Source organism: Ambystoma mexicanum, chromosome 5q (assembly GCF_040938575.1).
Source record: "Ambystoma mexicanum isolate Mex_15411 chromosome 5q, UKY_AmexF1_1, whole genome shotgun sequence".
In the NCBI taxonomy this organism is placed as follows: Eukaryota; Metazoa; Chordata; class Amphibia; order Caudata; family Ambystomatidae; genus Ambystoma; species Ambystoma mexicanum.
In genome coordinates this window covers 1,329,179,677-1,329,240,624 of record NC_090933.1, presented here as the reverse complement: position 1 = coordinate 1,329,240,624, position 60,948 = coordinate 1,329,179,677, and the positions used below count along the sequence as shown (strand labels likewise).

The 60,948-nt window shown below is 47.2% G+C and overlaps 1 protein-coding gene and 1 non-coding gene across 4 annotated transcripts; both read left to right on the top strand.

The window, feature by feature from the left end:
* Positions 1 to 7,716: 7,716 nt before the first annotated feature.
* Positions 7,717 to 7,878, top strand: LOC138498971 (U1 spliceosomal RNA). Its single transcript, XR_011279058.1, has one exon. It is a non-coding gene; the product is annotated as a U1 spliceosomal RNA (small nuclear RNA).
* Positions 7,879 to 20,671: 12,793 nt separating this feature from the next.
* LOC138498540 (zinc finger protein 300-like) lies at positions 20,672 to 54,580 on the top strand. 3 transcript variants are annotated; one of them, XM_069622324.1, is made up of 4 exons: positions 20,672 to 20,815; positions 42,478 to 42,609; positions 45,624 to 45,725; positions 46,613 to 54,580. In XM_069622324.1, the coding sequence occupies exon 4, from the start codon at positions 47,093 to 47,095 to the stop codon at positions 48,038 to 48,040; it is 948 nt and encodes a 315-aa protein (XP_069478425.1). In that variant the 5' UTR covers positions 20,672 to 20,815; positions 42,478 to 42,609; positions 45,624 to 45,725; positions 46,613 to 47,092; the 3' UTR covers positions 48,041 to 54,580. The 3 variants fall into 3 exon arrangements, with proteins under 3 accessions (XP_069478425.1, XP_069478424.1, XP_069478423.1); XM_069622323.1 differs by lacking the exon at positions 45,624 to 45,725 and adding an exon at positions 43,573 to 43,651; XM_069622322.1 differs by lacking the exon at positions 45,624 to 45,725.
* The last annotated feature ends 6,368 nt before the right edge of the window (positions 54,581 to 60,948 follow it).

The window sequence follows — 60,948 nt, the reverse complement described above, 5'->3', positions numbered from 1 at the left end:
CATATTTTTAGTGACATTGTTAGCTTGGAAATGTTCTTTCTGAGATCTTTAGTTGTCTATAGTTTACCTGTACTTGTTCACACTACAGCACCATTATGAAAAGCAAATAATGTATAGATTGATAATTGCGTCACAAACCTCCGGCACAGTGTATTAGCATGCCCCTGCTGAAGGTGTGAAGTCGTGATATCTGTTGAGCCCTTACAGGAAATATTGTGACAAAAGATTGTGAACATTTGCAATAATAAAGTTTACTTTTTCTGTTACCCAATTCTTGCATGTGCAGTTATGAGAACTGTTTTTCCATAAATGTTTCACTGTTCGGCTTCTTTTTCTTCCAATCCCCCCAGGTAAAGCAGGTTCACTCCATATGGCTCCACAAATTTGATCTTTGGTTTACACATGTATATGTATTATTAGTTGCTGTACAGTGTAAGCACTTGGCATAATAAAAACACTTCAATTACCCAATTGTCTATTTATTTATTTAAGCTAATCTTTTTGTTTTTAACCCCTTAACTGCCAATGCCCACCCCATGACAAGCCCTTTTTGGTGGTTTCAGTATGTCGCCATTCAATTCATTGTAACTTTTTATTTTGACACGTGATATCTCAGCCACATTTGGCCCCTTTTCTTCCCACATGTAGGTGGTCATAACGCCACCTAGGAATCCCAGTTTTCTGGATGGGGGTGAGAGAAAATAACCAAAAAGGGAGCACATTTTGTGTTTTTTCAGAAAATTCCAATAAAATGATGTACAAAGAAGCCTGTGGTTGTTTCCTTGTAAGAGCTAGAAAGAAATGGTTTGCTGTGCTGAATTTGCCATTTTCCAGGCTTTCAAGAACAGGTTGAGTGGAAACCAAAAAAAAAAACTTTTTTATAAAGTTACTATCTGAGAGCTATGCAAGTGTACCCCCCCCCCCCCCCCCCAGTCCATGCGTGGACGGAATGGAAGAGGAGGGTAGGAAAGCTGAAAGGGAAGACCAAGGCATACATTTCTGAAATGTAGACCAAATTCCAAGTTTAGGAAAGGTTGATTTGTGCAGGTCAGGCTACATCTATGTAGGGAAAATGCCCATAGTTTGGGGAAAGATTTAAAAACTGACAGTTAAAAAAAGGTATGTGCTGGTCATGGTTGGACCTGTAAGGTAATGGCTTCTGTGAATATTGAGGAAAGCAATGCCCTGCTACATTCCCCTGACTTTTCCAGTTAGGAAATTGCATATTTTTTGTATTGTTTCACAAAACAAGCAATACTACAAGCCACAAACTGAGCCATGGTACACAGGAATTGCATGCTGACGGCCTAAACAGACATACTTAGCATGTGTAAATAAGGAAAATAAATGTGAGGAAAGGCGAGCATACCATTTTGATAGAGCACAGGCAGACCTTATGAAGGGTAGGTAACTTGAGCAGGTTACAAAAGCATACAGTGCTTAAATCGGCAACTACATGTAGTTCACATTTGGGAAATTAAAGGGTTGTGTAACAAAGTGCAGTACCAAATCTATGAACATGTTATGAAAACCAAGAGAAAACAACAAAATTCCTACATTCCCACATGTGTCCCGATGAAAACTGTACCTAATGTGTGGGTGCACCTACCTGGGTGCAAATGGAAAAGGCTAAACCACTGGTAACCCCAAGTGTTTCAGGAGAGCAGACTCCCGTAGGAACCCACAGAGGTCTGACTTGTGCATATTGTCGTAGAGTTTATTACCCAAAAGCCTGGCAAAGTCTGAAATTTAGGGGTAAAAAAACACAGTTTTCAGACATTTCCAACCTGGAAACTAATGAAACATACCGCCAACAACACATGTCATACCTTCCGACAGGTGTCTGGATGAAAACAGTACCTCAAGTGTGGGTGTATTTACCTGGGTGAAAAAGAAAGTGTTGACCGTCCCCAAGTCCAACGGCATTCTCAAGGAGCACCAGCAGGGTCTCCATCTGTTCCCTGAGGTGGAACTATGTAATGCTGCCTGGCCAGAGCTCCAGGATGATTGGGGGTGATTGGCCTTGGACGACTCTACCATGTGGGTCCACCATCCTCAAGCGCAGCTGCACTCCCAGGGAGCCCTGGCAGGGTCCCCAACCTTTCCCGGAGGGAGAAGCTGTAACAGGCCCGCCAGAGCTCCAGGATAGTTGGGATTAATGTTCCTGGCCTTGGGCAGCTGTCTCCCATATGGAGTGACCATCTCCAAAGTGCAGCGGCTGTCCCAGGGAGCCCTGACAGGGTCCCCTTCCCTAAGGGAGTGGGACTCTTCCTGGAACCACTGCGGAACTGCGGGACATTCAACCCACATGGGAGACAGCTGCCCAAGGCCGGGGACATCACCTCCAACCATCTTGGAGCTCTGGCTGGCCTCTGTTACAGCTTTCCCCCACCAGGGAGCCCTGGATGTGTGCCAATACCTCCATAAAGGGAAAATCTGTAATTCAGCCCAACCAAAACTCCAGGACAGCTGGAGGTGATGTCCCCGGCCTTCGGCATCTGTCTCCCATGTGGGTTGACTGTCACTAAATCCAGCTGTAGTTCTGGGGAGCCCTGGCAGGGTTTCCATTCCTCCCCGGAGGCGAAATCTGTAACGCAGCACAGCCAGAGGTGCAGCCTGGGAGACAGCCGCTCCCAGGGAAACACCAATGTTTTGCTGGCATGGGGGAATTTGTGGCCTGACCCTGCATTTGTGTCCCAGCACAACAAAATACCTCCCAGACTGCCCAATCCCATAGAATAAAAAACGACTTGCATAACGTTGGAGCTCCTTGCGTAACAAAACCTGCAAACAAAACAAAAAACATTCATCACCTATGTTCAGCCCAGCAAAAACTAATCATAACTATCACGCTCTGATCATCGCCCCCTTTCAAGCCATCCCTGGTGGTCTAGTGACCCTCACACCCAGTAAAAACACATATGCCCCTTCCATAGGGGCCGATTTTTATTAAGACTATTAGTGACCATAACACAATTTAACCGTATAATTATAGGTTTATGGATTTTGGTCGACTCTCCCCCACGCCGCCTCCCAACTGGTTGAAAATCCCCTGCCCCTTCCCCTCATTTTCTTTACATTTTTTAAACCACCAAAGGTAGATAGTGGGTTGTGTAAGATGGTGGCGCGGCGACCTACCCCAAAATCTGACATTAAAACAACTTATGTACAAAACATTTGGAAAAAATTCAACTAGTTCAGGTTCAATTTGAACACATAGATCCATAATTATGCCAACGGCTATGATGATCACTTTGGTCCAATTAAATGGCTATAATAAATCTTAAACCATGAACTGATAACTCTAGTAATATAATAAATGAAAATAAGGCCTACTTTAACAATATAAATACTTTCATGGAATATACATGACTGAAAATATGAAACTGTCAATGAAAAGAATTACATATTGAGTACAACAATGAGCTGAGTGACGGCATAAAAAAAAGGAGAGAACTTTGACCATGTTTCTAGGTGGACACATAGGAATAGAGCTACGAGACCGTAAGGGGCTGTACCTTCAGAAAGATAATCGCCAGCATATAAGGTATTCCCAGGGCATGTACCCTATCCACTTTATCCTTTGCCAGGTACCAGTCTGTAATTCAAGACCTGGTAGAGTTTTGAAGAATGAACAACTCTGCATTAGAAGGCCAAAAGATCTGAGGGTATTGTCTTTGATCCCACTAAAATATATCTGCAGGATGGACTGTGGAAAAGACCTACTTAAGCATGGGTATGCAATGACGTTGGCAGATGAGGTTCAAGGTTGGCAGAGTTATTGAGCAGCTGCCTGCAGGAGGCACCATGGTGGGGGCCAGGCAGCTACCATGACAGCGCTGATTGACTTCAAGTTGGCAGCTGACAATTTGTACCTGATACAAATCGCTAGATCTGAAGATGGTGACTTACTCAAAAGAGCCAATCAATTTGCCACGTACACACAAGGACTTGGGCACATTCATTAACACCCTTCCTTTTCCAGTATCAAAAGGGGCAGGACTATACAGGGAGGCTTTGGTAGAAGGCCTATTATGGGAGTTTGCAAAGAAGTGTTGCAGTAAAGAGCGGAATAAAAGAGGAAGAAGGAAGGCGAAGGGGGTGGAAAGAGAGTAAGACTTGAGGTGGATGGGAGAGGAAGGTGAAGATGCGTCAAAAGAAGGGAAAGGGGAGAGCAGTGTGAAGAGGGGAAAACTAGCAAGGGGGAAAAGGAGAGAGATGGAAGGTGAGGCACAAGGGAAAGGAGGAAATTACTTGGGGAACAGTTTAAAAGGTACAGACAAAATCGGTGTAGGAAGATGAGGGCCACTGATGGAGGAACATTTTGGGAGAGGTACTGAGGAAGAAAAGGAAGGTGGAGGAAGGAAGAAGTGCAGAAGGTGGACCCTGAAAATAAGGTAAATACTGTGGAAGAAGGCCTGTGCCCATTAAGAAGTATGCTAGCTGGTGCCTGGTTGTACATCTTAACCTAATAACTAGCCCATCAGAAGTAGAGAGGGGTAGTGGAAAGACTAGGACAAGTGCAGTACTCTGGGTAAACCAACTTGACCATGGTTTAACTCTCAACACCAAGCTGAGTGGGCCTCTCTTCAGTTTCTGGCCCTGCCAATGCATCACGTCATCAGTTTCTGGCCTCTGGAAGGGCCTATCTTTGTCTTCAAGCCCAGGACAGACAAATGGTCTTTCTGGCAAGGAGAGCAAACAAATCTTCATGCCTAATAGGGCCAATGCGTCATCAATCCTAGGAGGGTCAACCCATGCTCATATAGAGGGGGACTAACTGAACTGAATGACACCTGGCCTAGTAGGGTCGTTGTCTGTTTTCCCTTGTTTCCCCTCCCTTGCCTTGTCGTGCCTTGAAAAACTAGGAGCATTATAAATGCCATATCATATCATCATATCATATTCACACTAGTTGAGTAATTATTTGAGTAAAAAGAAAGAGGCACTGTTTCATTGTCGAGGTCGGGCCGGACAACAATTTCTTAAAACTAGCTGAATGCATCAAGATGGACAACCAGTTTTATATATGCAAAGCCAAGAAGGACAAGCATTACGAGGTGAAGGGGAATAACGTTTTTGCTTGTTATCAATTTGCCATCAGACAACAGAAATATTGTGAGACCACTGAGGAGTTTGTTACAGCACTGTGAAGGTTGGCTATAAAGTGTTGTTTTGAACATTATCAGAAAGAGTACATTCTGCACAAGTTGATGATCAACAGGATATCAAGAGGTCCCCTCGTCTAATGGGAACTAGCCCACTCACACTTAAGCAGCTATTTCCCATTAGAGAAACGGCCCTCTGACCTGGAGAGGCAGAAAAGTCGGAGGGCCGTTTCTCTAATGGGAAATAGTTGCTTCAGTGTGAGTGGGCTAGTTCCCATTAGACAAGAGGACCTTTCTGCCTATCCAGGTCGGAGGGCCGTTTCTCTAATGGGAAATATCTGCTTCAGTGTGAACGGGATAGTTCCAATTAGACGAGAGGACCTTTGTGCCTCTGCAGTCGGAAGGCCGTTTCTCTAATGGGAACTAGCTGCTTCAGTGTGAACGGGCTAGTTCCCATTAGACGAGAGGACCTTTGTACCTCTGCAGGTCAGAGGGCCGTTTCTCTAATGGAAATAGCTGCTTCAGTGTGAATGAGCTAGTTCCCATTAGACGAGAGGACCTTTTTTCTCTAATGCAAGGTTGTCCAACATACGGCCCGCGGGCCATAATGTGGCCCACCAAGCCATTTTATGTGGCCCGCGAGGCCGTATGTTGGACAACGCTTGAGTATAAAAAAGATTTTTTTTTTTTAAATGTGCCTGTGCGCAAAACTACTCTGTGCTCTATTCGGGACACATAAAAGAACAAGATGAATGAGAATTCTGAGCGCACACTCACTCTACTAGACTGCTATCAGCATCATCAGTCACAAACAATATTTTTGGGGGGAGACTTGGAAACATTGGCACAAAAGGAGCCGCTCTGTGCTGGATCACCATCCTTTCACCAGTAAACCCAATTCAATCACCATGGCCCCCTTACAAATCCCAACCATGCTGTGATTGTCCTGTGGACACATACATAATCGTATCAATACATTTTCTCTGCATTTTTTATGGCGAATGCCAATTTCGCCACATTCATTTGCGTCAATTTTATTGCTTTTTTTTACCACAAAAACTGATGGCAGAATCCCTGCCCCCTCACTTTCTATATACCTTACCCAAAATTACCATCTATATTTTTTGGGTAAAAAAGCGTAAAAAAATGCAGCAACAAAATGTTTTGTCGAAATTGCCATTCAGCAAAAGTGGGCAATAGCAAATAATCTACACACTCAAGAACAACCTTTCAAAAAATGCTCTCCAGAAATGTATAGAAAGGAAACAAAATCCAAATCCAAATCAATGGGAACCAAAGTTTTCGTTTGTTAGTGGATTGAGTTTGTTCACAAAATGGATCGGAGTACACTTTGAATAGTTGCTGCAGCTCTGGAGAAAATACGAGTGAAGCTGAGAAACTTAACCTTTGCAGTGCCTTTTTTTCCTCGTCTCGAGACAAAGAAGAACAGCGGGAGCTCAGTTACATTTACCTCTAAGCACAGTGCGGATTGATGAAAATGTAAATGCATTATACCAAGTACATTGGACATTATAGATGGGGCCAGTGGGGTATCAAACCATGGTGAATACCACATGTACAGCACAATATGTTACCCTAGTCGTGCCCCAATAACACACTGCAACCTGCAAATGGGCCTCAGTGGACTACCTGCCAAGGTTTCTGGAAGTTGCTTATGATCTTGATCTGTGATCTATGATATGAGATCTGATATGATAGGTTATTTATAACGTGCGTAATACCCATGCAGCAGTGATCCCAATCATAAAAGTGAAACAGGCAAGCCCACTCTTTTGGTAGTGCAGTCTGAGAGCAGCCTATACCCTTCAGGAGAGGTGTGAGCTGATACAGTTGCAACACAAAAAACAATAGTACTATGTTCCCAAAATACCTTAGTTCTTGTCTCAGCAGAGCCAGGCTTTTCAGAATCAGACCAGAAGCATGGGTACCTTTGCCATGTGTTGGGGTCAAGTCGGAGAGCAGCAGCGATGGGCCCCAATGATGCAGTTCTGTTTGGCAGTGGTGCTGATTTGCGGGTAAAAAACGCTGGGAACAGTAGGCCGTGCCAACTGGATGGCACTGGAAGACTCAGTGACCTCTGGGCCCTGACAAGGGAATACTTGCCTTTGGCGCTGTGCAGGCTCGGCTGACACAACACTACATATGGCTATGGCAAAGATGCCAAAGCTTCAGCATTGACATTGAGCAGAACTCTGAGATTCAGGGGTGGTGGAGCGTCGAGGTCCAGGATGATTATGATGGTGTCAATGGGGCCAGCGCTGAGCAGCTACGCTCAGAGGGCCATGGGCCCGTGTGGGGCCGACAGGCCAGTGGGCAGACTGCAACAGGCCTGCTCGAGCCATCCTGCTATTTATACAAATCTTGGGCCGAGCAGCGCCTGATGGGAGAAAGGAACTGCGCTACAATCTGCTCTTTTGCTGGGCTCTGCCTGCTGGAGCTTCCCCCTACACGTGGGACAGGCAGCTCTGCAGACGCTCAGAGCTTCCGGGGATTGGGGGGTTGGGGCTGGGTCAGGGCCTGCCTTCTCACCCTCGCTTAGCGGGGCTTCCCAGAACTGACCCAACCCCTGCCCTCTTGCATGCAACTCATACTTAGCTGGTAGGGGAGAATGTGATCTCAAGGGCAGATCTCCCAGGGTGAGGCTTACCCATTGCACATCGGATTTGCTGACCCCTGCTATGTTCCCAAATGCGAGATACACGAGTGCATTATTTCTGGTAGTGGGGGACTGCGTTCACGCTCTACCCCCGATTTATTGGTGAAAGAAAAGGTAAAGCGTGCACTCGGCCGGCTAGGTTGCATACTTTTAGATTGTGCTCACATTGCGTTTCTTCAATTAGGTTCACCTTTGGGTGATCGTGTTTCCACATTTTATCTGTTGAATTGAATTATGCTTCTTTCATCACCACAGAAGTAATGTGTATTACAGAGATAAGCTGCCATATGTATTGGGCACACTGCACATGCTCAGGCGGCATCAATCATGCTTTGTACAGGACAATGCTGGCCTAAATTGGGAACACCCAGCATAGACATGTTGCTACAGAGGCATATTTTGGGTACAACCAGCATGGCAATGTGTTACATCAGTGACAGTGCTGTCTTACACTGTGGACACATTGATCATTAAAATGTGTTGTGTTGTAAAATGTTCTTTTCTGCTGTTGGTGACATGGAATTTTCATGTTTCCCTTTAGAACTGATTGTAAACTTATGGCTTTTTGGTCACCTTTTCTGCTGTAAAATGCACCATTTTAACCCCATATTTGAAAATAAATATTCTTGGGGGGGGGGGGGGGACTCCCCCAGACCCTCCCTAGAATCTTGTAGCTCCCTCGCTACGCTCGGTCGCCCCCACTATTTCTGAAAAATATTAACACATAGACACTGAAAGAAATCACAAGCAACTAACCTTTGATCACTGCCCATGACACTGAAAGCTATCCTTGGGACTGCATGGCTATCACTGCCTGTGATGCTATTGTGTCAAAGGTCACACAATATTGCTTTTTAATATACTGCTTTGGGTGAGGTTGTTGACTTTTGGCTCGCCGGCCCACTGGGTGACAAAAAGTTAATGCTTCGGCCCCACATTCAAAAAGGTTGGACAAGCCTGCTCTAATGGCAAATAGCTGCTTCAGAGTGAACGGGCTAGTTCCCATTAGACGTGAGGACCTTTCTGCCTCTGCAGTTCGGAGGGACGTTTCTCTAATGGGAAATGGCTGCTTCAGTGTGAACGGGCTTGTTCCCATTGTTAGGCAGAAACCTGTGCAGTTCCCTCTGGGACCACTGCAAAAGATTTAAGACTACAGGTGTTTGGCAGTAAACCCACTTGGTATCAGTCTGTACCAGACAGATTCACTTGGTAGCTGTGGCTGAGCAGTCAGCCTTCCCTCAAGAAGAGTTAGGCAGTATACAGAGTATTCACAATAGGTCAAAAGAACATAGTAGAACAGGTAAACACTGACCAGGGCTTGGTGTAAAAGAGATATAATTATTTATTTAAAACCACATCTAGAAAAACACACAGGCACTAATAGTAAGCAATTCAAAAACACGGTCACTAAAAGATATACACTCCCTTAGAAGAATATTAGACAAGTCTTAAGTAAAGCCCCACTTATTTTCAGACAGCGGTGAGCGCTTAACGCAGATGGCACTCTAATAATTCATTTAAAAAGGGAGAGAAAAGCAGAATATAATATGAAACAGATCCCAACACTTTCATAAGAACAAAACAAGAGAGGAAGGCAAGTAAAACCGTGAAGTTAGAGTTCAGAAGGCTGGATCCACTTCAAGAGGATCAGAACGAAATGTGTCCAAGGTCACACGGTTGAACTGCACAAGAGTCTTGCAAAATTCAAAAAGAGTTGGACCAAAAGAAAGGGACCAGTTAGAAGGTCAAGGCGGCCAGCCCAGTCCAGAAGGTTAAGGGGTTATTATTACCTTGTAGCAATCTTCAGAAAGGGAGGCCTGGCGGACACGGTACCTTAAAGTGGTGAGAATACTCCAGCGGGGGCAGTTGTTCCTGGCAGCGGATGCAAGTTGGTGCTTCATCCGGGGGAAGAGAGGATCTCATCGGGGAGGAAGACAGGAGTCCGTTGCACTGCCAGGGAAGAAACCAGCCACAGAGTTCTCAGGTAAAAGGAGCGGTCCTTTTATTTGTGGAACAGTGGTAAGTGGCTATCCGGTTGCCGGGGTGCTTGGCACGGGCAATTCGACCACAAGACGTCCTGGATGCGACGAGAAGAAGGTAAACTGGTTGTGGCCCACCAGTCAGGGGAAGAAGCCTCTTCAGCCAGGAGATCTTCTCTGTCGTCGGGAAGTGGTGAGTCGGTTCCGCAGGGCTCCACCAGTGGTGTCGTTGTGTTAGGTTGGCTCAGCTCCTCCCTCGTCGGATTCTCAGGTCCTGTGGTGACTTCTAAAGTTCCAGTCCCCAAACCCCTGCTTTTATGCAGCACACCCCATTCACCCATTCACTCAGCCTAGCTGTCAATCAAACATGCTAAGTGGTGAGCCGCATGGCTCACCACTTGGGCCAATCACACAAGAGTGTGACTTGAGTTACCAAGGTAACTCAGTCCAGGGTGCCTAAACCCCCTCCCACATCCCCTGTGGTACCCAGACAGAGTGGCACCACTTTTGGAGGCTTCTGTGGAGAAGCCCGCCAAAAAGTGGAACAAAGGGCTCGACTTGGGTTGGAGTCACAGAAGAGAACACAAACGCCATTTTAGAATTGAGTCTTGCCAAAAATACCAACAGGCGAATTCATATTAAATAAATAAACCGGCGGTATGTTCGAGGCTATGAGATTTAAATAATTAAAGTTGGTAGCCTCGAAGAATTGGAAAATCCCATAGGGATATATTCGCGGTCGAATATAAAAAGTAGTATCCACTGCCACCAGCCAAAACTCGATCAGGGGGGACAGAGACGTGCCCCCTCGACTAACAAACCCCGGGGCAATCAAATTCCCCAACCAGTACGTCCACAATATGATGGTTTGTACTGGTTTCTGTTCATAATTTGGGACTAGTAAAGCCAATGGTGACTTTACATGCCCTGAGAGACAGTAGTCAGGCCCAGGGTATGGAGTCTATGGTGGGGTGTCACTATGACACCCCTGTGTTACTGCACGGAGGGTGCTGTGTAACACACATAGTAAAAACACATGAGATCCTATGGAGTAAAGGACCCCGTAGCCCATAAAACACATTAACCGTCAAAGGAACACCATGAACCATGTCCAAGAGTGGGAGAAAAAGAGTCTGACTCTTGGCAGGAGAAAAAAAACAAACTCCACAAATCCAGCAAAGCTGCTGGGGGACTCACTAGGTTAGGAAATTCAGCCTAAAGAGAGAATTCTCCCTAACACCCATTAGACGAGAGGACCTTTCTGCCTCTGCAGGTCGGAGGGACGTTTCTCTAATGGGAAATAGCTGCTTCAGTGTGAACGGGCTAGTTCCCATTAGACGAGAGGACCTTTCTGCCTCTGCAGGTCGGAGGGCCGTTTCTCTAATGGGAAATAGCTGCTTCAGTGTGAACGGGATAGTTCCCATTAGACGAGAGGCCCTTACTGCCTCTGCAGGTCGGAGGGCCGTTTCTCTAATGGGAAATAGCTGCTTCAGTGTGAATGGGCTAGTTCCCATTAGACGAGAGAACCTTTCTGCCTCTGCACTTCGGAGGGCTGTTTCTCTAATGGGGAAATAGCTGCTTCAGTGTGAATGGGCTAGTTCAATTAGACAAGAGGACCTTTCTGCCTCTGCAGTTCCGAGGGCCATTTCTCTAATGGGAAATAGCCGATTCAGTGTGAATGGGTTAGTTCCCATTAGACGAGAGGACCTTTGTGCCTCTGCAGGTCGGAAGGACATTTCCTAGCTGCTTCAGTGTGAATGGGCTAGTTCCCATTAGACGAGAGGACCTGTGTGCCTCTGCAGGTCAGAGGGCCGTTTCTCTAATGGGAAATAGCTGCTTCAGTGTGAATGGGTTAGTTCCCATTAGACGAGAGGACCTTTCTGCCTCTGCAGGTCAGAAGGCCGTTTCTCTAATGGGAACTAGCCTTCTCAGTTTGAGTAGGCTAGTTCCCATTAGTATGCAGGAATATGCCACTAGGGGCAAAAGGGGCCATTTCTCTAATGGGAACTAGCATTCTCAGTGTGAGTGGGCTAGTTCCCATTATTATGCAGGACTTGTCCACTAGGGGAGCAAAAAGGGTAATTTCTCTAATGGGAACTAGCCTTCTTAATGTGAGTGGGCTAGTTCCTATTATTATGCAGGACCTTGCCACTAGGGGAGCAAAAAGGGCAATTTCTCTAATGGGAACTAGCCTTCTCTGTGTGAGTGGGCTAGTTCCCATTATTATGCAGGACTTGGACACTAGGAGGCAAAAAAGGGCCATTTCTCTAATGGGAACTAGCCCACTCAAACTGAAGCAGCTATTTCCCATCTGAGAAATGGCCCTAACAACCGATGGTCCGTTTCTCGGATGGGAACTAGTATCAACAAGATGTGTTCCCATTTGGGAATGTTGAGAGCTGTTCAGAGCGCGTTATTCTGAAAACTTTGGAGCTTTCATACGTTTTGGAAGGAGGTCCCAGCAAATAGGACATTGCAGTAATCTAGCCGTGCCCCAATGAGTGCCTGTGGCTGTCAGTGGATAGAAAGGGTCTGGAAGCATTTATCAGTTTGGATGTGTAGGCAGCGGAGGAGGCAGTTGACTCACTTGGTGGGCCACGGAGATGATGGTATCTAGGTGTGTGCTCAGAGTGGACTGCAGCAAGTTTAGGCACTCTGAGAACATGACCCACACTGCAGCATGCATGGGGAGAAAGTGAACAGCACCCTCAGCACGGGCCCTAGCAGGCACAGAGCCAAGTGCTGCCACACTTTCTGCACATGCCTAGCACTGCCCCTGCCGGGGAACAAACAAGAACACGGCACCCCTCCCTGTATATACAGTACACAGCAGCACTTCGCATCTGTGCGTACACAGGTCACTCACTCCCTGTGTACAGTCTGGGGCCATGCGTGAACACAGCACCCCTCCCTGTATATACAGTACCCAGAACCACTTCGCATACATGTGCACACAGGTCACTCACTCCCTGTGTACAGTCCGGGGACCATGCGTGAACACAGCACCCCTCCCTGTATATACAGGACACAGCACCACTTCACATCAGTGCACACAGGTCACTCACTCCCTGTGTACAGTCCGGGGACCATGCGTGAACACAGCACCCCTTCCTGTATATACAGGACACAGCACCACTTCACATCTGTGTGTACACAGGTCACTCACTCCCTGTGTACAGTCCGGGGACCATGCGTGAACACAGTAACCCTCCCTGTATATACAGTACACAGAACCACTTCGCATACGTGTGCACACAGGTCACTCACTCCCTGTGTACAGTCCGGGGACCATACGTGAACACAGCACCCCTCCCTGTATATACAGTACACAGCACCACTTCACATCTGTGTGTACACAGGTCACTCACTCCCTGTGTACAGTCCGGGGACCATGCGTGAACACAGCACCCCTCCCTGTATATACAGGACACAGCACCACTTCACATCTGTGCACAAAGGTCACTCACTCCCTGTGTACAGTCGGGGGACCATGCGTGAACACAGCACCCCTCCCTGTATATACAGTACACAGCAGCACTTCACATCAGTGCACACAGGTCACTCACTCCCTGTGTACAGTCCGGGGACCATGCGTGAACACAGCACCCCTCCCTGTATATACAGGACACAGCACAACTTCACATCTGTGTGTACACAGGTCACTCACTCCCTGTGTACAGTCCGGCGACCATGCGTGAACACGGCACCCCTCCCTGTATATACAGGACACAGCACCACTTCACATCTGTGTGTACACAGGTCACTCACTCCCTGTGAACACTGCGGCCTTCCAGAGAGTGAGAGGAAAGAGCAGAATTCCCTCTTCCTACTGGACGGCATTCACACGTGATCTAAGGAGAATGCAAAGATCTCTGTGTTCCTTCATTCGGGCCCCCTGCAGGATACAGCTTCTCTGCACACGCACAGTGTGCCTTCAGACTACTAAACCGACTCACTACAGAGATACTGCTTTCACAGACATGCGCACTGTAACCCTACAGATTACTACCCACTCTATATAGAGATAGGGATCCTCTGCACATGCGCAGTGTCTTCAGGTAACCCCCCCCCGCCAGATGTAGGGAAATGGCTTATCTGCACAGGCGCGGTGCAACCCACATCCTACTGGCCAGGTTCATGTTCTGCATCCACTCATGATTTTACGAGAAGGTAATGCGCATTGTGTGCCTTCAGCCAGGCTTCCGGCAGTAAACTGCTTCTCTGCACATGCACACTGTAACCCTACAGACTACTAAACACACTCACTGCAGAGACACGACCGAAACAATCTACCGCCAGGCTCACGGCTTCTTTGCACATGCGCACTGTGCTTCCATAGCTACTTGCCAGGCTCCCTGCAGACAGACTGCTTCTCTGCACATGCGCACTGTGCTTCTATAGCTACTTGCCAGGCTCAATGCAGACAGACGGCTTCTCTGCACATGCGCAGTATGAACTCTTACCCGCTGTATTTGAGGGCCATCAGATTGGAGACCCAGGGCCATCTTTTTTGCTTCGAGACCTCTTCTTCGTTTCTGGAGTTTTTCCCGCCTTTGGACCTCGTGGTGACATGAGAGAGGTGAGAGGTTTTTGAATCCCTGACTGTATCTTGGGTCCTTTAAAACGGAGGACGTGGCAATTGATCCTTCACCACGCTCGGCATTTGGCATGGCAATTGTGCCAGCAGTGGGCTCGTAGGCAGTACTGAGAACTGGCGCAGGAGCTTTGCAATCATTAGGCACAGGAGCATTACAATCATTAGGTATGGCATTTGTCATGGCAATTGTGCCAGCAGTGGGCTCGCGGGCAGTACTGAGTACTGGCGCAGGAGCTTTGCAATCATTAGGTATGGCATTTGTCATGGCAATTGTGCTAGCAGTGTGTCATGCCTGCGCCATGGGCGCATCCATTTGCGCTTAATATGGACTATTTGTTTATCATTTATTTACAACAGACTCATGGATCAATCTATATTTACTTTGGGGACTTTATTTCCCATTTGCAAGACTTTGGTGCTTTATTATTTTTTCCAACAAACTACGTATACCACAATGCACTTGGCTATAAGCATCGATTCCTGGCTGTTCCTATTGGTCATCAAAGGAACTACACCCCCCAGAAGCCCTAGGGATTGGCTCTGCTTCCACCAGCTCAGGAACAGAGAGGGAGGTGGCCGATTGTCTGCAGGTGTGCTTAGCCAGGTGCAACCAATTAGCCTGCCCCTGTGCTGGGCTAGGCAGTATAAAAGGCTGCTGCCTGCAGTGGCTCAGCCTCTTGCATTGAGAGACCTTCCTCCACCTTTCGTGTTTTTCTACGGATCTTTCTATGCTGTTTACCATCACTCCTGCTTGGACCTTGCCTTGCAGCTTGCTACACCCTGCTGCCTACAGCCCTAGCCTTCTGGGCTCCCTGCCTCAGTCCAGCTCCTCTGGGCTTCCTGCCTTGCAGCCTGTTACTCTTCGCTGCCTACAGCCATAGCCTTCCAGGCTCTCTTCCTCATAGCCCTGCTCCTTCGGGCTCTCCACATTGCAGCCGATCACGCTCTGCTGCCTTCCAGCCTCCGCCCTTGCCCTGCCGGGCTCTCCACATTGCAGCCGATCATGCTCTGCTGCCTTCCAGCCTCCGCCCTTGCCCTGCCGGGCTCTCCACATTGCAGTCGATCACGCTCTGCTGCCTTCCAGCCTCCGCCCTTGCCCTGCCGGGCTCTCCACATTGCAGCCGATCACGCTCTGCTGCCTTCCGGCCTCCGCCCTTGCCCTACCGGGCTTTCTACATTGCAGCCGATCACGCTCTGCTGCCTTCCAGTCTCAGCCCTTGTCCTCTGGGCTCCCTGCTCTGCAGCCTGCCTCACTCCGGCTGCCTACAGCCCTTGTCCTCTGGGCTTCCTACTTTGCAGCTGATCACGCTCCGCTGCTTACTACCTACCGTTTTCCGCTGGGTTCTCGGCCTAGCAGCCCTCTACAGTCCTCTGCAACCTTCTACGGTCAATGGCCCTGCCCCTCAGGGCTCACTCCTTGCTGCCCGGTCCTTCTGGGTTCCTTGCCGTGCAGCCTGCTTTACTCTGTTGCCCTAAGCCCTTTCCCTCTGGGCTCTCTACCTTACAGCCCTGCTCCTGTGGGTTTGCTCATTGCTTTCCTGCTCCTCTGAGCTCTCAACCTTGTTCCTTACTGTCCTCTGCTATCCTATCCTGTTACATGACTTTCCCTTCATTTCCTTCTGCTAGTTTGCTATCAACCTCCTTTTCCTGGATTTGTCTGTAAATTTGTAGACCATTTGTTGTCCTGTTTGTAGACCCTTTTGTACAGAGCTTGTCTGTTGGTTCCCATCAGTCAACCTCTGCCCCTTCCCTTGTCTCGTTTCTACATTACAGACACCCATAGCTGCTGTTCCAAGCCATGAGCAAGACGGGGGAAGAGAGGATCTCATCGGGGAGGAAGACAGGAGTCCGTTGCACTGCCAGGGAAGAAACCAGCCACAGAGTTCTCAGGTAAAAGGAGCGGTCCTTTTATTTGTGGAACAGTGGTAAGTGGCTATCCGGTTGCCGGGGTGCTTGGCACGGGCAATTCGACCACAAGACGTCCTGGATGCGACGAGAAGAAGGTAAACTGGTTGTGGCCCACCAGTCAGGGGAAGAAGCCTCTTTAGCCGGGAGATCTTCTGTGTCGTCGGGAAGTGGTGAGTCGGTTCCGCAGGGCTCCACAAGTGGTGTTGTTGTGTTAGGTTGGCTCAGCTCCTCCCTCGTCGGATTCTCAGGTCCTGTGGTGACTTCTAAAGTTCCAGTCCCCAAACCCCTGCTTTTATGCAGCACACCCCATTCACCCATTCACTCAGCCTAGCTGTCAATCAAACATGCCGCCTGGCTCACCACTTGGGCCAATCACACAAGAGTGTGACTTGAGTTACCAAGGTAACTCAGTCCAGGGTGCCTAAACCCCCTCCCACATCCCCTGTGGTACCCAGACAGAGTGGCACCACTTTTGGAGGCTTCTATGGAGAAGCCCGCCAAAAAGTGGAACAAAGGGCTCGACTTGGGTTGGAGTCACAGAAGAGAACACAAACGCCATTTTAGAATTGAGTCCTGGCAAAAAATACCAACAGGCGAATTCATATTAAATAAATAAACCGGCGGTATGTTCGAGGCTATGAGATTTAAATAATTAAAGTTGGTAGCCTCGAAGAATTGGAAAATCCCATAGGGATATATTCGCGGTCGAATATAAAAAGTAGTATCCACTGCCACCAGCCAAAACTCGATCAGGGGGGACAGAGACGTGCCCCCTCGACTAACAAACCCCGGGGCAATCAAATTTCCCCAACCAGTACGTCCACAATATGATGGTTTGTACTGGTTTCTGTTCATAATTTGGGACTAGTAAAGCCAATGGTGACTTTACATGCCCTGAGAGACAGTAGTCAGGCCCAGGGTATGGAGTCTATGGTGGGGTGTCACTATGACACCCCTGTGTTACTGCACGGAGGGTGCTGTGTAACACACATAGTAAAAACACATGAGATCCTATGGAGTAAAGGACCCCGTAGCCCATAAAACACATTAACCGTCAAAGGAACACCATGAACCATGTACAAGAGTGGGAGAAAAAGAGTCTGACTCTTGGCAGGAGAAAAAAAACAAACTCCACAAATCCAGCAAAGCTGCTGGGGGACTCACTAGGTTAGGAAATTCAGCCTAAAGAGAGAATTCTCCCTAACACCCATTAGACGAGAGGACCTTTCTGCCTCTGCAGGTCGGAGGGACGTTTCTCTAATGGGAAATAGCTGCTTCAGTGTGAACGGGCTAGTTCCCATTAGACGAGAGGACCTTTCTGCCTCTGCAGGTCGGAGGGCCGTTTCTCTAATGGGAAATAGCTGCTTCAGTGTGAACGGGCTAGTTCCCATTAGACGAGAGGCCCTTTCTGCCTCTGCAGGTCGGAGGGCCGTTTCTCTAATGGGAAATAGCTGCTTCAGTGTGAATGGGCTAGTTCCCATTAGACGAGAGGACCTTTCTGCCTCTGCACTTCGGAGGGCTGTTTCTCTAATGGGGAAATAGCTGCTTCAGTGTGAATGGGCTAGTTCAATTAGACAAGAGGACCTTTCTGCCTCTGCAGTTCCGAGGGCCATTTCTCTAATGGGAAATAGCTGATTCAGTGTGAATGGGTTAGTTCCCATTAGACGAGAGGACCTTTGTGCCTCTGCAGGTCGGAAGGACATTTCCTAGCTGCTTCAGTGTGAATGGGCTAGTTCCCATTAGACGAGAGGACCTGTGTGCCTCTGCAGGTCAGAGGGCCGTTTCTCTAATGGGAAATAGCTGCTTCAGTGTGAATGGGTTAGTTCCCATTAGACGAGAGGACCTTTCTGCCTCAGCAGGTCAGAAGGCCGTTTCTCTAATGGGAACTAGCCTTCTCAGTTTGAGTAGGCTAGTTCCCATTAGTATGCAGGAATATGCCACTAGGGGCAAAAGGGGCCATTTCTCTAATGGGAACTAGCATTCTCAGTGTGAGTGGGCTAGTTCCCATTATTATGCAGGACTTGTCCACTAGGGGAGCAAAAAGGGTCATTTCTCTAATGGGAACTAGCCTTCTTAATGTGAGTGGGCTAGTTCCTATTATTATGCAGGACCTGGCCACTAAGGGAGCAAAAAGGGCCATTTCTCTAATGGGAACTAGCCTTCTCTGTGTGAGTGGGCTAGTTCCCATTATTATGCAGGACTTGGACACTAGGAGGCAAAAAAGGGCCATATCTCTAATGGGAACTAGCCCACTCAAACTGAAGCAGCTATTTCCCATCTGAGAAATGGCCCTAACAACCGATGGTCCGTTTCTCGGATGGGAACTAGTATCAACAAGATGTGTTCCCATTTGGGAATGTTGAGAGCTGTTCAGAGCGCGTTATTCTGAAAACTTTGGAGCTTTCATACGTTTTGGAAGGAGGTCCCAGCAAACAGGACATTGCAGTAATCTAGCCGTGCCCCAATGAGTGCCTGTGGCTGTCAGTGGATAGAAAGGGTCTGGAAGCATTTATCAGTTTGGATGTGTAGGCAGAGGAGGAGGCAGTTGCACTCACTTGGTGGGCCACGGAGATGATGGTATCTAGGTGTGTGCTCAGAGTGGACTGCAGCAAGTTTAGGCACTCTGAGAACATGACCCACACTGCAGCATGCATGGGGAGAAAGTGAACAGCACCCTCAGCACGGGCCCTAGCAGGCGCAGAGCCAAGTGCTGCCACACTTTCTGCACATGCCTAGCACTGCCCCTGCCGGGGAACAAACAAGAACACGGCACCCCTCCCTGTATATACAGTACACAGCAGCACTTCGCATCTGTGCGTACACAGGTCACTCACTCCCTGTGTACAGTCTGGGGCCATGCGTGAACACAGCACCCCTTCCTGTATATACAGTACCCAGAACCACTTCGCATACATGTGCACACAGGTCACTCACTCCCTGTGTACAGTCCGGGGACCATGCGTGAACACAGCACCCCTCCCTGTATATACAGGACACAGCACCACTTCACATCAGTGCACACAGGTCACTCACTCCCTGTGTACAGTCCGGGGACCATGCGTGAACACAGCACCCCTTCCTGTATATACAGGACACAGCACCACTTCACATCTGTGTGTACACAGGTCACTCACTCCCTGTGTACAGTCCGGGGACCATGCGTGAACACAGTAACCCTCCCTGTAAATACAGTACACAGAACCACTTCGCATACGTGTGCACACAGGTCACTCACTCCCTGTGTACAGTCCGGGGACCATACGTGAACACAGCACCCCTCCCTGTATATACAGTACACAGCACCACTTCACATCTGTGTGTACACAGGTCACTCACTCCCTGTGTACAGTCCGGGGACCATGCGTGAACACAGCACCCCTCCCTGTATATACAGGACACAGCACCACTTCACATCTGTGCACAAAGGTCACTCACTCCCTGTGTACAGTCGGGGGACCATGCGTGAACACAGCACCCCTCCCTGTATATACAGTACACAGCAGCACTTCACATCAGTGCACACAGGTCACTCACTCCCTGTGTACAGTCCGGGGACCATGCGTGAACACAGCACCCCTCCCTGTATATACAGTACACAGCACCACTTCACATCTGTGTGTACACAGGTCACTCACTCCCTGTGTACAGTCCGGGGACCATGCGTGAACACGGCACCCCTCCCTGTATATACAGGACACAGCACCACTTCACATCAGTGTGTACACAGGTCACTCACTCCCTGTGAACACTGCGGCCTTCCAGAGAGTGAGAGGAAAGAGCAGAATTCACTCTTCCTACTGGACGGCATTCACACGTGATCTAAGGAGAATGCAAAGATCTCTGTGTTCCTTCATTCGGGCCCCCTGCAGGACACAACTTCTCTGCACACGCACAGTGTGCCTTCAGACTACTAAACCGACTCACTACAGAGATACTGCTTTCACAGACATGCGCACTGTAACCCCACAGATTACTACCCACTCTATATAGAGATAGGGATTCTCTGCACATGCGCAGTGTCTTCAGGTAACCCCCCCCGCCAGATGTAGGGAAATGGCTTATCTGCACATGCGCGGTGCAACCCACATCCTACTGGCCAGGTTCATGTTCTGCATCCACTCATCATCTTCCGAGAAGGTAATGCGCATTGTGTGCCTTCAGCCAGGCTTCCTGCAGAAAACTGCTTCTTTGCACATGCGCACTGTAACCCTACAGACTACTAAACACACTCACTGCAGAGACACGACCAGAACAATCTACTGCAAGGCTCACGGCTCCTTTGCACATGCGCACTGTGCTTCCATAGCTACTTGCCAGGCTCCCTGCAGACAGACTGCTTCTCTGCACATGCGCACTGTGCTTCTATAGCTACTTGCCAGGCTCAATGCAGACAGACTTTTTCTCTGCACATGCGCAGTATGAACTCTTACCCGCTGTATTTGAGGGCCATCAGATTGCAGACCCAGGGCCATCTTTTTTGCTTCGAGACCTCTTCTTCGTTTCTGGAGTTTTTCCCGCCTTTGGACCTCGTGGTGACATGAGAGAGGTGAGAGGTTTTTGAATCCCTGACTATATCTTGGGTCCTTTAAAACGGAGGACGTGGCAATTGATCCTTCACAACGCTCGGCATTTGTCATGGCAATTGTGCTAGCAGTGGCCTCGCAGGCAGTACTGAGAACTGGTGCAGGAGCCTTGCAATCATTAGGCACAGGAGCATTACAATCATTAGGTATGGCATTTGGCATGGCAATTGTGCTAGCAGTGGGCTCGTAGGCAGTACTGAGAAGTGGTGCAGGAGCTTTGCAATCATTAGGCACAGGAGCATTACAATCACTAGGTATGGCATTTGTCATGGCAATTGTGCCAGCAGTGGGCTCGTAGGCAGTACTGAGAACTGGCGCAGGAGCTTTGCAATCATTAGGCACAGGAGCATTACAATCATTAGGTATGGCATTTGTCATGGCAATTGTGCCAGCAGTGGGCTCGCGGGCAGTACTGAGAACTGGCGCAGGAGCTTTGCAATCATTAGGTATGGCATTTGTCTTGGCAATTGTGCTAGCAGTGTGTCATGCCTGCGCCATGGGTGCATCCATTTGCGCTTAATATGGACTATTTGTTTATCATTTATTTACAACAGACTCATGGATCAATCTATATTTACTTTGGGGACTTTATTTCCCATTTGCAAGACTTTGGTGCTTTATTATTTTTTCCAACAAACTACGTATACCACAATGCACTTGGTTATAAGCATCGATTCCTGGCTGTTCCTATTGGTCATCAAAGGAACTACACCGCCCAGAAGCCCTAGGGATTGGCTCTGCTTCCACCAGCTCAGGAACAGAGAGGGAGGTGGCCGATTGTCTGCAGGTGTGCTTAGCCAGGTGCAACCAATTAGCCTGCCCCTGTGCTGGGCTAGGCAGTATAAAAGGCTGCTGCCTGCAGTGGCTCAGCCTCTTGCATTGAGAGACCTTCCTCCACCTTTCGTGTTTTTCTACGGATCTTTCTATGCTGTTTACCATCACTCCTGCTTGGACCTTGCCTTGCAGCTTGCTACTCCCTGCTGCCTACAGCCCTAGCCTTCTGGGCTCCCTGCCTCAGTCCAGCTCCTCTGGGCTTCCTGCCTTGCAGCCTGTTACTCTTCGCTGCCTACAGACATAGCCTTCCAGGCTCTCTTCCTCATAGCCCTGCTCCTCCGGGCTCTCCACATTGCAGCCGATCACGCTCTGCTGCCTTCCAGCCTCCGCCCTTGCCCTGCCGGGCTCTCCACATTGCAGCCGATCATGCTCTGCTGCCTTCCAGCCTCTGCCCTTGCCCTGCCGGGCTCTCCACATTGCAGTCGATCACGCTCTGCTGCCTTCCAGCCTCCGCCCTTGCCCTGCCGGGCTCTCCACATTGCAGCCGATCACGCTCTGCTGCCTTCCGGCCTCCGCCCTTGCCCTACCGGGCTTTCTACATTGCAGCCGATCACGCTCTGCTGCCTTCCAGTCTCAGCCCTTGTCCTCTGGGCTCCCTGCTCTGCAGCCTGCCTCACTCCGGCTGCCTACAGCCCTTGTCATCTGGGCTTCCTACTTTGCAGCTGATCACGCTCCGCTGCTTACTACCTACCGTTTTCCGCTGGGTTCTCGGCCTAGCAGCCCTCTACAGTCCTCTGCAACCTTCTACGGTCAATGGCCCTGCCCCTCAGGGCTCACTCCTTGCTGCCCGGTCCTTCTGGGTTCCTTGCCGTGCAGCCTGCTTTACTCTGTTGCCCTAAGCCCTTTCCCTCTGGGCTCTCTACCTTACAGCCCTGCTCCTGTGGGTTTGCTCATTGCTTTCCTGCTCCTCTGAGCTCTCAACCTTGTTCCTTACTGTCCTCTGCTATCCTATCCTTTTACACGACTTTCCCTTCATTTCCTTCTGCTAGTTTGCTATCAACCTCCTTTTCCTGGATTTGTCTGTAAGTATCTTCTCTTGTCCTGTTTGTAGACCCTTTTGTACAGAGCTTGTCTGTTGGTTCCCATCAGTCAACCTCTGCCCCTTCCCTTGTCTCGTTTCTACATTACAGACACCCATAGCTGCTGTTCCAAGCCATGAGCAAACAGCGTGGGCCTCTGTTATAGCAAACTGTGCAGAAGTATTTCCTAAGGTTCGTGGAATACTCTTTTCCTATATCTGCATAAACCCCAAGAGGGAATTCATTCTGTACCTTTTCCTTGCTACTCTTGCCTACTCTTCATTATCTTTCCTTTCAGCTGTGTGTGTGCTTCTCTGTCCACTTTATTTAGGCACAACCACCCAAACCCTTTTTGGGTATCCTGTGCCACTCTTAATAGAGTGCCATCCCTGACACAGTGGGCTCGGAGGCAGTACTGAGAACTGGTGCAGGAGCCTTCCAATCATTAGGCACAGGAGCATTACAATCATTGGGTAGGCATTTGGCATGGCAATTGTATTAGCAGTGGGCTTGCAGGCAGTACTGAGAACTGGTGCAGGAGCATTGCAATCATTAGGTATGTCATGTGGCATGGCAGTTGTACTAGTGTAAGTGAGAGGCCCCTAAAAATACAGTTAATTCTCCCAACAGAGTCAGTAAAAACGCACCCCAGGAGGGAATGAGACCAAGACCAAGTGCTGGTGGTATCAAAGGCTTTATCTAAAATAGGGCAAGCAGAATCTACTCTGCTTACACCGAGAGCGCTCTGCAGAAAACATGTTACAATTCAATTATATACAACAAAATCATCATCGAGCTGAGGGAAGGCCTAGGGGGCACATGAACAGTTGGGATTGGTTGCTAAGAGCGACACCTACAGGTGCCATAGGGTCAGCATTTGGTTGGCTTGAGGGCATGTGGTGAGACAATGACGTATCCTAGGTCAATCGGTCAGCTGGGATCATCGGATTGGCATGTGGAGTGGCTAGTTGTTGCGGTGTTGCATATTAAATAACCATTTAACATTTGCCCTTGTGGCCACACATTCCCATTTATTCACTACCATAATCAGCTTGTCCTGCGAGCTCAAAGACCTGTGATTTAAACACTTATACAAGCGTGGTTCAAATGCAGGTTAATTTACTATTGGGCCTAGGTTAAGATTCGTCCGTTGAATGCAGCGCTTAACCTGTTCAGACAATTTCAGAATATACTGACTACGGGGCAGAGCTCTTGGGGTCATTGTATGGTCTGCGATGTCCATCTGATAACAAATAGGGCTCTAAATCTATGGGCCTCATTACACGGATGGCGGAGAACCATGGCGCTAATTGCGCCATTGGTTCATGCCGGTAACATACCGGCACCGCCTTGGCGGAAAGGGGAATTACCGCCCCATTCCAAGGTTGGCGGGGCGGTAATTCCTCCTTCCACCATTGCCCTTCCCCATTCCCATTTTTGCCCCCTAGGGCTCAATGGGAATGGGGAAGGCGCTAATTACGGCACCGCAAATTGCGGTACCGTAATTAGCTCCCTGGGTCCCTTTGCGGGTTGGTTTTTAACGCCTGCAAAAAGCCGGCGTTAAATCCCCCAACCCGCAAAGGGACCTTGTAGTAAGGCGGTAAGGATTTACCGGTACCGGTATTTTACCGGTACCGGTAAATCCTTACCGCCATCCGTGTAATGAGGCCCTATGACTTAAACAAATGGGTCACAAGAGGCACATACCATCATGGGCATATATTTCATTGTGGGGGGTTTAGTGGCTGCTTGTCCAAACATCATTAAATCTCTGCTAACCTGTCTTGACACCATCAAGGGTAGCGGAGAATCGAAACCTCTTTGCAGTATAGTTCCTCGTTGCACAAAGAAACGAGGCCTTCAGAAACAGATCTTACCTACAGGCCTTTACACGCGGCTTACTATATTACATTTAGGTTATACTGATTTAGAAGATACTATGGGCCTGATTACGACCCTGGCGCTGACGGAATGAAGGGGGCCGGTACGGGACTGGCCCCCTTCATTCCGTCAGGGCCGATTACGAGGTTCCCTTTGCAGGACGCGGATCAGACGTCTGGTAAAACCAGACGTCTTTTCCGGGTCCCGCGAGGGGAAGAGGGAGATAACAACGGGACACTTGTAATGTGCCCGTTGTTACCTCCCTCCCCATTCCCATTGATCCCTATGGGGGCTAAAATGGGAATGGCGAATGGTTCCTGCAAGGAGGAATTACCGGGTCCTCCTATGTCGGAATGGCCCGGTTATTCCTCATTGCAGGAACCCGGTAATGGAGCCCGGTTTGGAAGCAGCCATGGAGCTAATGGCTCCATGGCTACCTCCAAACTCGTAATGAGGCCCTATGTTTTCTATCTGGCTAAATATTCTCACCGTAACAAAGAACTCCTCAAGAAATTAAAAACATGCGTTTGAATCAGCGTTCATCTTTCATTAAATGCAGTTCATGGCTCTGGTTCTGTGCATGCAGCCTCAGCAGATGTAACTTGGCGAGAGTGATTAGCTGCTGTATTACGTTTACACGATATCGTACATATATTTACATTGGAACTTATGAAAATGAGGTAGCTTAGCGCTGGCGTGTACAGTATTATACTGGTTATGCATTGTTCTGTTGCAATCTATTTCTATGAGCATTTTTGTACCATATGTTAATATACATCACACTTTCATTATTAAGCTTAACATAAGAACTTCTGGTCACACATATATGCTATATTGTTCACTCGTATACACATTGCCCCATTATTGAGTTTACATGATTTTGCATGCAAAAAAGCACGTTGGCTCTGTCCTCATTAAGGCGTGAACGATCAAACGGACTCAAGGGTCACTTATTGCTGTTGACTCTGTCTTAAGGGGTATGGGGATTACGTTATTTATGGCCAGGATCTGTTGGGTGTGGGGGCAGGTTTATAGAGACGGATGGCTTTTGCCATGGACCCTGCTCAGGGCTGTATCTGGATCAGTGAAGTGAGACGGAAGACAGACGATACAGTGTGATTTTTGTTGCATTCTCGCAGCTAGTCTCTCATGGGAAACGTACAACTGCAGAGACGGCAAGGGGAGGAGGTGCTGGAGGAACTTGCTCACTGTGCGCGCCTGGCTGGGAGAGCTGCAGGCCTACGTTGAAACCTGACAACTATCCTACCATTACAAAATGGAGTCGGTGGCTTACAAAATGGAGTCTCGTTCAACTCTGGTCTCACACTATTACAAGGGGGGGGGTCACAGTTCCTGAGCGTATTCCCGCACGAGTGCTCCGAGGCCGGATCCCTGGACCCAAAGCAACCACAACTGGGTCTACCCAGTAAGTGTAGGAATGGGGGCAAGGGGGTTCAGAATGCCCTCTCCTTCCACTCATTCCCCCTTCGTTACTGCTCCTTTCTTTTACGTTCTTCTTCTAATGCCACTGCTTCATCCCATGCAGGTGTCCCCTTTATTGGCATCCATGCTCTGCATACCGCTCGGAGGCTTTACCCCCTTCTAGCATACTCATCTGGGGTACAGGTCATATAAATACACCCTCCAAGTCCACCCATACTTCCTTGTACCATTGTAACTCTCTAGGCTCCTTTATGGTTGTGTGAATTATCCACTCTGTGCCCTGTGTTGTATATAGCTTTCATTCTATATTTGGGCTCCGAATTATCTATTGTACTTCTGCCTCATGTTTGATTTGCGCCACTCCATTCGCGCTCTGAAACACTTGTGTACGAGCGTGATACAAATAAAATATCATATCATATCATGTATCCATTTGCACGGCCCATTGTTACCATCATCAGCGCACCATTAGGTACTGCATTTGCGCAGCATCAGAGTCCTAATTGGCACACAAAAAATGAGGAGCAAAAAGACGATGAGTGTTATGAGAAGTTTCATGGTCATTCCTAGCCAGGAAGGTACCCTGGAGAAAACATCAAACCAAGTGCTGGGCTGTGCCCCTCCTTCGTCCTTCATACGCTCTCCGAAGTCATGCACTGCTGCTATCTCATGTGAGAGGTACCCGTTCTCCGCGTTTCCAGAAGGTACAAATGTGCAACATGCGCCCCCCATTTTTCAGCAAACACCTCCATCGATTGCTATTAACAGGTCTAGCACATACCTGTTCTGCATGGTCATTAATCACAGGGCTCGAACTTTCACTTTGATGTCATTAAACCCTTCTTCAGTGTCGTTGGCCAATTAGATGAGCTCCCACCATGTGATTTGGAGCCACTTGGCATTCACTCTTGCCTGGATGCTAGGAATGTCTTTTTGTAGTTTAAAGGGTTTCTCGATGGCGGTGACCCAAGTGAGCTTTTTTATGTGTTCAGTCCATGTAGGAGCGCATGTTCTCTGTACCCATGACAGCTTTTCTTCAGAGAACCCTCACAGCGCCTCCGCTTTGCATAGTACTTCTTTGTTTTGCAATTTATTGTCCGCATTAAATGTCCCTTTTATCACCAGGAAAGGCTCTTTTACACAAACTATTCCTTGCGGCCGGGAATAATATGTCCACTCGTTCTGCAATAGTTCAAATGAAACTGTGTGCAATTGAAAAGTATTTTTGATTCGACATAGTGCAATGTGTAGGAGACACTGAGCCTCTGCAAATGGTACTTCTTGGGGCAATAGAACCTTTGGGGTACCTGAGGCATGAGGTGTAAGTGAGCATACGTAGCAACTTTCATTAGTTGCTTGCTTTGCCGTGTTGCTCATGTCAGCATACCATTTGTTTGTCTGGTGGGGGTTGCTGGGGATCATCAAATGTGTCTAAGCCGAATTTATAATGCTCTTTCCATTTTTCCTGTTGTTTCCCTCTTCTTCCTTGTGAGCCCACCTCCCCCGTTTCCCTTGGCCCGCTTGCCACCCTCCTCGCCTTCCCATCTTGTATATACATTATAGTAGGTGATGGTCATGCGTTTGTTATCCCTACTCCCTTCTCTGATGGTTGTGTTTCCTGATGTTGCAGTTTCTGAAACTGGCATGGTCGTTGGGTATGGGTGATTCTGAACCCACATGAGTTCTGAAAGAGTTCTGTCATTCATTGTGATGGTTCGTGGAATACACAGACATTGGGACAACGGACGAGATGTACCGCGTCCATTTTACTCATCCAACATGGAGAATCCCACTGCGGCATGTACGGTATAGCCGATGGGCCACATGAGGAAGAGGCTGTAGCCATGCCCCCAGAATGGCGAGCAGTACTTCCATATCCAGCACCTGCACATCGGCACGTTGCTACTCTCTTTCCAGAGTCAAGCCGTGCTTTGCAGACGTAAGTACGCACTCGTACCTGCAGCCTTTCCACTTCTTTCTTCGTACAGCTAAGTGGTTGTCCTGTGTCTGTTTCTCTGATCCTACTTATTATTGAAACTCCCTTACGGTTCGCTTTAGGCAGTCATCTGATCGCGGCTTAGATCCTCCGCCTTCTTCTCTACTTTCCGTGGAATCCGAGGAGTCCCTGTCTTTACGAGACGATCCTTCTTCCAAGGATTCTAGGACGCAGTTCTTGGTACGATCTTTGATAAAGAAGTCAGATTTCTTTCAGTGGCATTTCCTTTGCTTTACCCGGGATTTTTCCATTCATCACAATCTCCTTTCTTTAGGATTCCTTCATCTCTTTACACGGGACATTACGCTGCCTACTTCTTCCCAGTAACACGGGCCAGTACGCTGCCTACTTCTTCCCAGTACTAGCAGGGGGTCTCTCCTTCAGGAGGTAAGCTAAGTTACTTTCCTTCTCAGTTAACAAGATCAGGATTGGGAGGGGAAAGACTAAGGGCCTCATCACGACTTTGGCGGTAACCCTTAAATCCGGCGGTCACGCTATTACCGCTGGATTTAAGGGTCTGCCAAATCAGGACTTCGTGGATTTCGCCCCAGCTCTTGGCTGGGGGGAAATCCGCCGAAAATTCGCGCTATTACTGCCGGCGGGAAATCCACTGGCAGTAAGAGCGCAAATTTTCCCCATTGAGCCCAATGGGGAATGGGGCATTCCCGAATGGGCTCAATGGGGAATGAGGAATTCCATTACCGCCAAACTCGTGATCCGGCACTATTAGCGCCGGGGAGTTCGGCAGTAGGGCTAATACTGCTGGCGTTACCGCCAAAGTCGTGATCAGGCCCTAAGTCTAATTTTCTTTACACTTTGTAGGCTTTGCAACTATTCCCCCTTTTTTCTCCAAAACTGCCATCCAGGAACTTAATCCTCCGGTCTTCCGGGCCTGATTTAGGTGTTCCTACGGTAAGCCTTTTATCCTCTCTTTGGGTCTGTAACATCTATCCTTTGTGTCATTAATTCCTCTCTGTGTCTACTTGCGCCTAGCACTTATAGAGCTTGGAGGAGATTTCCCCGTAAGGGGTTTTTCCCTGGAGGCTCCACCACTGTCGGACTCTCCGAAGTCGGATGGTGGAGGGGTTTCTAGGTATTTTCCCCACTACTCCAGAAGGTTACCGAACCAACGATCCCAAAGAAGAGAGAGGTAGGAGTTTTGTTTACCTGTATTTGAGTCTGAGTACATGTAATGATTTTGAAATATCACAGTTAGCAACGCCAAAAAAAGATAGGAACGAGAACAGTACTCAAACTCGAATACGGTTTCAGAAAATCCATTGATTCTAAAATGGATCAACAAATACAGCAATTGATAGCGGCAGTTCAGTCACTTGCATCCGAGGTTCAAACTCTTAAACAGGAAAATGCCACATTGCCACGTTACTACAGAACCAACAGCAGGCTGCACAACAAAACCAACAGCAGACCGCTCAGCTAGCAGCCGCCCAACAAGCCATAACAAACCGATCCCCCCACTGTTCGGAGGTGCCTCCTGGACCTCTGTCGGGAGGTCAGTTTGACGGAAATCCACATAAGAGTTCTTAGACGCCTGTACCATCCAATTTGCATTCAAGGGTGCCTATTTTCACACAGATAGAGACCGCCTTGGTTACATGATTTCCCAGATGACCGGTCCTGCATTGGCTTGGGCAACCCCATTGGTCACCTCCAATAATCCGATCTTGGATTCACACACAGCCTTTTGCAATAGCATAAGAACGATGTTGGAGTGACAAGAGATACAGGTCGCGTCCCAAGAACATCTATTAGATCTGAGACAAGGAAATCTAGACATTTTAGCATACATCACCAAATTCAAGCAGATGGCTAGTGAAACTACCTGGTCGGACGATGCTCAGGTCACACTGTTTCGAAGAGGACTGTCCGATGAATTGAAAGATGAAGTCTCACGGATACCCAGACCCGCATCATTGTCTGAATTTATTGCATTGGTGATGCAGATTGATTACCGTCTCAAAGAACGGATAAGTGAGCGAAGAAGGGGAAGAACCCAACGCCCCTTTACTCCAGCATCCTCATCCAATAAAGCCAGCACCTCAGAAGAGCCCATGCAATTGGGTACCACTGCTAGGGGACCATTATCTTCAGACAAAAGGTTGAGGAGGAGAGCCCAGCGTCTGTGTATGTATTGTGGGGCGAATACCCATTCAGTCCAGGAATGTCCCATTGCTCCTCCAAGAAGGTCGGGAAACGCCAACGCCCGACCGTAGGAGGAACCACGGTTCGGGAACCCACTACCTCAAGTGGTTCCTCAAACAAGATACAGAATTCCATGTGTACAGGGACTCCTCATTCATTCATGATGGTTCTTCAAGTCACTCTAAGTTTCGGGAATCAGAATGGCCTTGAAGTTTCCGCTCTGATTGATTGCGGAGCTGCGGGCAATTTTATTGATAATCTATGGGCCACCCAGAATAATCTTCCACGATCTAATAAACTAGAAGCCATACCGGTCGAAAGTGTGGATGGGAGTCCTCTTATTTCAGGCCCCATAATCAGTCAAACCGGGTCACTGATCATGTCCATAGCAAACCATAACAAAATTATTTAGATGGACATCATCAGAGCCGCTCACTATCCTGTCATTTTAGGGTTAACTTGGTTACATAGGCATAACCCTTTCATCAATTGGTCTGCCGGGTCTTTCTTCCTAGGCTCCAAGTTTTGTCAGGCTCATTGTATTAAGGAGAAGGGACTCCCCCTGACCAAATCTTGTACTACTCTGAAAGATCCTAAAACAACAACTTTCCTTAATTGCATATCCGGACTTCCCACCATATACAATCAATTTGCAGAGGTATTTTCCACATCCGAATATTCTCAGTTACCGCCTCACAGAAGAGATGGCTGCGCCATTGAGTTAGTACCCCAACCACTACTGCTATTTGGGAGAATGAACATTCTTTCCGCTCTCGAGAAAGAGGTTCTGCGGGAATATTTACACACTAACCTAAAGAATGGATTGATTACCGAGTCCACGTCCCCAGCAGCGGCATCGCTATTTTTTATTCCTAAGAAGAATACCCACGAGCTTAGGCCCTGTACCGATTACAGGGGATTGAACAAGATAACCATTCCTGATAAATATCCCATGCCATTAATTACGGATATTCTTGAGGCAGTCAAAGGAGCCACAGTGTACACAAAATTGGATCTAAAAGGCGCTTATCATCTGATTAGAATAAGACAAGGAGACAAATGGAAGACGGCTTTTAGGACCCCATTCAGGCATTTTCAATATCAGGTAATGCCTTTTGGGCTATCCAATGCCCCCGCCGTATTCCAGAGATTCATGGACGATATGTTTGCAGACCTACTTTTACATTCCGTCATCGTCTACCTCAATGATATTCTGGTATTCTCTTAAACTGTCATCGAGCATGAATCCCAGGTAAGAGAAGTACTCAAGAGGCTTAGCCATAACCATCTTTTCTGCAATCTGGAGAAGTGTTTGTTTCACCAACCCACGGTGACCTATTTAAGGTTCATTCTATAAGCCCAAGGAATTGCTATGGACCCTGAAAAGGTTTCGGCTGTGAAAGATTGGCCTACTCCGGTGTCATGCAAAGATGCTCAAAGATTTGTCGGGTTTTCAAACTTCTACCGAAGGTTTATTCCTAATTTTTCCGCCCTGACACAACCTTTAACTAACTTGCTCAAGAAGGGAGTGACATTCTTGTGGACCGAACAGACTCAAAAAGTCTTTGATGAAATAAAGACCAGATTTACCACTGCACCTATTTTGATGAATCCAGACCAATCACGTCCTTTCCTCTTGGAGACAGATGCATCCCAATTTGCCTTGGGAGCGGTATTACTACAAAAAGATGATCAGAGTCAGGAACGTCCTAGCGCATATCTATCAAAGACCCTTGCACCTGCTGAGCTGAATTATACGGTGCTGGAAAAAGAATTGTTGGTGATAAATTGGGCATTTGAGGAATGGAGACAACTCCTGCTGGGAGCATGGTACCCTGTGGAAGTTAGAACCGATCACCATAACCTCAGAATTCTCCAATATGCTCAAACCTGCAATAGCAGACAAGCGAGGTGGGCTCATTTATTTTCCCCTTTCAGATTACCTTTTCCTTTATCCCGGGGAAATACAACTTGCAGGCAGATGCATTATCCTGGAAGGATCACCTCCTGAACCTTTTATATCTGAACCCATTTTTCCGTATCTGGGAGCGGAATTGACAAAACCATCAGATTTTCTGGAGCACCTGAAACTTCAATCAGGAAGAGTCAGACTAGACAAACTTTCAAAGTCCCAACAAAAGGCCTTGACAAAGAAGGATGGAATCTATTTCCATGATCAGCAGATATACGTACCTACTAAGAGTCTTCAAAAGGAGGTATTGAGGATGAGTCACGATGTAAAGACAGCAGGACATCGAGGTGTCTCAACCACACGAGAATTCATTTCTCGTCATTTTTTGTGGCCATACTGGAGAGAAGACATACGACAATACATCCAATCCTGCCCCATTTGTCTTCACACGAAAAGACCTAAACACTTTCCTTACGGGAGTTTAGTACAGATGCCGATACCGACAAGACCCTGGCAGATTATTTCTACAGACTTTGTGGTAGATCTCCCTCCATCTGGAGGTCACACCACGATAATGGTAACCATTGACACCTTCACAAAATTGGCACATTTTGAGCCTTTCCGGAGTCTTCCCACGGCCGCTCAAATGGCTTACACGGGCCATTACGCTGCCTACTTCTTCCCAGTACTAGCAGGGGGTCAGTCTCTCCTTCAGGAGGTAAGCTAAGTTACTTTCCTTCTCAGTTAACAAGATCAGGATTGGGCAGGGAAACACTAAGGGCCTCATTACACGGACGGCGGTGGACCAAGGTGCTATTAGCACCTTGGTCCATGCCGGTAAAATACCGGCACCGCCTTGGAGGAAAGGGGAATTACCACCCTATTCCAAGGTTGGTGGGGCGGTAATTCCCCCTTCCCCATTCCCATTTTTGCCCCATAGGGCATAATGGGAATGGGGAAGGTGCTAATTACGGCACCGCAAATTGCGGTACCGTAATTGGCTCCCTGGTCCCTTTGCGGGTTGGTTTTTAACGCCTGCAAAAAGCAGGCGTTAAAGTCTCCAACCCGCAAACGGACCTCGTAGTAAGGCGGTAAGGGTTAACGGTCACCAGTACCATTAATGTTGACCGTTAACCCTTACCGCCGTCCATGTAATGAGGCCCTAAGTCTAATTTTCTTTACACTTTGTTAGGCTTTGCAACTATTCCCCCCGTTTTCTCCAAAACTGCCATCCAGGAACTTAACCCTCCGGTCTTCCGGGCCTGATTTAGGTGTTCCTAGGGTAAGCCTTTTATCCACTCTTTGGGTCTGTAACATCTATCCTTCGTGTCATTAATTCCTCTCTGTGTCTACTTGCGCCTAGCACTTATAGAGCTTGGAGGAGATTGGGAAGTTCAACCGAAGGAGCTGATTATTCTCCACCAGAAACACCTTCAGGGGGCAGTCTTCAGGAAACTACGCTCTCTAGCAGCCCTGCACAGGGTTTTTTCCCCGTAAGGGGTTTTTCCCTGGAGGCTCCACCACTGTCGGACTCTCCGAAGTCAGATGGTGGAGGGGTTTCTAGGTATTTTCCCACTACTCCAGAAGGTTACCGAACAATCGGTCCCAAAGAAGAGAGAGGTAGGAGTTTTTTTTTACCTGTATTTGAGTCTGAGTACATGTAATGATTTTGAAATATCACAGTAGATATTAAAATCAGATTCATTTACGTATGAGGTCAGTGGGGGTGACTTGCATTGTTGTGATATTTGTGATATTGGTGGTGCTGTTATATTCATCCCCATGGTTCCCGTAGGCCCATATTAACTTGACACCATCCCAAATTGGATGGGTCCCTTTCTTGATTGTTTTTATACCCACGCCCCCCTGGTTCACATCGATTGAAATATATGTGATAGTCCAATACAGGAACAGGCCAATTAACGTTGAAAAGAATACCAATGCACACACAAACCGCACGCATTCATATGAATAACTAGGATAAGCATATCTCCTTCATTTATTCCTATCCACACTATCATTTGCTGCTGCTGGGGCCTCGTCCATGCCCATTGTAGCTCCTGATAAATGAAATATAAGCATTCGTTAATCATGCACGTTACTCTTCCATCTTTTACACATCATTTACCAGTGAATTAATTTCAGTTTTACGTTTTCATTTCTCATATGGTTAAGTATTATTATTTTATTTTTTTCTCGCATCCTTTCGTTTCTTTACCCCACAACTCAAGTCTGGGGGAGGGGAACCGAGGGAGACAATTCACTGTCAGTTGGAGTCATCAACGAGGAAGGAAAACATTATTGTCACGTATATTTTCAATTGCATAATCAAAGAGGAAAAACAGAGAGAGAGAGAGAAGAAATTTTATATTTATCTCATCTTGTCATAGACATTACTAGTACTTGTTGACACTATAGATTTATTTACATATCTTTATTTATTCTTTGTTTACTCTTAGTTTGTTCCTGGCACCTGTACTTTATTTCCACGTTTCCCACCCTCTCTGCCTGAGTCATGGAATTATTTGCGTGAAAAACGCAGATTTGCGCGCCTTTGTGCCCGAAAATCCCCATACTCCCAAACAGGGATTTTTGGGCAGAAAGGCACGCAAATCTGCGTTTTTCACGCAAATAATTCCATGAATCAGACTGTCTATGTTTTTGCACTCTGCTCCTCCCTGTTACTTTTGTTCTCTATGCAGTCCGTGCTCCCATGAGCCCTACGTACATCTGTTAAGTGCACCCAATATTTCAGGCCCTGTACCTTGACAGCTGTAGGCGTGCAGTACCTTGTATGAACCATGGAACCTTGGCCCTTTCCACCTACGAACAAAACTCCTCACGTATACCATGTCACCTGTCATCAACTGGCAATCTGGACTATCAGTGGCTGGGGTCATTGTATCAGTGGCGTTTTCCTGTGTGAATGGTGGTGCTATTTGTTTGGCTATGGCTCATGCGGCTCTTGTCAAGTTCCTAAAATACTCATGGAATTCTTCTCCTAGAACTCCTGCACTTTGGTGTGCGTCTGATTGCCTGCGCAAGGGTGAGTGGGCTGTGTGCATCCTCTTACCTGTCACAATTTCATGGGGTGACAGGTGGTGGTCCTTGCTAGGTTGGTTTCTCATTTCAAAAAGTGCAAGGGGTAAACAATACATGTTCTTATTTAAATTGGAGTTGCAAGTTAATGCTGGGTACTTGCACAAGGAGTCCATATCCTTGTATTTTTATTTTCTTTAGCTTCTTCTATATTCTTTGGCATATATTATGATGTTTATCTGTCGAGAGTATGGAAACATTTATACTTTTTATCAAAATTGTTTTGTTTTATGTTTCTCTTTCCTTTTTATGCAGTTGAGCAAGTTCTATGTAGTTATTTCATTTCTTCATTTGTCTTCAATTATATAATTTAATATTACATGGTTTTATGCTCTTTGTATTCTGTGTAAAAAGTCGAAATTTGTTTTGACTAAGATGCACAATACAATAAAAAATAAATAAGAGAAATGCTCTGTTTGTGGTGCAATGTGTTTGTAACGTGTTTTTAAAGAATAGGTAAACTGGCCTAGTGGTAATGCAATGGCAGATTGTAGTTGGAGCAGTGTTTGGTGTCTAGTAGTAGTGGTTGGGAAAGAACAGTTCTTTATAAGTAAGGTGAAGTGTTCTATATAGACACTTTGCCAGTATACACACGTGTGAGCAGGTGGGAATGGTGGCACTGTAAGAGGTGCAATGAGAAAGCTTGGAAAGTATGACGTTTTATATGGACTGAAAAAGGAAAAGTGCATATGTGTATTTACAGCAGCACTGTGTCTAACCTTTTTCTAAAAAAGATAAAGCAGTGGCACTTGGTGTGTGGAAGTTTAATATGTTCACTGTACATGAAAGTAACTGGCCGTCTTCTCTGGGCCTCTTTTCTCAGCCGGTTTCCATGGGTAAGGACCTGGGGTTTAAACGTATCTCATCTTTGTCCATGGAGGCACAGGTTGGCACTGCCACTTCCAGATCAGGCACCTGCGACGGGTCATTCCCTAAATTCCAGAGCGCCTATGTACTGGATCGTTTGCAAGTTCTTCAGAACTTTGCCACGCGGTTGTCACATTTATCCGTAAACTCAGTTGCTGCCAGTTGCCAAACGTGTTCAGTTCAAGGCCCTTTGCCTGGTCCTACATAATATGAAAATAAAACTAAAAGAGCAGGTCAATGAGAAAGAAAACTGTTTACATATTTTAATAATACAATCACATATATAAAAAAATGTTAAATGAGATATATTCAGAATATAATTTTCTAATAAAAAGCCAATTCATAGGCTAAACCTCAATTTGGAGCAAAGACAGAAGGCAAAGAAATGATACATCATGTTTCACAATCATTAAACACTTTTACAATGCATGTTTCTAGTATCTCTCTGTTATTCCACAGAGAAAACTCAACTCGACATGTTTCAGTTCTTAATGTCTTTTATACAGAACTTTCGTCAGGAGAAAAAAGTGTGCATCCAGTTCCTATTGTCCGTCCAGTTTGAGTAGAGATAAAACCACATACAATACACGACCTGTCCATCAGGTTTTTTATGGCCGGGGGCAAAATACCCTATGGCTAAATGTCTGCCTTATATTCTGAGTCGTGCCTTGGGGTTGAAAATAATTTCCTTTGAGAAATAATTAAAATATGTCCATAAGTAACAGAGATATAGAATATTTGATGAACTTTGTGTCCATCCTTGAAGACATCAACAGTACTACATGCCACACAGCAAGTGATGTTGTGGAAAGTATTCCTCCATAGCTAGTTTCTGATGATATGACACCTGCCTCACTGAAACTACCACAAAGTATATATTTTGTGCATATGATCTATAGTACACATGCCACAACTGGAGCCAGTAATTTTTAGATGTCACCTGGAATTCTCAATAACCTGAGTTGGTCAGGGGGCCACATGATGTATCTGACCCCTTCATAACCAGCCTTGGTTTTCTTAGGTTTTTTACTGGAATGCATTGTATCTAAGGGTTGCCAGAAAAATCTCCTCTAGCCGTGGATCTCTGACCCAATGCCTGCTTTAGACATCCAGATACTGCACTGGCCGTAGGCACAATTCATATGTATTACAGCAGACACAAATGCAGTTCTACCATGATTAGGGACATGCATAACAAGGTGATTGTCATAAATGTCATCTTATTTGTGTCTAACATGCATTTAGCTGAATGCATAAATATTTGCTGTTACGAAGGAAAAAATGCATATACATTAGAAAAATAATATCCATATCACAGGTGCTCCATGGTGTATAGGACAGGCCTACTGTGATGTTTATTCTTCTCCAAGATTTAGGTAGCATAAACAGCACCTTCCTCGTATCCTTAAGCAAGACTGCATTCCTTAGACAGTATGTACCTTAAATGGAGCCCTCCTGGTCTCAAGGTCTTCCTTGTCCTCAGAAGTGCTGGGGAGTTCACTAGCTAAGGTGGTTGGTGGCTGATCTTTCTCACTTCAGGAAAGTTGTTTACTCAAATCAGAAGACAGACACTCATGGTTGCTTCTCATACTGCACCGGCTCTCATGGAAGACTTTCAGAGCCGTGAAAGAAGATTGAGGAGGGTTTAAACTTAACTGCACATGTGGAGATAATGTTGCAATGAGGGCAGTTTCGTGATTCTATACTGTAATGCGACGGATTCCAAATCGGCTCCCTTTTTTTAAGCATAACCTTGCGCTGATTATGCGATAGATCAGCAAGGGCTATTGCATCCCTCAAACCTCATTGTTTCATTAGAGTTATCTCGCTGTTATATCACATCTTATAATCTTTGCTGGCAAAACACAGGTATACTCCTAGTGCAATAGTGATGTTTGGATTTGTAGGGGTGCCAAGATGAGTATTCAGGAAACATTTCAAAAGCCTTTTGGGGACCCGGATGGTTCTACTGATAAGCCCCAATTCATGTTGCAACCCATTACCCGGGGAACTAGTTGAGGGGGATCCCGTGACCCTCCAAAGCCCTGAGTTTTGGAGGCTTTCCAAGCATCCACAGGGAGATGCCCCAAAACAATGAAGAATAACCGTGTTCATTTTGGACTCCATCACCTGGAGACACTTATCCAGGAGTTTTCCATAATTGATGATAAAACCGAGAAAGCACTCTTAACCCATGGTTGCTTGCTTTGCCACCAGATCTGCAGCCCCCTTCGTGAGGAAAGGCCAAACCCAAATACCTGTATTCATCCACCACCCCAATTAATGAGTTATCCAGGATCCATTAAAAGTTTGACTTTCCTTTGTTTTAAGAAGATTTGGTTTAAGACCATGCTTCAAAAAGTACTTATGAGAGTATTCTAAACTCTGTTGTTGCCAACCCTGGTGTCAAATAAATCACCTCAATACCCACGATCATATCCAAGGCCTTCTGCATTTCATTTGACAAGCCCCTCTTAAGGATAAAATAGAAAAGTGGTATTGACTGATCCCATGGCCCTCCCGTTTCAGCTCTACACATGTCTTGCATTTTAAGAGTAAATCTAGTTGGGTCCTTATCACCCATAGTATACTGCATCAGGGAGTGTAGATTGGGTATCTGGGATGGCCCTCCGTAGTGCATCCCATACCTGTGCTCCATTGATGAACGCTGCTCCATCATGTGCATCTCCCCCAGGGTTATTCCCGGGTATCCAGCCTTAACCCACATATCCCCAGCCTGGTCCACAATTATAGCAACCATCAAGCTATTAAAATTCCCTATTGCCAGTGGCACCCCTGCTGCTTGCTTTTTCTAATTCATATATCCACTTGCTCGCCACTGCTGTAAGCTGCGGGAGGGCCTTAATTACATTATTCGTATCCATTTGGGGCAAGGGCACATACTGTGTCCTCCCTGCCCCCTTATGTATGAGGATCATCTGCATCTTTGCCCTACTTCCTACACCCTTCTTCACAACTCCTCTTCTCCTCTTTACCAATGCCATGCAGCCGGCCGTGTTGCTCAACCTGTCCCCGGCCCACAGACATTCTACTTGAGGGGTATTCTCACCTGCCTCTTCACCCCTTCCTTCTCCTTTGCTCTGACCCTCCACAAATGTATCATTGTCCTCTTCCTCCACATTCTCTCCCAACACTGTATTTTCCTCTCCTAAGATTATCCACCCACCCGGGATTCTTCCTTTCTCAAGACCTACATGCCTTATTTCTTCAATGTCCATCCTAAGTAGCACTTCCCCTGATTTCCATTCTCACGACACTTTTCTCGATGCCCCTATTTCCCTTGCTGCTCTTGGGGATGTCTATATCCTTCTTAGTTCTGTTAGCAATCTTGTCAGTCTATCCTCAAACTCCCTTGACCTGTAACCCACTGATGCCAGTATTTCAGGCGGGTGAATAAACAGAGGTGGGGGAGCGGTAGCCAGCATTGTTGCTGGTGCTGCAGAGGACCCTACCACAGCAGAAGGGGTCCCTATTGCAACGGGTACATAGCTTGGATTGGTGCACCCTTCTCCGGGATATGCTGTCAAGGGATATAATCCCCACACACCAATGGCACCACGCCCTCTCCTTCTCGCTTCCTGCACTTTCCATCTTTGTCTCTCTGCCTCTACTCCGTTCCCTTGATCTTCTGCGTCTTCAAACATACGCCAGATATCTACATTTTATTTTCTATTCTGTAGCTGCTTTCCCTTATATTTTGCAAATAAAAATATGGACATGTGTTCCAAGATGATGCTGCTGTTGTGTGAGCCCTAACCTGGCCATGGGCAGAGCACCCCCCCCACCATCTCTCTGCAATCCACTGCTTATATTTTTCCACCCTGTCATGATACATTTGCAGGGTTTATACATATGTTCTATTGCTGTTCCAGCCCCCCATGCTAGTGGTGTATATCGCTTACTGACCCTGCAAAGTCGCACTAAGGCACCACGCACGCTGCCGCTTGCTTATAACAACAAACACAAAGAAAATCAGCTTCAACCTTTTTCTATCCCCCTTCCTTACACACATACACCACTCCACAAAACCATCCAATAACATAGCATACCACACCACGATGCACACACGTACCGCCCCTTCTACAGCCTACTCTTTATTCAATACAACGCAAATACAATAAAATAAGCTAACAGGACGAACACTACTTCCAGGCCTATTATGAGACCACTGGTTTTATTTCTGTATTCCTCCGATAAATAATATAATGGGCCTCATTGCACGGTAGGCGGTACGGATTTACCGGTACCGGTAAAATACCGGTACCGGTAAATCCCTGCCGCCTTACTACGAGGTCCCTTAGCGGGTTGGAGTTTTAACGCCTGCTTTTTGCAGGCGTTAAATACCAACCCGCTAAGGGACCTCGGAGCTAATTACGGTACCGCTAAATTGTGGTGCCGTAATTAGCGCCTTCCCCATTCCCATTGAGCCCTATGGGGCAGAAATGGGAATGGGGAAGGGCAATGGCGGAAGGGGGATTTACCGCCCCTCCAACCTTGGGATGGGCGGTAAATCCCCTTTCCGCCAAGGCGGTGCCGGTATTTTACCGGCATGAGCCATGGCGCTAATAGCGCCATGGCTCACCGCCTACCGTGTAATGAGGCCCAATGTCTTGTGGTTCCACCTTCCCTCCCCTTCCGAGGAGGGGCTCCCTGCCTTACGTTTGCCTTACCGAACACTCTCTTCATAGTACACGTTTTAATCACAAATAACTCTGACCTCATCCATTTCACATTGATGACCTCACTCTCCATGTACTCAGGCCTTTCACACTTCCCCATGCATCTGTCCACAATTTGTTATCTCTTACAAGAGTCTACTCACGTGTGGCTCACCCACACTCCTCAACAGGGTTCCAACACCGGCCTGCACTCTCCTCAGAGCCACGCCCCACTTCAAAGAACAGAGAGGACTTTGCTTAAAATGGCTCCTGCTAAACCACTCGGAAGACGTGTTTTTTCGGGACCGGTCTCTGTAGGTGGACACAGCTCCTTCTGGAGAAGCGGCCTGGAAGCCTCTGCAGGTACCAGGGCACTGGGATCACTTCGAAGGGCATCAATTAAAGGCACGCTCACACCAGAGAGAATACAACCCACTAGGGAAGAAAGGCCCAAGTCGATCTTGTAAGGATAATACGTTTTAATCTCACACGCAGATGAGAGCAAAAGCAAAGAACTCTGCTGCTAAGAACGTTCTACTGAAAGGTAGCACAAGCAGAATCTTATAAAGCAACACACCTATATAACGCAATTAAGTAGGGTAAAATACTGCACAGCGGTTGGTGTGTGCCTATACAGAATCTCCCGACCCCATCAGGGATGGCAGACTCTTGGTTCCAGCTCAGCCCAGACCATCCGTCTTCCATCACGTGGGTGCTACGGTGAGCATCTTCTTCTCACGTTGAAGGTCAGAAAACATATTAAACTCCTGCCAAACAACTATTTTATCACTCATACTGTGCACATGGCAGGTCTTAAGACGAGCACAAAGGAGGTTCTGGGGCACTCTAACATTCACACACACACACACACACACACACACATTTCACTCACTCCCGTCCGTCTCCAAGCTCTCCACCCTCGTTTTGACCTATAATGTATCCCTCCCAGCACCTCACAACATAAATCACACAATTGTCGCTCAATGATGTGCCCTGTCTGTCCTCTTTGAACATTTCAGGACTTGTTAATTTGGGGTTGGTGGTCAACGGGCACTTGGTGCCATGGAATTCAGGGATCTTAAGGTTTAGTCAGTTATGTGGGCTATAACATTTGGTCGCCTGAGGAAGGGCTGGGTCATGCTTTAGCCAGTGTGAGATAACATGCACGCCAGTTGCCAGTCTGTGATCACGGCCTTGTAGGACACATTCCTCCCAAACATCTTTGTGACACTATTAGAACAATGAAGAGGCGTTGTGGTGATTGGGGGTGTGGGCTGTCCTCAGCGGAGCTCGGGCATGGCTGGAGATTTCTCTTGACTTGTGATTTTAGGCCTAGTGCATGCATTTCTGCATCTACTGTGTGGCTGTTCCTTCTACCTATAATTACTAATATCTACACAAAATAGCAATGCGCCTTATGCTGTTCTATGTGGATAGACTACATTTGGTTATATTGGAATATGGTCCTGTTAAACTGGGAGGTGTCCGCCCTCCCCCCCGGCCTATCATACTGCTTTGAATGCTCGCCTCACTCTAAAGCGCCTAGGGGTTGTGGGACTGGGCTGTCCCCTTCCCAACACAACTGAGTGGCGCTTTAAATCAAGTGTTGCTGTAGCTTTTCCTGCATGGTGCTTTGCCTCTTTTTTTTCATTAGGCGCACATTGCAATTGTTTTTTTGTGTATTTGTGCACCCTGACTACTGAGCACGCATTGCCATTTCCTTCTATGCCAGGTTTCCACATTCTGTGGCACAGGACTGGGAGCCGGATGGCCATTCTGACCAGAGCACAGCAACACCAAGCAGGAGCAGCTTGTATTGCCTTGTCCGGAAGCTCAAGATGACCATAACTACAGGCTAGCCAAGGTACATGCAAATGCTTACATTCACAGCAATTTGGCAATATGACATTTTTATCATATTACAGTGATATCGTAACCGTATTTTTCTTAGTGTACTGACGAACCGTGCTTAATGCCACTTCCTGTTTTATCAAGGGGTGAAAGGTTGTGTACCATCACTTTCTGTGATTCCACTTGGGGGCGGAGTCAAATGACATCACTTCCTGTGATATTATCACAGGTCAACGTTCATGCGATGCCACTTCCGTTACCCCAGTCATTTCGGTGAAATGACATCCCTTTACACAAAATATAGTAAAGTGCTCACACAAATATATAAATCCTCATAGAAATATGCTATGCAAAAAGTTTACAATTGTCTCATTATTCCTGTGCCTTCAATGGAAGACTACAAATACCAGAATGCAATTCACCAGAAGGCACTAAATTGCCTGTGTATTTTGAAAAAGCACTTCAAGACTTAGGGCCTCATTACGAGTATGGAGGTAGCCATGCCACTTTTTGAATGGGCCATTCCGGCCTTGGAGGGCCCGGTACATCCCCATCCCCATTCCCATTGAACCATGTTAATGATGGGCCCGTTGTTGGCATCCTGGTCTGCTCGCGGGACCCGCTAAGGATGCCTGGTTTTACCAGACGTCCTTAGCGGGTCCAGCGAGCAGACCTCGTAATGAGGCGGTGAATCCATGCCAGACCCCACGCTGGAGAAGGAACACGATACTTACCTGTAACTGTTGTTCTCTGGCATGGATTCACATGCGAACCCTCTCGCCTGCCCCTCTGCGGCTCTTCTCTTGGTCCTACTGCCACTTTACGTGTTACCAAATCTGAAGATGGCTGCCAGAGCAGGGGCTTAGGAAGAGGGCAGTCATTGGCTGGGGTCAGTATGACCCAGAGACCAGTGATTGGTTTTTAGGAGAAAGATAGTTCAGAAGTGAAACTGAAACTGATTTTTTTCTTTACCGAGGATTCCCAGCCTGACGACAGGGAATATTCCTGAGCATGTGAATCCATGCCAGACCCATGCTGGAGAACAACAGTTACAGGTAATTAACTTGTTCCTTCTGATGCACTGATCGGGGAAATTTGCAAATGCTTTCCCCTGACACCTCTTCTCAAGAAAATGGTCTGCAAGCTACACCGGGAGCAAGTAATTGTAATTGGTTATTTATAACGTGCTTAATACCCAGAGGTTTCTAAGCGCGGACCCGGGGATCAAATTTGTGTTGCTCTGCGTTGTCTTGCTTCCACGGTCAGCGTGTTGCCCCTGAGCTATCCTTTACCGGCCCAAGTAACACTGATCCTAACTCACACCTACAAATTATGTCCCTATGACCTCCCATGACTACCCTGCACAGACAACTTTTTGACCCAAGATGGGGAATAACACTGCACCCATGCCCTCAGAAGCTGAACTTTTGGCTCCTGAGAGCCTAGTGTTTGGCCACCTTAACCTAGACCAAAGGTGCATGGAGATACTCGAAGCATGCAAGCTTAACACAAGGCACTGCTATTTTAACAAATGGAAACACTTTGTGTTATGGTCAGAACACTGCCTCTCAACCAATATAGTCAACTACCTGCAACCTACTTGACTCAGGATTAGTCTTTAACTCCCTCAAGGTACACCTAGCGTCTCTCTCCGCTTACACCACTTCTCAGAACAAGATTTCATGGTGGAAGGTGGCCGTAGTTAAGGCTTTCATGGAGGGTGTAAAAAAAAACGGTACCCCGATTTATTTTTTAAAACACTTTTATTTCATTTGTTTCTTTTCTTAACATAACCGGCACCATTGTGCTTAAAACTCTAAAGGGTGGTTCTTCTGCTTACATTGAGTTACAGTGAATCGTTCTGGGTTCATTTAAGTTGAGTGTTACATTTACTGATCTTTCTGGGTAGTGCCATCTATTAGTCCATCAATACAGTTTGCATCCCCACGTTTCCACATTTCCCACCCCATCCTTGGGCCATTACGCTAAATCTTTTGAACCCCCAATGCAAAGTAAATTAACCCTTTCCTGGGGGAAAGGTAAAGCACAAAGTCAGAGGTAAGAAGTCTTTCAGGGAGCCAGGCCAGCCAATGTTAATTGAACAAAAGTCTAGGTGAGCTGAAGCACTTCTTGCAGGTAAGTAAAAAAGTCTTGCACAATGTTTTAGAAGTCTTTGTAGAAAACTAGAATCACTGTAGGCACACAAGCTGGGAGGCTTGTGAGGGGCAAAGCTGCATGCAACTCTGCAAAAGCAACCAAGACAAGTCTCAACTGAGAACTAGCCAGGCTACACAACAAGAGGTAAGTCCCCTTAGATTTACAGTACCTTTGGTTAGACGAAATTGGTTCCAGCTGGCTTCTGTTGCTCCTAGTAAAGAACCTCAATGATGGAGATTTTAATTAGTTTTCACCCTGCGAGTTCCGAAGCACGCATGTAGAGACTAGGATGGGGGGGGGGGTGTTGAGGTACAGCAGGGCATTCTACTTTTTATTGCAATCGCTTATTATAGTACATTGTGGACAGATAAATGGATCAACATTCGGGGAGCGCAGAAATTGGATTTAAAGGGGACTCGAGAATTAATAAATGCCACACAAGGATATGGTTACGCCAGGATTGTTAATTATTGTGTGCCTTGACATCGTAGAAAAGAGTGTTGGTTCTGGAGGGTGGTTAAGCTCACACAGCCTAAGGTGGTGGCTGCACAGACAACACAACTGAGAACAGATGAGGGGGAGCTTGTCTTCTAAGGGTTATTCACTCAGAACATGGAGCACTCCCAGAAAATGATATTGTGTCACCTCAAACTGGTGTTTGTCCCTCATACTGGAACGCTCAAAGGTTCTTGCATATACTGTTGTGATAGCTACCTACACTAGACACACAATACCTTCACTAGACACACAATACCTACACTAGACACACAATAAATGTAGGACTGTCAGACAAACAGGTGGACAGTTGGTGTCTCATGCATTGTGGGGTGACTATGCATACTATTCACACGTACATGCATCTTATTCCAGGATTGCTGCCATATGGGTTGCAAGAGATGCTGGCAATGGAATACTCACCCTTACAGATCATGAATCTGTTGGATTATGTTGCACAGATTCCCCTGGAGTAGGGTGAGTAGGATCTCCACAGTAGATCAACGGAATCTTGTGTGTAATCACTACATGCATCAATTGGTGGATATTGGCAGTGATGGGGCAACATCCCCATTGGTTACTATGGTTGTGAGGGCACAGGGGCATGCTGAGGTTCAACCTAAGGTGCAAGGATCAGAATCCACAAAAAGGGGTCTAGGTCAGGTTAGAGGCACCTGGTAACAGACCCATTTACACCCACTCCTTAACAGTAAAACAGAGTGTGTACCACCTCCTGAAAACTACACTGTGTATTTTGAACAGGGCAACAGAAGTGCAATCCCTCTGGCCAATTAAATTTAGTACCTGGTAATGGGGCATTTATATAAACAATTAGGGATGATATTGTGAGTTTGTGGAGTCTCTCATACACTTTGTTCTTTTGGTCTCTTAAAACTCCAAACCCAACCCTCATCTCCAGGGTTGACAGAAAAAAAATAAGCTTATCTAGGTTTAAAGTCAAAGTTTGAATGTAGTGGCGGCATGGCCTGTGCCATTCTCACCATGGGAAGAGATTGGCGCTTTCCCTTTAAATGACAATTCAGTCCGTGTTTCCTCGCTGGTGCTGTTGGTTATATTATTCATATTTGGGCCAATACATAAGTAATCAGTGACTACACAATGGACTGGTCAAGCAGCCGTCCGATTGGTGCCTGCCTTTATCGTATGTGTATGGAAATTGGGACCTTCCATGTGCTAATTTAGTCAATAAATATATTGGTAGAACGTATATGCATGTCCGTGATTAAAATATGCATTTAAAAATGTTTGTTTACCCAGCCTGTGAGTAGAGTCTTATTACATGTGCTGCCTGCGATTGTGAACGTGTTGAAACTAATAATGTGCATCTCCTTTTATGTTAATAGGTGATTGATGTCCCAGAATGCAACAACAGTAATTTAGATTCTCTGGACTATCGCAGTGAAAAGCTTCATGTTAGAATATGCAATTTCCAAGCATTTTAAAAGATTGCATGTTTGGGGTCCAGTTGCCTTTCAGAGTATTCAGGAACTGAGATTGTGAAGAATGTTTATACATGATGCAGTAACCAAGCGTGTTCATTCTGCAAATCCTCAGGGAGAGGAAGATCTAGCACTAAAATGACAAAATGTTATGTGCAGTATGAAAAGCATTTCTCATTTGTGTTCTGAATTTGGGAAAAAAGTGAATTGAAAAGGCTCTTCTTAAGTCAAGGCACCTGACAGAATAAACTGGCAAGACACTTTACACATGCACAACATGTGGGCACAATTACCACCTCAAGAACATACTTATTGCCCACACATCGGTGCACTAAATTTGGTAAGGGCGTCCACTTGCATGATGCAGTTATCAGCCACCACCAAATGAATAAAGGTTGGAAACCTTATGAGTGCATTGATTGTGGGAAAGGGTTTGCTACAAAGCAAGTGCTTACTGTCCACCAGAGAACACATACAGGTGAGAAACCTTATGAGTGCAGTGAATGTGGGAAAGGGTTTTCTCGGAAACAATGCCTTATTAACCACCAGAGAACACATACAGGTGAGAAACCTTATGACTGCGCTGAATGTGGGAAAAGGTTTGGTACAAAGCAAGTGCTTACTGTCCACCAGAGAACACATACAGGTGAGAAACCTTATGAGTGCATTGATTGTGGGGAAGGGTTTGCTACAAAGGAAGTGCTTACTGTCCACCACAGAACACATACAGGTGAGAAACCTTATGAGTGCATTGATTGTGGAAAGGGGTTTGCTATAAAGCAAGTGCTTACTGTCCACCAGAGAACACATACAGGTGAGAAACCTTATGAGTGCACAGAATGTGGGAAAGGCTTTGCTCAAAAGGGAGATCTTATTAAACACCAGAGAACACATACAGGTGGGAAACCTTATGAGTGCACTGAATGTAGGAAAGGGTTTGCTGAGAAGGGACATCTTATTTACCACCAGAGAACACATACAGGTGAGAAACCTTATGAGTGCACTGAATGTGGGAAAGGGTTTGCTCAAAAGGGAGCTCTTATTAAACACCAGAGAACACATACAGGTGAGAAACCTTATGAATGCTCTGAATGTGTAAAAGGTTTTGCTCGGAAACAACTCCTTATTAACCACCAGAGAACACATACAGGTGAGAAACCTTATGCGTGCACTGAATGTGGGAAAGGGTTTGCTCAGAAGGGATATCTTATTAGCCACCAGAGAACACATACATGTGAGAAACCTTATGAGTGCACTGAATGTGGGAAAGGGTTTGCACAAAAGGGATACCTTATTAGCCACCAGAGAACACATACAGGTGAGCAACCTTAGGAGTGCACTGATTATGGGAAAGGGTTTGCTGCAAAGGGAATTCTTAATAGTCACCAGAGAATACATACAGGTGGAGAGCCTTACAAGTTCAGTGAATGTGGGTAAGGATTTGCGCAGAAGTAACATCTTATTAGCCACCAGAGAACACAAACAGGTGTGAAACCTTAGTGCATTGAATGTGGGAAAGGGTTTGCTAGAAAGGGACATCGTATTAGCCACCAGAGAACACATACAGGTGAAAAACTGCATAACTGCATTGCGTGTGAGAACTGGTTTAGTCATAAGGCAGGTAATATTTACCATCAGTCCTTACATACAGGTGCAAAACCTCATAAGTGTAGTGAATGTATGAAGAGCTTCTTTTAGGAGAGTGATCGTATTTGCCACCGGAGAACACATACGGGAGAGAAACCTTATTGGTGCACTGAATGTGGAAAATGCTTCAGTCTGAACAGTCACCTTATTTGGCACCAGACAAAACATGCATGCCTGGATCTATTTCAGTTTAGTCAATGTGGCAAATACTCCAGTACACATAATGTTCTTATCTGCCATGAAACAGGATATGTAGGTGGTGACATCTCTTCTGCAATGGGAGGTGCTTCTGAGAGAAGGAGGTGCTTCTACAATGTTACTGAGTTTGGCATGGCTGGTGCCTAATACTGTGAGTGGTTCTCGGTTTCCTTTGGCACACGAATGATGGCTGATTACGATTGTTGAATGACTGCGACTGCGTGCAACAGGGAAGCTCCCATCTACTGAAATGGAACCCAGACGCCATCTTGTCTTTTTCAGGACTGATATTATGCTCTTGCTACATAGATTCTAAAAGTGGATTTGGAGGGGCTCAGAGTGCATTTCCCTTCCCAAATCCATTGCACAGCTCAATCAACGTACAACCCTTACAACTTACTCCCAGGTTCTGCAACACATCCACGGCAGTTCATGTTGCATCCAATGCACATATATAGGGTTAGAGAAGGTTTCACAAAACAGAAAGGCTTCCGGGAGAGAGGCATAATATGTATTACATAAGGGTGTTACCCATTAGCATTTCACTGAACCAACCTCTTAGAGCCAAGAATAACTAACTTTGTAAAAAGGAAGTATTTATTTACACACATACAAATCCCTTATACCTTCTCTCTAGAATAACACAATATTCCAACTCTCCATGTTCACATAGAATTCAAACACATTTGTCTGTCTGGTAAGCATCAAGTCGCATCTTCTGTAATCAAATAAATCTACATCATTTCTTTAGTCATGGATATAAAAATAGATGTCATACATGTCAAACATATAAACCTTGTCCAATTCCACCTGGGTTTTAAATGCCCTTTCCATTGACAAAGACACAAAAGTCCTGTCCAGCCTTATCCGTTCTGCTTCAGGAACATCATAGTCCCAATAGACCGGCTCTATCACTGAATCAATATGTATAAAAGGCATTGCATTTCTAAAGGCAAATCACAAAGTGTTAACCTAAAGTAATAGCTTGTATAGGCTCGTTAAACATATCCAATGGCAAATAACCATATATCAAGCAACGCATTTCAATGTAGATCATCATAATGTTCAAATTCATAGCAAAATTCGAGTACATTATCAAACCCCATTGCAATGCTATCCCAATCATGACTCAGAGGGGCAGCCTAAGGCATGCACCCCCTGCTCCCTCTGACAGGATCCCAGCATAGCATCGCCTCAGCAGGTCAGCCAGCCCTTGCATAGACGCTTGTCAATCCTCATACTCTGATGTCAGTTGTTATAACCCTAATTATTTGCAGATTTGTCTATGGCAATGCCATTTGTTCTGTGCTACTTGGCATGTGCGACTAACTTCAGGTGGCACAAAGTGCCAACCTGCTTTTTTCATCCATTGAGAAATGTGTCCATATCTTTGTTTCATTACAATCTGCACTGGCTTCCTGTGACCTCCTCAGATTGGGTTTAAGGTGCTTTGTCTAACTCATTGTGCCTTTTTATGGCACAAGTCCTTCCTTTCTTCATTGGATCCTTCCATCTTTGTCCTCCCTGTACCATTAAATCCATTCCTGTAGATGTGGAGGTGGTTTACCTTTTTTTTTGCTCCTTATATCTGGAAGGCCCTCTGTCTAAGATTGCATGCCACCACAGACCACATGCATGACCTTCAGATGCTTGCTGAAGACTAATCTGTCCTATATCTGGAACACCCTCTGTCTAAGATTGCATGCCACCACAGACCACATGCATGACCTTCAGATGCTTGCTGAAGACCAATCTGTCCTATATCTGGAACGCCCTCTGTCTAAGATTGCATGCCACCACAGACCACATGCATGACCTTCAGATGCTTGCTGATAACCAATCTGTTCTGGTTTGTCTTTCCTTAATTCTTCTAGGTTTCCCTATGTTTTAATGTCCACCTGCTGTTAGCACCCCTAAACATTTTGGTAAATAAGAGCCATAGATAGACTCCAGATAAGCAGTGTATTAACCATTTACTCCCCAAAAACTGGCAAACACTCCCTTTAACAAAAATGGCCAAACTCCCAACTGTAAAATTGGAAGCAATGGACAAATCGGTGCCAACCTCCCCGCTTTCTCCCACTCGGGTTCATGAATATGTGTAGCCCAGTGATGCCAGCCAGGAAGTACCAGTGGAGGGTGGCCTCCCAGGATTTTTGCTTGATATGTAGAGAAGCTATAAAGTAATGTATATTTTATTTCACATTAATTGCTAGTCGTAAAGTAGTGTGAATTACAAAGTTGCAATTTCTTGCTACTTAAGTAAAAAGAACAAATCACTTGCCTCTCTGTAATGTTTTTTCTGATGGGTATACCTGCCATGGATTCCTCATCTATGATATCCATATCCTCGTGCAGGTGTTCTCCAGAAACGTTTCAGACGCTAGGGGGCGCTGCACAGCTCTGTATCAGTCAAACTCCTTTTTGCACCACAATTATATCTGGCCCAGTATAAGTAGCGGTGCCGTGCTCCATGACCACAGTTCCACCCTCCTTCCCTAGAACTCTTGATGCTGAGGGACTGTAGAACTGATGGTGTACTAGCTTCCCAGAAGAGGGGCAGGTAGGAAGTGCAAAGAGGAATCCATGGCAGGAACATCCATCAGAAGGAAAATTACGAAGAGGAAAGTCATTTGTTCTACTAATGGATTCCTTCCTGCCATGGAGTCCTCATCTATGATGGACTCCCAAAGCAGTACGTAATATGGAGGAGGGAGGAAAGTAAGCGCACCACCTAAACTCAAAAACTCTGTAGAACTGCCCTATCAAAATGGGCAACCTGGGCCGCAAGGGAATCCAAGCAGTGATGCGTACAGAGCGTGTGCAGAGACGCTCACGTTGCTGCCTGGCAAATGTCCAGGACAAGGGACCCCTCTCTGCGGGGCAAAGGTGACATCCCCCTCCTGGTAAAATGAGCCCAGAGGCCCTCGGCCACATCCTTCACACCCAGATCATACCATTCTGAGATGCAGAGAATGATCAACCTGGGCAGGGCCTGTTTGGTCACAGCCCTGCTCGCAACAGCATAGCCAACAGAAATCTGGTCATCCTTCCTAGCCTCTCAAGTAGAAATTAAGGACCCGTATTGGGCCCAATCAATGTAATCTTTCCTCTGCCTTGGAAGGGTGAGTTGGAGGGAAGAACACAGGAAGAGGGATCTGAGAGATGGAAATCCGAGACCACCTCTGGCAGAAATGATGGTCTCTTTCTGTCACCTTCTCTTTGGAATAATCAAATGCAGAGGTAAAACGAAGCATGGAGCTCACTCACCCATCTCGCGGACGTGATGGCAACCAGGAAAATCACCTTAAGGGTGAGCAATCTAATGGAATGGAAATGAAAGGTCCCTAATGGTGCACCCATAAGAAAAGTTGAAACTAAATTCAAATCCCACACCGGTACTACAAACTGGCAGGGAGGAAACTGGTTACACCAACCCCACAAGAAATGCATAACAGTGTTCATTGTGAAAAACAAGCCCTTTTCTAGGGACCTCTTGAACACAGAAATAGTGGCAAGGTAACCTACCAAATGTCAATCTGCAGGCCCGCTTGTGCCAAGGAAAGCAGAAAATCCAGCACATGGAGCAGAGGAGAGGATAGAGGATCCAGGACCCTCTCCTGGCACATAAGTGAAAGTGTATGCCGCCTGCAGGCATGAATGGTTTATGTTGCTGGCCTTCGAGCTGAAAGGAGCACTCCTTTCATTTTAGCACCTCAGTAGTCCAGCATGAAGGGTCAAGTTGCTGATGTTCAGACGGAGAACCCACCCCTCTGATTGGAAGAGCAGGTCTTCTCATTGGCACAAGGGAGGGCAGATGGACCTGTACATCAACTCCGGATACCACGTTCTCTGGCCCAGTCCTGGGCAATCAGGATCAGTGTGGTTTTGAATAGACTGGATTCCCTGTAAGGGCCAGCGGGATGACAGGAATAGATGGGCACTCATAAAGGAGGTCAAAAGTCCACTCGACAGTCAATGTGTCCCCACAGCTCCCTAATGAGGAAATTCCCTGCAGAAGAACTTGCTTCCGATTGACAATGGAAGCAAAGCGGTCCACTTGACAAGCCCCACCTCCCTCGCTTCCTCCAGAACTTCTTGACGGAGCACCCACTTTTGGTAGGCCCAAGTCTGTCTGCTCAATACATCAACTGTGATGTTCTCCAATGCGGCCAGATGAGCCCCTGTCTGGGAGACACAATTCTCCAGAACCACAGTCTCCTGGCTTCTCTGCTCTCTGGAACTTTCTCTGCCGCACTGACTACAGCCGACCAGAGGCCAAAGGAGAACCTCACCATGGCACAAGATGCATTCATGGCTTGCACCACTAGACTGCCTGACACAAACACTTTATTGCCCCATACATCGAGGCTTTTGCTTTCCCTGTCCGGTGTAAGGGAGGGAAAGGTAGAGGTTTTCAGACTCACTGTAGTGGCCTATACCACCAGGCTTTCAGGTGATGCGTGGTCAGAGAGGAAAGCTGGGTCAGAAGGTGCAGGACAGTGCTTCCATGATAGGTCTGTGCCCATTAGGGGCAACAGATGCAGGTTTCTCCCATGCTTCCAACACCGGTGCCTCTACCACCACAGTGCAGGGCAGCAGTGCCTCTTTCGTGCATCATCCAGAATGTTGCTGAGTTCGTATTGCACTCGACGTGGGCGGCACAGAGGGACCCAGGGTATCGCACACCTTTGCCATCAGGCACTAAAAAGCAGGTTTATCTGGTGTTGATGCTGGTACAATGTCCAACTCCAGACCGCTTGCTCCAGGCACTCCCATAGAACTCCTCAGGACGTCTCCTCTAGAACCCATGGGATCTTGTTTCCTTCCTCGTTGTAAATGTCATACTTTTTTGACATAAAAGTGTCGCTGGGAAGTGGGGCATATTCCCATGGTGTGCCGTTGTTTAAGCGTGAGTGTATAGAAAAAAGGAACTGAGGTCATGGGGCATGGTTCACTACTTCTACTGGCCTCACTGTCGTTTCTGGTGCAAAGCGCATATAGGCATTGGACGGACCAGACGCCGCCGTGCTGAGCCCCCTGGTGGCAGAAATGTTTCGAGAGAACAGCTGTGCTAGGATATGGATATTATAGATGAGGAATCCGTGGCAGGAAGGAATCCATTCAAAATGCCTCTACTGGGAATTACATCTGTACACCCCCATAAAGTAATTTTACTTTCAACATCAACACATAATACCCAAAATTAAATTATCTGGAGCCCTCCTGAATAATAAAAATGGAATAAGTCTATATTCTCATATGGCAATTATACTAAGCGTGCAAAGACTGTTTTGCAAAGGGAAAACATGGAGAATGACATCCTTAAAACTGGAATCTCCAATCTTACTCCAGAAGTACGTTTCCAAGACATGCATCCCTCACCAGGAGTGCCATCCTCGCTGAATGCTGCAGTGGTACCACTTTGTGGATCATGTTCTACAGCACTCGTTTCCTTTTATCCTCGGGATCCCCTCTAGTGTATTACACTAGTGCCTTTCTCTATTGGAGCATTTACGATTAGTAGATGGTTCCCTAGCCTGGGATCGACAGGTGGAGGTGCAATTGCACAAGGGAGGGTGCATGCCCACTATTAAAGCACTATCTCATAAGAAATTGGTCTGATGTGAGGGGCCCAGAGAAGATGCCAAGTGTTCCGTTAAATTATGTGGACATGTATTTAAGAAAAGTGACATTTTGTGAATAGAGTCAATAGAGCAACTGGAATAGAAATATCCACTGTGTTGTGAAACAATAAGTCATGCAAAATTGGAAATAAAAAGGCACCTTTCAGTCTGAAATGAGAGTTGTGGGTGTAATGATATCACAGCTGTTCTGTAAATTCCAAGAAGGAATAGTGGACATAAATGTTTATAAAATAAAGCTGGTCTTGGATAAACTGACATGTCTAATGTAAAAGTCTCCCACCGGGATCCATACACTGAATGAAATGCTGATGAAATGAATATTGAGCTTCAGCCAATATGTCACTGTGTTCACATTAAAAATAAATTGTTAGCAACTCCATTTGTGTTAAATCTTTTTGTTTTTTTAAGGTATCTTTATTGGCATTTTAACAATTTCAACTATATAAATTCAACCCCTCCCCCTCTGAGTCTGCCCCACCCTCCGTGGAGTGCAGATATACTAGAGTACAATATAGATTGGTCTCTATCATATCGATGATGGGTGGGTCCGGGCGCCTCCGCCATGTCAATGTATGTTCAAGACCCAAATGTTCTGCGGGCACCACTTTTGTAAGTAACCGCTTTTCAAAAGGGAGACCACTTCTCCCCAGTCTTTATGAAACTTTCCTGAGTCCCCTTGAATCATATATGTATCCATTCTAGGCCAGAATGTCCCAAACGTTCCGTAGCCAGCTAATTTGCGAGGGTGGGTCCTTTTGCTTCCACTGTTTTGCAATGACCTGCAAGGCCGCTATAAGCATTGTCATCAAGGCTCTCATCTGCGGCTTTGGGAGTCCTGTTGCTCCAGCCCTCCCAGGCCACACAGCTTCTCCCCTATCGGGATGTTCCTCCATAGCCCCTCCCAGGGCCCATCCGATATCACTCCTCCCAGCGTGCTCTCCCAAGCTAGCTGGTAGGGCCACTTCTTTTTATCTGCGCATTGTAGGAGAATAGTGTACAGATCCGCAATCAGGTGTTTATCCCTCAAGTGCGTTGTGATAATTTAGTTAGAGGCCTGGTCGCTGCCTGCCTAATCTCCTTCTGGCACAGCCAGTGCCTCAGCTGAATGTATTCATATCTATCTTTCTCCAAGAGCCCAACCTGTGTTTTACAATCCTCAAAGGTTGCAACTTCCCCCTCCCACAGCACCCGCTTTCCTACCACTGCCTAAACGACCCTCTCTTCATACCTGGGGAGAGGGCAGGGTTATTAAACATTGGGGTAAATGGGGAGGGAATAGTGGACAGTTCTCTTCTAAGCCATCTGTCCCAGACCTCGCATGTGGGTCGGAGTACCATACCATGCCTTGCCCTCGGGGGCCTGTCTGTCCCCTGCAGCCACCGTAGTTCATCCAGGGGGCAGCCCGCTACCGCCCTGTCCACCCTGGCCCAGAATGTATCCGCGAACCATTCTGGTATTATTCTCAATTGGGCCGCCTCGTATTACCTAGCTAGGTTGGGCAGCCCCAAGCCCCAAACCCCCCACTCTTTCTAGGACATCAGGAGTTCCAGTGCTGCCCTTGGGCGCTTACCTTGCCAGATAAATCTAGATATTGAGTTCATCATCCTGAAAAAACTAATTGGGACCACAATAAGGAGGGCTTGGATCTTAAATAAAAGCCTAGGGGCGGTCACCATCTTTATAGTGTTTATGCGTCCCAACCACGATAATCGCAGCAAGGACGACTTGGCCAGGTCTGCTCGCTTTTTTTTAATTGGGTCCAGGAATTTTGCCTTGTAAAATGCTGTGTATCTACTAGTTAGTTTGACCCCTAGGTGTGTTGTTTGACCCCTAGATGTGTTATACTACCTTCTGCAGGGCAGAAGGGTGAGCACCTATGAAGGGTGGAACCCATCTCCCCGGAGAGGCCTATCCGTAGCCAGTGCCGCAGCTGAATGTATTCATATCTATCTTTATCCAAGGGCCTGACCTGTGTTTTACAATCCTCGAAGGTTGCAACTTCCCCCTCCCACCTTCCTGTGGTGCAGGTGAGGCTAACATTGCTGGCGTCGTGCAGGTGAGGCTAACATTGCTTTTTGACCCTACTGGATCTCATTGTGTATTTTAAAATATTGCTACTAGTGCTCTGTGCTGTTGGTCTGTGTTCCCCCTCCCGCCCCAGCATCCACTTCCTTGGTCCGCTACCCTACTTACACCTGTCCACCTAGCAGTCTCTCAAACATAAGTGTGTTTTCTCCTGTTTTTAAAATTGCGCTGTGAAGGTCTTTAAACTGCATTGTGAAACTTAGGCCTTTTTCCCCTCTATTCAGGACTCTCAAACCTAGGTGTTTTTTCTCCTGTTTTTATAATTGCATAGTGAAAGTGTTTAAAACTGCATGTGAAAGTGTTTAAAATCTGAGCGTCTCTGCTCTTGTTGTTCAACCTTCTCGCCTCTCACACCTGCTTGCACCCTGCTGCGTCTTTCCCTAGTGTTCTCACCTTCCCTCTCCCTTCCTCTTCTCCCTCTTCCCACCTACTCTATGGTGCTCTCTGTTTCTTCTATTTTCTCTAACTGCTTTTCTATCGACTACCCTGCTCTCCTCACTAAATCTGGTAGGAAGAAGTTTAAAAAGGACATCCTGGTCTCCAACCCAGGCCTCCCTATCGCTGACACCTATACCCGTGCCTCCTCCAGGCAAAATTTCACTGACATCCTCTTTGTTGTTCCGTCACCAGACCTATGGACCCTACATATGGTCTCTGTGCTCTCTCCCTTCTCCACCTCTCCCATTAATGGTGGCACCCGGTGGGAGGCCTCCTTCCCTTTCTGCCCCCCCTCTGGCTTCTTCTACACCTCTGTAGGACGTAACTCTGATTTGTACCACTCCCCGGAAGTCTTTCAGGGATGGCAACCTTCTCCATATTGCCACTCTTAACTCTCGCTCCACTGTCAAACACTCTTCTGACATCTGCCGCCTTCTGGAGGAACTTGTCCTCGGTCTCAGTGAGACATGGTTCACGGCCAGCTCTGTCACAAGCTTTGACACTCTCCTCCTTGACAGCTACAAGATCCTTTCTGTGCCCAGGTCCAACAGTTCCGGAGGGGGGGGGGGGGTAGCCCTGATCTTCCCTGAGTGGATTCCTGCCTATGTCATTCCTATGCAGGCCTACTCCTCTTTCGAATGCCTCATCTGCAGGCTCTCTCTCTCCTAGCCGTTCCCTTACTGTGGCTACTATCTATCGGCCACCTGGTCAGATCTCCTCCTTCCTCTCTGAGTGGGCGGACCTCTCCTCTTCACTCCTGGTCTCGACCACTCAACTCCTTCTTGGAGACTTCAACATCCACCTGGATGCCTCCTGTCCTTCCTCTGTACTCTTTCGCTACCTTTGCAACTCTCTCTCACTCTCTATTCTCCCCTCTGGCCCAACTCACTTTGCAGGGCACACTCTGGACCGGGGGACCGGGGTAGGGGCAAACAACAAGCATGCAGGGGCCAGAGGTACAGAGAGACATTACGGGACCAGAGTGGCTGGGGGTATACAGCGACATCAAGGGGGACTGGTGGGTGCCGGAGCACGCAGTGACTACGTGGGACACGAGGGGGGCATGGGGTGTAGTGCGATATCTTGGGGGACCAGGAGGGAAGCTGTGGGTGCATGGCGTACCCGCGGGGAGGCAATGGGCTGTGTACACAGTGTCATCGTAGTGGACCGGCCGTTTGGGAGTGCAGTGACGAGATGGCCAGGGCAACAGTGGAACGTGGTGAACTAGGGGATTGTGGGTACACAGTGACCTTGAGGGGAAATGAGGGGCTAGGGTAAACCACAACATCACGGGGACCAGAGGGGCGGGGGTATGCACCGACAGCATGGGGGCTGGAGTGGTAGGACACATAGGGACATCACAGGGACTAGGGGGTTGGGCATACAGGGGCCAGAGGGCAAAGGGGCGGGGGACCAGAGGGCAGGTGTATGCAGCGAGAACACGGGAGCTGGAGGGGGGTAGGGGCACTCGGGGACATCACATGGACTAGGGGGCTGGGCATACAGCAACAGGGGGCAGGGGACCAGAGGGCAGGTGTATGCAGCGAGAACACGGGAGCTGGAGGGGGTACGGGCCCTCACAGGGACTAGAGGGCTGGGCTTACAGCGACAGGGCGGGGGGCAGAGCGATACATAGCGACATCAAAGGGAACAAGAGGGCAGGGTACACAGCAGCATTGCGGGGACTAGACGGGTGGGCAATACAGAGAGATACATAAGGACATCACAGAAACAGGAGGACAGGGGTACAAGAGGGCAGGGTACACAGCGACACACGGGGACTGGAGGGGAGGGCAATACAGAGGGATATATAGCGACATCACGGGAACAGGAGAGCAGGGGTATGCAGTGACACACGGGGCACAAAGGGGCACACAGCGACATCACGGGGACGGGACGTGTTGTCGAACAGTGATGGCACAGGGGACCAGAGGGGAAGAATATGACAGCACGAGGAGCCAGAGGGTTGGGAAACAGTGACAGCATGGGGGACCAGAGGGTTTTGGGCATACATCGATAGCACGGGGGGGCCAGAGGGGTAACAATAAATACATGGGTAGCCAGTGTGCAGGGGTACACAGTGACAACACAGAGACAAAGGGGCTCGGGGGCACATAGAGACATCACAGGGACTAGAGGGGATGGGCAAACAGCGATAACACGGGGGAACAGAGGGGTACACAGCAATATTACCGGAGCCAGTGGGTGGGGGTGCGCATTGACTACACAGGGGCTAAAGGGGTGGGGGCACAGCGAAACACAGGGGTCTAAAGGGGTTTGGGGGGTGCGTAGGATTACACAGTGGACCGGATGGGATGGGGCATATAGCGAAGGCATGGGGGCCAGAGGGTACACAGCAATATCATGAAACACTTGTGTATAGGCGCCTTATAAATACCATATCATATCATGGGGAAACCGGGGGCGGGGCACAAAGCAACAGAATGGACCAAATGGGCTAGGAGACTCAGCAGCCTCATGGGAATTGGGAGGACGTATGACCCAAGGAGATCATTATTCTGTATTTCAGGGATACAGTCGTTTATAGCCAAGTTAATGGACTTATTCATTGATGACATGGTTGGGAGTCCCATTGTGTATTCAGTCATTGGGTTGTTGAAATTCAATCGCTTCTTAAGGTTGAGGTTGGTGTTATGGAAAGAGCCAAGTTTTTAGAACTTTGTGGAATGTCATATAGTCTTGGGTGTGTCGAATATGTGGGGGAAACAAGTTCCACACAGTCGGGGTCAAGGCTGAGAAAGCAGACCCTCCGATCCTGACAGAGTTAGTGGTTGGGATCACTAAAAGGAGGGCAGTGCTTGATCTTGGGGTGCGGGGTGGGAGGTAAGGTTTTAACTTTTCTTGCAGGTCTAATGGGCCCGTCTTGTGCACTGCACGGTGAGTGATGCACAGGGTCTTGAAAGTGGCCCTTTGTCCAGCTGGGTGCCAGTGGAGGGTTCTGAGAGCTGGAGAGGTTTGGTCTCTTGGACCCAGGGCAGGGAGCAGATTAGCAACAGCGTTTTGCGCTCTTTGGAGTTTATTAAGGCGGTATGCCGGGACTCCTAGGTATAGGGAGTTGGCATAGTCCAGTCTCGACATTACAATAGACATAACAGCAGCAAGTATGTTTCGGAAGGAGAGTTAGGGAAAGATGCATCTGAGAAGTTTGAGATGGTAGTGACAACATTTAGACACATTGTTGATCTGACAGGAGAGGGTTAGGCCAGAGTCCATAGTGCAGCCTAGGTTTTTTACTGTGATGTAGGGGGTGTTGGCCCAAGGACGGGGGCCAAGGAGGTGGATGAGGTAGAAGCACAGTGTTGCCGCACACCATGCTTTTGGTTTTAGTGGGGTTTAAGAGGAGGTCATCCATCAGTCAATATCTAGGAGACCGGCTTCGAGGTCGGGCTGGGGGGTATTTGTTTTCTGTTGCTGAGGACAAACAGAAATTGAATCATACCAACAAGTAAGTACTCAGGGCAATTGAACAAGGGAGACTTCAATGATAAAATCAGATAGAAAAGGCTTGGGGCGAAAGTCAATGGTTCAAAAGTCTTTTGCTCAAGATAATACATTTCAGTGTAGTTTGCGGTAAAGTTCATGGCACGGTTCCCGGACGAGGTTGGTTGGTAGAAAAGTTAGTTTAAAGAGAAGAGAAGGACAATCCCTCGGATTGGAGAAAGATTTCAAACACTTTCACCGCGGCTGAACGAAACGAACAACCAGATTTGCACAGTAGCTTAAAGCGGAGAGGGAGCTGTAGCTGAGGCAGAAGTTCCTGGTAGTTCCTGCAGGCTCACGGTTCCTGAAGCGACTGTCCGACTGATCAGAAGTAGGAAGACTGGAGGGTCCTGCACTACCAATGGAAGAAACCAGCAGCAGAGCAAAGCAACAAATAAAAGGTGCGCTCCTTAAAACCCAAGCAGGGTCCGACCTTCCTGGCAATCCGGCCCACTGTAGCTCTATACAGCGAATTCGACCAGAGGAGGGAGTCCTGGCTTGTAGTTTGGGCAAACTGGTTGGTCCCACCACTTCAAGGGAAGAAGTTTCCTGGAGGATATTCTCTGTCGTCGTATTCTGGAGATTCGGACCTGCAGCAAGGCTTCATCGAGCGGTTCAGTTGTTGTAGGGGTCCTCTTCTTCCAGTTCCTCGTTGGTTCTTTCGTTCCAGTGGTGACTCTGCTCTTCCAGTCCCAGAGACCTACTTTTTATGCAGTTTTCCCC

Coding starts and splice junctions, on each gene's coding strand:
- LOC138498540 (XM_069622322.1), top strand. CDS start 47,093: ATGAATAAAGGTTGGAAACCTTATGAGTGCATTGATTGTGGGAAAGGG.